Below are 72,089 nucleotides of genomic sequence, written 5' to 3' on the forward strand. Positions count from 1 at the left end.
TTTTGCTTTCACGTGTTAGTATCGGCAGTGTGTGATGGTTATACGCCTCCCCTTTAAAAAAATCTGGATAAAAAATTCTAGATCAAGTTCGCTAAAACTCGTTTATTTGATAACTAGTTTCAGTTCACTGACGATCTTCAGATCAACAAAAATTTTATTACTTGATCCCGTCTATACCAGCCATCAGGCATTACACATCGTCATAATCTGTTCAGCTGATTCACTTTTACTGTCATGTAAAAATTTAATCAAATATGCCGAGTCAGACCAAGGGAGAGTGTACATGACAAAAATTGCGATTCAGCTGAACAGATTATGACGATGTGTAATACCTGGAGGGTGTTATAAAAAGAATCAAGTAATAAAATTTTTATTTATCTGAAGACGGCTCGTCAATGAGCTGAAAACAACCAACGAACCAACCAACCAACGAAACTAGTTATCAAACAAAGAAGTTTTAGCGATTTGATCTAGGATTTCTTTCTCCATATTATTAACGTAACTGATCGCGTATCTTCCGGTTTGGCAGTGTTAATGAATCTATTTGCGAATACTTCACTTTCCCAGATGACCTCAAAGTCATCTTTATGCGCTGTTTAGTTCTTCAAACGTCCATCCACTTGTTGTTTTCAGTTATCCTTGTGTTTGAACTTAACTGTTTCTATAACTTCATAATAAATCTTTACTATTTTCTTATTTTGATCTTACTGTAATAAATCTTCAGGATAATTATCGCACTTGCTCTGTCTAGTTCGTACATACTTTGATGACGTAGTTACAGATTCGCAACAAACAGAACACTATCATCTCCAAATCGAAGGTGATTCGGGTGAGACGCATTTGCATGTATTCCTTTTTATGTCAAATCGACGACGTGAAGGACATTTTTAGGACTACAGAACGTAATTTTCGTGAAGTGGAGTCACCTTCCCGCACCTTTTGAACATTCTGAACCTTTTACTCTGTCTTTGCAATCAAATGAAAGCTATAGTTTTTTTGCGTGTATTCTTCAACAGAATGATGTACATACTTCCTATTACTTGTTTCTCCAGTTCTGTCAGCAAGGAATTTTTTCTGACTAACAAAATCTGTTTCGTATTTACACTGCAAAAATTACCTGAATAGCAGAAGGCAACACTGATGAAAACACGTGCTGCTTTAATTGTAACGTGTGACAGACATCCATCTTTATTGGAATCATCATTGCAGAGGATAGGGTTCCGAGTTCGGTCAGTGTGCACAGATGTTTGCGACGTCTCTAGCACAAAAAGTGGTTCACAATGCTGTAACTAAAATTTTTGATCAATTGCCGTGTGATATAAAAAGTTGAGAGACAGCAAATTTAAAAACAGACTGAAGAAGTTTGTCCCTGACAAGTCATTCTATTCGGTAGAAATATTTGTATTAGTGTGATGTGTAAGTGCATGTATTATTAAATTGTAACTGTATATTTAAAAGAAAGAATTTGACAATATTTACACATGAATTTGTTGTTTGAGTGTAAAATGAGCCGTTCCACATCATTACAATTTGTTAAGCAAATGTTTTATGGAACATGGAACCTTATAACTAACAGGTCATCATAGTCCATACAATGATTAACAGAGATGTCGAGTTAAGCTCAAATGCGGATCTTCCAAAGCATGTTTAGTTTATTGTTGTAGAGACACCCTTACTTCGGAGATACGGAGGATCGGTAGTCGTGAAAGACAAAGCAAAAATTAAAATTTTCCACTATGTATTGTAACAAGTCCAATTTATGTATCCCGCTCGATTGGGATCTGATAGCAGCCCAAATAAATATTAAAAAATGTGACCGTGTACCTAATGGGGCTGGCAATCGGATTTGACTGCTACGGAGTTGGTACATTCCATTTTGTCCTTCTCAAATGCTGTAATAATGAAATGTCCGGTGACAAGGAGAACGCCAACACAGCTTCATTAATCAAGAACCTATATTCCTCTCTAAAACACAAGAAAAAGGAGACAGCCACTGCCTTCGTCATACATATTTAATTACGGCTAATCTCAGCACAGGCTTCCTCGCTATTCATTATTGTCACACGCAAATTCAATCACTGCAATCCAAATGATGCCGGCACAGTAGACGCGGAACCAAAAATATCGGCACAGAAATATCACTGATCACTATCATAATTATACTTCTTCACTTTCCCGTATTATTCTAACACAAAGGGGTTAAACCGCGGCGGTGGCCACTCCCTTTGTCGGTAACCCTTGAATTACATCAACAGGCCTCCACACGGCTCGGCCCGCAACCTGGGAACTGAATTCAACTCTACAATCGCTCTCGTAACACGAAACTATCGATTGTTTGCCCTATCGACCTGTGCCGAGTGCAAACTTGTAGTAAGGGCCTATGGACCCCTTACATCCCTCCCTCAAAAACTTCTTTGGAGCCTCTGGCATAAAAGAATCGGCAAGGGAATTAGACATTACTACAGCTGAACAAAACACATAGTGTAAATGATTAATGAAATTACAGTTCACCAAATAATCCCTCGACTCCCGTAGTGGGCTGCCCCCACAATAATATTCTACAAAAGGTTATTACATTTCACAAACATGGCATTGTCCAAATTACAATTTTTTATCAAGCAGCAATAGTCCTCTATAGTCCAATATTGAATGTAACACACAACATACAATCAAAAATTATTACTTGAACACATGACATATGAATTATTACATTACAAATTAGTTGCTACAGGTTTTTATAGCCATTCTCAGGTAATCGTCGATATGAAATATGAAGTTCTAGTTATAATACGTCAGAAAATAAAATGCAAATATACATTCCCCTTTTTCAAATGTCCGTTCAACAACTAAATGTCCTAAATATATCTTAGTAGGTTTATTCGGGTCCTTGTAGCTCTCACTCTTGACCGGACCTCACCTGGAGTGTCATTCAGTTTTCCGGTCCCTCCACCTCTTCCTCTATAATCAGACGAATGATTAAAATGATTCCTTGGGTCATTACTTCCCTCTCGGTTTTGATCATTAGCTTGATTGTGTTCCCGTGATCGAACAGATTCCAACTGTTCCAGTATCTCCATCAAGGCCTCCCTATCTTTAATTAGACTCCCAGATACAGTTTCTTGCATTCTCTGATTCAATCTTCTTTGTATCGCAGATATCATTACGTCATCACTCAGGGGTTGTTCCAAGGTCTCGTTCCATTCCCACAAATGTTCGGCAAACTCTCCCAACATTCCTCTCCATGTATTAAGTGACTTGCAGTGTAGTATGTCCTCAAGTGCTGCACATTGATGACTTTTGGACCAGTATTTCTTCAAGAATTCTCCTTCAAACTGATCATAACTAGTAGTCCCTTCCTTCTTCTTGACTCCCCAAGTGAAGGCCTCACCTTCCATTGCAACCCTCTGGTTTCCTCTCCTCGTTGCACGGCTATAGCATTTTCCACGATCGCAATTTGTTTCCACTTCGGCTTTAGTTTCTTCAACATCGTCTTCTACCTATTTTGTTAACTTTCCTTCCATCTTCTCCACGTCTCCCTGGACTTGGTCTCCACTCTTCTGTAGTTTCCTCTCTCCCTCGGCGATGTTCATCTTCAGTCGTTCTGGTAACTCCTGCATTTCCTTCTTCAGAATACATTCCATCTTCATTTGTGATGTTTTAATCTCTTGTGCTATAGTTTCTTGTAAATTTTCCTTTAATGATTTGTAGAATATTTCTTCCCTTTCTCTAGCTTCTTGTAAACCTTTCTCTAATGATGCGTTATTTTCTTGTAAACCCTTCAGTGATTCTCTTGTTTCTTGTAAACCCTTCTCTAATGATTCTCGTAAATCTTCCTTTAGTGATTTTCGGAGTATTTCTCCCCTTTCTCTAGTTTCTTTTAGCAAGGCTGCCGACATCGACCCCATATCTGCATCCTCTGAAACTGACTTATCTCTCGTCGTTTGTCCCGGTGTCTCGGGATAACTAGTTGAATGTGCTACTGGGCTATCTAATGACAATCCACAACCACTGATTCCTAAATCATCTCTGTCTTCCTGTCCTATCCCTTTCCTTTCAACTACTGCCTCACAAACCTGCTTATCTTCGGTAGATATGTTTGGTTTATTTTTAATACACAGGCAAGTAATATAAAATAACCTCTAGTAACCCAGAACACTCCTAATTATCATGAAACTAATCAAACAGTAACTGCAGTATCTTCAATTTATCCCAAATTGATACAATATTCATGAATACTGAACATAACGACCCTCAAAACCTAATAATTTCAAATATCAATTTTCACATACACAGCTTGTGTAAAATGTTCTAAATAAGATAAATCACACCACTCATAAAATCTATAAATGTAAAATCACCAAAAACAATGAGCATATCTGTATAATTACCATTTAGGCAATGCAGTATGCATAAATAAGTATGCTATATTTCAGAGTATGTTTCGCAAACTTTTCGGAAATTCCTGTAATTGGGCACTTTTCCTAACGCGAAACTCAGTTTACAAATGTTTATATACCGCGAAGACTGCACACTACAATTTAATGTTATGTCAACCATTCGTCTTCACTCATCAACTGACATTACCACGAGTCGCGATGTTTTGACATTTGAAGTGGGCGTGGCGCTGTACTGCCGCTGGAGTCACGTGAAGTCGCGCTGAAGATCTGTGGCGAGTCGTCGTAGTTCGCCGTCGGCTGCTCCGTGGCGCTGCAGGCGGGCGTAGTTTGTAGTTCGGCTGCTAGATGCCCTGTCAGCGCTCGGTGTCTCGAAGTCGCGCTGAAGACCGTCGGTGTGGTGCGTCTGTGCTTGAACTACTTCTTGCACAGGTAGTTGGGATGACGTGTGAAAGCACCTCGCAGATCGAAGCTCTTTGGCGCAGCTGCTACACTGGTCTGCGTGACGTCACTCAACAATTGCGTCGCCACAATAAATTGTCGCCTGCATAACAGTTTATGGGTCCACATGAAGTTGTCCGATTTTCACTATTCAAAAAGCAATTTCAGTCAAAATACTACCACTAAACACTTCTTTAAAACTTTCGTGACGAATTCTTAGTTCGTTTTACTATAGTAATGTTCACACGTGTCTTTCTTTAGTGTTCACTTTTCACAGTTTTTCGTGCGGATTTACGCATTTGCACATTATAACAGTTTATTGACACTATTATTCTTATCTAATATGGCAAGAAAAAAACAGTTTAGTCACAATCGTAAGATGCTATTACTTCGTATTGTTCAAAATGCACTGTTTCTTGTCGCGATTTCAAAGTTTATACTCTGTCTCGATCCAAAATTGCAAAAAATATTTTCTTGCGTTAAGCAAGGTAAAATTACCTATTGTTCTTTACTATTCGTCCGAAAATTGCACTTGTCCTTTCACGGTAAGCCAAGGGTGTAACAAGTCCGATTTATGTTTCCCGCTCGATCGGGATCTGATAGCAGCCCAAATAAATATTAATTAATGTGACCGTGTACCTAATGGGGCTGGCAATCGGATTTGACTGCTACGGAGTTGGTACATTCCATTTTGTCCTTCTCAAATGCTGTAATAATGAAATGTCTGGTGACAATAAGAACGCCGAAACAGCTTCATTAATCAAGAACCCATATTCCTCTCTAAAACACAAGAAAAAAAGAGACAGCCACTGCCTTCGTCATACATATGTAATTACGACTAATCTCAGCACAGGCTTCCTCGCTATTCATTATTGTCACACGCAAATTCAATCACTGCAATCCAACACTGCAATCCAAATGATGCCATCGCGGTAGATGCAGAACCAAAAATATCGGCACAGAAATATCACTGATCACTATCGTAATTATACTTCTTCACTTTCCCGTATTATTCCAACACAAAGGGGTTAAACCGCGGCGATGGCCACTCCCTTTGTCAGTAACCCCTGAATTACATCAACAGGCCTCCACATGGCTCGGCCCGCAACCTGGGAACTGAATTCAACTCCACACTCGCTCTCGCAACACGACACTATCGATTGTTTGCCCTATCGACCTGTGCCGAGTGCAAACTTATAGTAAGGGCCTACGGACCCCTTACAGTATCTGGCACAGGGAATATGGGAATACGATTAGAGAGATATTTTCGTAAATCTTGTATTGAACTGAATTTATAATCAGGAAGTTTTACAAATGTTTGTAGGTCGTGTACTGAAGGACAATTCTTTTTACGTCGCTCTACATGTGGATGAATGGGACAGAGCAGTTATTGTTACGAAGCACCTTCTTCCATTCACTACAAAGTGTGCAGCAGAATGTTCACTGCAGCCAATAGAGACCACTCTGAAAGCGATTCGTTTGTGTCTTCTATTTTCTTTACTTTGTGATACCATTTTCCGAACACTTTAGACGTGTCTTATGTGACAGAAATAAGGGACCGTAATATTTTTTTACTTAAAAATGCAGTCCTGAGCACGAGACAAATGGCTGGCGTAGACCGTCAGGCCACTAAACCTCCCCAGCAAGTACCAAAGGGAAGTCGGGACAGGGACGCGAGCTTTGATGAAAAGAGCTCTCTGGTGAACGTCCAACGTGCACGCCGTTTCGGCGAGAGACGGAGTGGCCATCATCAGGCGGCCTGATGAAATGTCGTCCTCTGGGGCCGCCCATCCCTTTCATCCCGGCCGTTCTCCTCCGCTGCCCTCTTCTCCGCAGAAGTCTCGACTCTGCTGGACGAAACAAATGCGGCGGCGGCGGCATAAAACGGCACAGCGCTACCTGAGTAGCACAGTTCCCCAGAGCAGGTGATGAAGTCAACCGGGCCTGTTTTGCAAAATTTTGTGCTTGTTCGCCACGATGGCGAGACCATTTTCATAATACTGTACGCTGGGAAAACTTGAAGACTTGCGGGTAAATGAATGAGATTTATTTCATGGATATCGCTTCTTTCTGTTGTGTTGGTCATCTACATAATTACTCTGCTGTTCACAATTAAAAGCCCGGTAGGAGATTATCGAACCACATTCAAACCATTTCTCTACCGTTCCGCTCTCGAACTGCAGGCAGGAAAAACAAACAAGTAGATCCTTTCGTGAGAGCTCTGATTTCCCTTTTTTGTTATGATGATCATTTCTCCCTGTATTGGTGGGAGCCAATGAAATATTTTCCCGTTTGAAGGAGAAATTCGTCATTGAGATTTTTCTGAAAGATCCTGCCGCAACGAAATGCTCCTTTGTTTTAAAGATTTCCACCCCAATTTACATATCATATCCCTTATAACATAAAACGGGCTGCCTTTCTTTGAGATTTTTGATGTCCTCCTTCATTCATATCTGATGCGGAACTCACTTCATACAGCAGTACTCCAGAAGAAGGCGGAAAGAGTAGTGTAAGCAATTTCTTTAGTAGGTCTGTCGCTTTTTGTAAATGTCCTGCCGATAGATGGCAGTCTTTGATTTTCTTTGCTCGCAACGTTATCAATGTGATCATTCCAATTTAAGTTATTCGTAACAATAATATCTAAGTATTTAGATACATTCAAAGTCATTAGATTTGTGCGATTTATCGCGTAACCGAAATTTAGCGGATTCATTCATTACGCACGTGGATGACTTCACACTTTTAAGTATTTAGAGTCGACTTGCACTTTTCGCACCATGTAGATATCTTTTCTAAATTATTTTTCAATTGTTTCTGATTACCTGAGGACTGTACAAGACGGTAAATACCAGCATCATGTGCAGACAGTCTAAGAGGGCCTCACAAGTTGTCTCCCAAAAGTAAACAAAATTTGGAAGTTTACTGTAAGTTCCTATTGGACCAAGGTGCTGAGGTCGTCGGCCACTAGGCTTACACGCTACTTAACGTAACTGAAGGTAACTTACGCAAAGGACAGCACACACATACACACACCCATGCCCGATGGAGGACTCGAACCTCAGTAGGGGGCAGCCGCGCGAACCGTGGCAAGGCATCAGAGACCACGCGGCTAGCCTCGCGGCTCCTAAAAGCAGATCAGGAAGAGCAGAGGGTGTATAACGCTTCCTTATGGAACGTCAGATATCACTTGAGTTTTAGTTGATAACATTCCTCGAATTACTATTAACTGTGTTCTTTCTGACATGAAACTACGTATTCAGTCGAGGAACTGAGACGATGTTACACATATATGCAATTTGAATAGAAGTCGCTTGTGAGGAACAGTGTTGAAAGCCTTCTGGAAATCTAGAAAAAATCGAACCAATTTGACATAACGTGTCTGTAGCTCTCATTACTTCAACAGAATTAAGAGCTAGTTATTTTCATTTCCTGAATCCGTGTTGGCTGTTTGTCAATAAATCGTTTTCTTAGCGGTAATCCTTAACGTTCGAACATAGTATATGTTCCAAAATCCTAACGCAAATCGTCGTTAGTGATACGAGTCTGTAATTAAGCGGATTGCTCCTGTTACCGTTCCTGGGTATTGGTGTGATCTGCGTAATTTTCCAGTCTTTATGTACGGATCTTTCGACGGAGAGGCTATATGACTGCTAACAGCGGGATCGTACATATTTGCCCTCACCGATTTGATTCGTGTTGACAAGGTGAGTTGAGAATGGCTAGGACTTGAATCTATGTAAAGAGGAAAGAGCAACTCTCAACCGTTTTCGAGAAAACCGAGTTTGAATGTTTCAGGCATGTGTACGTATACCGTTGTGACGTCACTAACAGGAAAAGAGCTCATAACCAAGTGACTGTGTGCTTATTTACATACACTTAAGGCCTCTGGATCGAATATCACTGCTGGGGCTTTGTTTTGAATTGCCACGTAATTCTAAAAAGAGATTTATTATGACTGTCCAAATTATCAGCATTTAATGATTCATTTATTGTTAGCGTAATATTTATCCCGAAAAATTGGAAAACTAAATTTTTTGCAACGACGTTGGAAATAAAAAAATGACACACGACCATCATGTGGATAAGATAGCCAACCAGATACAATAAATGGAGGTTTTCAATTAACCTTAACAGTGGTTTCAACGGATGTAAATCCGTCTTTTTCAGAAGGACAAGAAACCCGAATACAACGCGATAAAGTAAATTACAGGCAAAACGTCACTGACCAATATTACATGTCACACAAAAATGACTACCTACGACATGTACGGAAAGTGATAATGCCAGAGCAAAAACACGCTATTAGACATAATCACTGAAAACAGAAAAAATTCTTAGGTCCCGTATAATGACAGACGTAATCAGAGTGGGTAGCATCAATATCGTAGTACAACATGAAGTGACAAACGAAACTGTATGCACAAAAATTCTATAATAAAATTCTGAGGAAGTGAACCAGCTGCAAAGGCCACAGGCAGTGGTATGAAAATTTCTTTTGCGAACGGTATGGGTCAGAAACCATCGAAAAATTGTTTAGAGGCGAGCTGCAGCTGAGCGGTTAGTAAATTCCCATCTTTGCGCTCTTAATTTTATATATCTCTAATTCTTCCAGAAGGTCCATCCTACACCCTGTGATTTCTCCGTGAAGAATAAATATATATATATATATATATATATATATATATATATATATATATATATATATAGTTAAGGCTCACCGGCCATTTGACCATCTTCTTCTGTGCTGGTGCACAAACGGTGCCCGATATCTTATGGGAATCGGCAGAAAGACGCGTGTAATGAGTATAATGGGCAGGGGCACTATGAATATAGTGTGGGACAATAAGTCCCTGCAGCCACACTATCCTCTGTGTCCGCGGTGGCTCAGATGCCGGCACGGTAGCTCAGCATGTTTGGTCAGAGAGATGGTTGGCCTCTGTAATAAAAATCTGAGTGGAAGGATCAACAAACGAACTTTAACGGATGGCATGTGACGTCCGCAACGACCAAACAAAACGATCAACGGCGAAGAAAAAAAAAAATGGATAGAGCGTTTGCCATGTAAGCAGGCGATCCCGGGTTCGAGTCCCGGTCGGGGCACACATTTACAACTGTCCCCATTGACTTGTATCAGCGCCTGTATGCAACTAGGGGTATTCATTTCACTGTAAAGAATAACTGTGTCTTTCAAACCTTTCGGGGTGTTTTTAGCAATAAGTAGATGCCCACACAGTTCTATACTCGTTGATTCGCATGGTGCGTTTCTGTAATTCTGTTAGTAAATTCAATGTGGTTACGCTTGTTGGCTGTTTATGTCTCCAAGTGTGCGTGTTTATCGACGAATGTGTCTCAGGATTTGTTTCCCTTGTATCCTTCTTCTGCACTCTCCCTCAGTCGGCGTGTAGCTCTTAACATGGTCTGGCATTTTATGCGACTGATTTTACTGATGTGACAAGGCCTTGATTTTAGCGTCCTTAACTATTACGAATGGATACACAGATCATTCCCGACACAGTCAAGTGGGGAAATTAGATCGCTTTACTAACTGACTGTTTGGTAATGTGAAGTTTTTAAGTGTGTGTGTGTGAAATCTAATGGGACTTAACTGCTAAGGTCATCAGTCCCTAAGTTTACACACTACTTAACCTAAATTACCCTAAGGACAAACACACACACCCATGCCCGAGGGAGGACTCGAGCCTCCGCCGGGACCAGCCAACGTTTTTAAGTACTACTCGTCCTATGTTGGTATATACCGTGTTGTTGTGACATGCCTATACTTGTAGTAGGAAGTAGTTTCTGTATGACAAGTACTATTAGTTCATGACGTTTTGTTTGTAATTTAAGCTATCTCACTGTAGGCAGGTTTCTTGTCCTTCTGAAAAAGACGTATTGATATCCGTTGGAACCACTGTTACGATTAATTGAAAACCACCATTTATTGCAACTGGTTGGCTGTCTTATCCACCTGCTATTCTATAACCGTTGCCGAAGTGCAGCCATGTTCAAAATATTGATACACGAACAATTTGAATCAAATCAGTATAGTCTTTTTATTGACATTATTGTACTCATATTTGTGAAACGTAAGGGGCACTGCACGCACCAGAATGATATTTATCATAAAAACACGTGAAAGAATAATTATTGTGGCTTACAGAACACAGAATGAACGCCAAGTTTTTGCATGAGCATGGTTTCTTCAATTTCTGTACTGCAAAACAAATTTGCATGAAGTTCATAAGCGGTTGTCAGTCATCACACAGTTTCGCGGCGCACTTGACCAGCTCGCCGAATATTGATGCAGACATCTGATGGTGTACGACTGATTGCATTTTTATTCAACCTTCTCTTGACGCTATCTTTCTATTGTGCAATTTTGTAGTCGCTCTATAAGGCTTTTGACTTGCCTCAAAAAATAACTGGTAATACATCTTGATGCTAACTTAGCATCTGGAATCTGAAAACAAGTTATTAAAATAGCAGAAATTCTTGTCGTCAAACTACAGTATTTATTGAGCTGAAGATTATTTCTGTGTAAGGAATTTGTGCAAAGCCTTTTGGTTATCACTGCAACCAGTTAGGTCTTTTAAATTAAAGTACAGAACGTAGGTACATTTGAACATTTTATTTCGGTTGTTACAGTGTGATACATGTAACTTTGTGAACTTATCATTTCTAAGAACGCGTGCTGTTACAGCGTGATTACCTGTAAATACCACATTAATGCAATAAGTGCTCAAAATGATGTCCGTCAACCTAATTCCTCTCAACAGAAAGTAGTTCGCCTTCCGTAATGTTCGCACATGCATTGACAATGCGCTGACGCATGTTGTTAGGCGTTGTCAGTGGATCACGACAGCAAATATCCTTCAGCTTTCCCCACAGAAAGAATTCCGGGGACGTCAGATCCGGTGAACGTGCGGGCCATGGTATGGGGCTTCGACGACCAATCCACCTGTCATAAAATATGCTATTCAATGCCGGCCGAAGTGGCCAGGAGCGCCGTGGTCTCGTGGTAACGTGAGCAGCTGCGGAACGAAAGGTCCTTGGTTCAAATCTTCTATCGAGTGAAAAGTTTATCAGCCGGCACGGTAGCTCAGCGTGTTCGGTCAGAGGGTTAGCTGTCCTCTGTAATAAAAAAACTGAGTTAATCGATCAACAATGAACTTAAACGGATGTCTTACGACGTCCGCCCCGAGCAGACACAACGAACAAAAGCGAACAAAATGAGATTTAAAAAAAAAAAAAAGTGGCCGTGCGGTTAAAGGCGCTGCAGTCTGGAACCGCAAGACCGCTACGGTCGCAGGTTCGAATCCTGCCTCGGGCATGGATGTTTGTGATGTCCTTAGGTTAGTTAGGTTTAACTAGTTCTAAGTTCTAGGGGACAAATGACCTCAGCAGTTGAGTCCCATAGTGCTCAGAGCCATTTGAACCATTTTGCTATTCAATACCGCTTCAACCGCACTCGAGCTATGTGCCGGACATCCATTATGTTTGGTTGTACATCGCCATTCTGTCATGCAGTGAGACATCTTGTAGTAACATCGGTAGAACATTACGTAGGAAATCAGCATACATTGTACCATTTAGATTGCCATCGATAAAATGGGGGCCAATTATCCTTCCTCCCATAATGCCGCACCATACATTAACCCGCCAAGTTCGCTGATGTTCCACTTGTCGCAGCCATCGTGGATTTTCCGTTGCCCAGTAGTGCATATTATGCCGGTTTACGTTACCGCTGTTGGTGAATGACGCTTCGTCGCTAAATAGAACGCGTGAAAATAATCTGTCATCGTCCCGTAATTTCTCTTGTCCCCAGTGGCAGAACTGTACACGACGTTCAGAGTCGTCCCCATGCAATTCCTGGTGGATAGAAATATGGTACGGGTGCAATCGATGTTGATGTAGCATTCTCAACTCCGACGTTTTTGAGATTCCCGATTCTCGCGCAGTTTGTCTGCTACTGATGTGCGGATTAGCCGCGACAGCAGCTAAAACACCTACTTGGGCATCATCATTTGTTGCAGGTCGTGGCTGACGTTTCACATGTGGGTGAACACTTTCTGTTTCCTTAAATAACGTAACTATCGGGAGAACGGTCCGGAAAGTTGGATGATGTCGTCCAGGATACCGAGCAGCATACATAGCACACGCCCGTTTGGTATTTTGATCACAATAGACATACATCAACAGAATATCGACCTTTTCCGCAATTGGTAAACGGTCCATTTTAACACTGGTAATGTATCACGAAGCAAATACCGTCCGCACTGGCGGAATGTTACATGATATCACGTACTTATACGTTTGTGACGATTACAGTGCCATCTATCACAAAGCGAAAATGTTTTCCAACTAAAACGCTCATATTTCTTTACGTACTACACGAATATGTAATAAAAATGCGAGTTCCTATTTAAAAAAAAAAACGCAGTTGATATCCGCTTGACCTATGGCAACGCCACCTAGCGGGCCAATCGTAGCGCTATCTGGTTTCCCCCCTCAAGCTAGACGAGTTTCGTTCTTTGTAATTTCTTCGTTTGATGATTACTTCGTGAGATATTTGGCCCGATCACTATCAATGGACCTTCCTGAATACTCGGAAGATAGCAGATAGTAATTGAAATACCATGACCAGCTGGTTTACTGGTGTTGGGGTTCGCTTTCGTTTCTCATACAAACTTAAAATCTATCTCTCAAGTGTAACCTTTGGGCGGACTGCTGTAAATGACGCGCGGGAATAACAATGTTTTGAGAAAGATTGAAACAATTATTTCAGTGTTACAACCAACGTATGGACAAGCACACAAATGGACGATAAATTAGTTTCACCCATAGTAAAAGTTACAAAAATTACAAGTCATCACAACGCTAAATCGCCGCGCGGGATTAGCTGAGCGGTCTGGGGCGCTGCAGTCATGGACTGTGCGGCTGGTCCCGGGGGACGTTCGAGTCCTCCTTCAGTCATGTGTGTGTGTGTTTGACCTAAGGATAATATAGGTTAAGTAGTGTGCAAGCTTAGGGACTTATGACCTTAGCAGTTAAGTTCCATTAGATTTCACACACACACACACACACACACAAAACGCTAAATCCATCACACATGTAATTAACATTTATAAAATGTTTTCTTCTTTAATTTCTCAATGCCATGCTAAGTTTTGATTGATTCTTGTGTAGGTATATGTTGGTACAAGTCCAGTGGGATTAGCTTGTTAAGTTTTTATTGGTAGCTTGACCTTCCCCTCCACCACCCGACCCACTTGTAGATAGAAATCTGAAGCTGCCATGTCATTTGTGTGCGGTTTGCGGATATGGCCAATCTTGGCAAAACATTGAATAATGGTGTTACAACACCCTTAATTTATTTTTTTATTCATTACTGTAGAAAAAATTGTAGATTAAATCCGAAGAAACTGCAAGAAGGTGGGAATTTAAGGAGATGGGACCTGGATAAACTGAAAGAACCGGAAGTTGTACAGAGTTTCAGGGAGAGCATAAGGGAACAATTGACAGGAATGGGTGAAAGAAATACCGTAGAAGAAGAATGGGAAACTTTGCGGAATGAAACAGTGAAGGCAGCAGAGGATCAAATAGGTAAAAAGACGAGGGCTAGTAGAAAACCTTGGGTAACAGAAGAGATACTGAATTTAATTGATGAAAGGAGAAAACATAAATATGCAGTAAGTGAAGCAGGCAAAAAGGAATACAAAAGTCTCAAAAATGAGATCGACAGGAAGTGCAAAATGGCTAAGCAGAGATGGCTAGAGGAAAAATGTAAGGATGTAGAGGCTTATCTGACGAGGGGTAAGATAGATACTACCAACAGGAAAATTAAAGAGACCTTTGGAGAAAAGAGAACCACTCGCATGAACATCAAGAGCTCAGATGGAAACCCAGTTCTAAGCAAAGAACGGAAAGCAGAAAGGTGGAAGGAGCATATAGAGGGTCTATACAGAGGCGATGTTCTTGAAGACTATATCATGGAAATGAAAGAGGATGTTGATGAAGATGAAATCGGACATATGATCCTGCGTGAAGAGTTTGACAGAGCACTGAAAGACCTGAGTCGAAACAAGGCCCCGGGAGTAGACAACATTCCATTAGAACTACTGACAGCCTTGGGAGAGCCAGTCCTGACAAAACTCTACCATTTGGTGAGCTAGATGTATGAGACAGGCGAAATTCCCTCATACATCAAGAAGAATATAATAATTCCAATCCCAAAGAAAGCAGACGTTGACAGATGTGAAAATTACCGAACTATCAGTTTAATAAGTCACAGCTGCAAAATACTAACGCGAATTCTTTACAGACGAATGGAAAAACTGGTAGAAGCCAACCTCGGGGAAGATTAGTTTGGATTCCGTAGAAATTTTGGAACACATGAGGCAATACTGACCCTACGACTTATCTTAGAAGAAAGATGAAGGAAAGGCAAACCTACGTTTCTAGCATTTGTAGACTTAGAGAAAGCTTTTGACAATGTTGACTGGAATACTTTTTCTTTCAAATTCTGAAGGTGGCAGGGGTAAAATACAGGGAGCGAAAGGTTTTTTTCAATTTGTACAGAAACCAGATGGCAGTTATAAAAGTCGAGGGACATGAAAGGGAAGCAGTGGTTGGGAAGGGAGTGAGACAGGGTTGTAGCCTCTCCCCGATGCTATTCAATCTGCATATTGAGCAAGCAGTAAAGGAAACAAAAGAAAAGTTCGGAGTGGGTATTAAAATCCGTGGAGAAGAAACAAAAACTTTGAGGTTCGCCGATGACATTTTAATTCTGTCAGAGACAGCGAAGGACTTGGGAGAGCAGTGAATGGAATGGACAGTGTCTTGAAAGGAGGATATAAGACGAACATCAACAAAAGCAAAACAAGGATAATGGAATGTAGTCGAATTAAGTCGGGTGATGCTGAAGGAATTAGATTAGGAAATGAGACATTTAAAGTAGTAAAGGAGTTTTGCTATTTGGGGAGCAAAATAACTGATGATGGTGGAAGTAGAGATGATGTAAAATGTAGACTGGTAATGGCAAGGAAAGCGTTTCTGAAGAAGAGAAATTTGTTAACATCGAGTATTGATTTAAGTGTTAGGGTGTCGTTTCTGAAAGTATTTGTATGGAGTGTAGCCATGTATGGAATTGAAACGTGGACGATAACTAGTTGAGACAAGAAGAGAATAGAAGCTTTCGAAATGTGGTGCTACAGAAGTATGCTGTAGATTAGATGGGTAGATCACATAACTAATGAGGAGGTATTGAATAGAATTGGTGAGAAGAGGGTTTTGTGGCACAACTTGACTAGAAGAAGGGATCGGTTGGTAGGACATGTTCTGAGGCATCAAATGGCTCTGAGCACTATGGGACTCAACTGCTGAGGTCATTAGTCCCCTAGAACTTAGAACTAGTTAAACCTAACTAACCTAAGGACATCACAAACATCCATGCCCAAGGCAGGATTCGAACCTGCGACCGTAGCGGTCTTGCGGTTCCAGACTGCAGCGCCTTTAACCGCACGGCCACTTCGGCCGGCTCTGAGGCATCAAGGGATCACGAATTTAGTACTGGAGGGTAGCATGGAGGGTAAAAATCGTAGAGTGAGACCAAGAGATGAGTACACTAAGCAGATTCAGAAGGATGTAGGCTGCAGTAAGTACTGGGAGATGAAGCAGCTTGCATAGGATAGAGTAGCATGGAGAGCTGCATCAAACCAGTCTCAGGAATGAAGGCCACAACAACAATAATTCATTACTAAAAGTAAAGCTGGTCCCGGCGGAGGTTAGAGTCCTCCGTCGGGCATGGGTGTTTGTGTTGATCCTTAGGATAATATAGGGTACGTAGTGTGTAAGCTTAGGGACTGATGACCTTCGCAGTTAAGTCCCATAAAATTAAAAAAAAAATACTAAAAGTAAACAAGACATTTAAACTCAGATGACGCTATAATGTGCTTTCTCAAAAAATTGTTGCTTCCATGCGTCATTTATAACAGACCGCACAGTTTACACTTGAGCGATGCATTTCAAGTCTGTACGATAACAGACTAAGTGAGAAACGAAAGCGAACCCCAACACCGTCTGAACCAAAATTAATGCAGCATTGCAAAATCGGATGGTCGTGGAATTAATGGGTTTTGGTGCGCGATTTGTACGGAAGTGCTTCACATTGTGTTAGCGAACCGGAAAAGAATTACATATTCTGTTGCATAAAATGGAGTCAACATAAATGCATACTTTTTGCCAAAAAGGCTATTCATATCAAGCTGTAAATAGAGGCCATATTAATCAAGAAAACTCTCAGCTGTTTTGTACTGCAGGCTGTTGACCGCAACCACAGTGAAGCTGACGTAAACGGTATTTATCAGCATCTGTCAAGTGCAAATTCTGAGGTGCCCGGGTATATTACAGGAAGACGTTGGTATGACGAGTGAAGGTGACAGTGGTGCTCTCTCTCTCCACGCCTTTCCTCAGCATTCATAAAACTATTTTGCTCTTTATATCGCTCCTTGCGCTTCCTTCGACGAAACTCCCAAGAAAACTTCTACAAGCTACACACTTAATGTCTACTGCATTAGGGATCACTAGTGCAGCCGACCTCAGTGATGTAGCAGCTGTTGCACTACAGCAGAGTGATGGCCCTATTGTTTTGTACTGAGTGTCAGCTCAACTGAGGAAAAAAAAATTATGAGCGATGAAGCCACACCTTGTCTCTTCAATGCGCTTTCACTAAACCTTGTTATTCCCGTGTGCAGTTCATACCCTTTCTGCTGCACTTCATGAGCACACATGCACACTTAAGGTAGCAGCATTGTATGGCAGACCAATAAACATTTCCCCTCTCGCATACCTATTCCTCGTGGTGACATTTCTTTTTCCTCCTCTTCCTGCTTTTCCTGTGTTTCTAAGACGGTGAAGCTCAACTTCGCACAACAAGTTATATATTAGCACGAGTTCTGATAACAAGTCACAGGAAAAAAGAAATTTTTAATGATGTTCTGCAAAATTTCGGACGTATTGCCAGTTGATCTTAACATTCCTTTTTTTTTTAAGGTCATCACTCAAATATTATTGGGTTGTAATATTCCTGTTAAGGCAACAGTAGTGATTACATCCAACACTGCAGTTATGAAAAAGAAATGCCGAAGTCTTAAAGATTCGACACTCACCCTGTTTTGCCCGCTTTGCATCAACAGCACAAGACTGTTTCAAAGTGGAATCATTTTCCAAAATTTTATTGAAAACAAAGGCTATTGTGAATTTCTTTCACAACTCTACACTAGCCAGTGAGAAACTGCGCAGTGCTCAAAAAAGAGCAAACAACAAAGAACTGAAACTGATACAAGAGGTGCCGACTCATGGACAGTTCTAAAGAATTTTGGGAAATACGAAGTGAACAATGAAAGTTCAAAAGCACCGCCTTACCTAACAAGAGAAATTTATTTAGCTATACAAGGGGTAATAGGTGATCATGAACCTTCTGAAGCAGCAAGGAGAGTCATACGTCACTTCTTACTCAATCATACCTCATATACGATGTATTTCTACAATGTTGTCAGACTTGGAAAGCACCTTAACAACTAATGAAACAAGAAGAGTTCTGGATTCCGTTATTAAATCAGTCAAGGGGAGGCTTCAAACCATTTGATACATGTACTGTTAATCTGCTTGCGACATTATTATATCCCACACTTAAAAAATTGGTTTCAGGATGTAGTGGTTCTTTATTTACGTGACCATTACGGCACTCCAACCCCAGTTCTCGATACCAGTAATATCTAAATACTTTTCTCCGAAGTATCAGACGTATTCTTGTGATAATATTCACATTTGATTTTATTAATGTATAGTTACTCCGATGTATCGACATATTACAGTGATATGGTTGTTGCGTGTATTCATTTCTGTGAGACTGTCATAATCTTTGACTTACTTGTAACCGTTTTGGCGTGAATGCGCACAGAGCAGTCTTTGTTTCACTTCGCAGAAGTTATGTTGTTATTTAGCTTTGTAAAAGAACAGTCAAGTCTTGTGTTTGGTTAAGGTGGAAATTAAATATGTGAAGATTGATACAAAACTGTTGATGCTGTGACAATTAAGAAGAAGTATATGTGAATTTACAAGAAGTTTATTAAAAATGTGGATCGTGAACACCAAGTCAAAAATTATTTCTACCATGCCATTGTTCTGATCTGGGATTGTTTGATCATTAAGAATTTCCTGAAAATCGCACTTGTTAGGTCTTCAAATATTCCAGAATGAGATTTCCACTCTGCAGCGGAGTGTGCGCTGATATGAAACTTCCTGGCAGATTAAAACTGTGTGCCCGACCGAGACTCGAACTCGGGACCTTTGCCTTTCGCGGGCAAGTGCTCTACCAGGAAGTTTCATATCAGCGCACACTCCGCTGCAGAGTGAAAATCTCATTCTGGAAACATCCCCCAGGCTATGGCTAAGCCATGTCTCCGCAGTATCCTTTCTTTCAGGAGTGCTAGTTCTACATGGTTTGCAGGAGAGCTTCTGTAAAGTTTGGCAGGTAGGAGACGAGATACTGGCAGAAGTAAAGCTGTGAGACCGGGCGTGAGTCGTGCTTCGGTAGCTCAGTTGGTAGAGCACTTGCCCGCGAAAGGCAAAGGTCCCGAGTTCGAGTCTCGGTCGGGCACATAGTTTTGATCTGCCAAAATGTTGCTAAAACACAGATCCGGACCTTCTAGCAACCAAAGTGGAATCACCCTAGAATCAACAAGATGACCCATAACGACTTCGACGAAATCTACGTGGGAATCCATTCAAGATAAGTGCCAAATTAATGACTTTTTAACTGTTACCTCATTATTTCTATTTTGACGATACCATTCACAGTCAATAGTTGTTGCCCGATAAAGCGAACATGTACTGCGTGAGCAACATTAATTATCTGATTTCTAATCTACTTTGCAGGTGGTGGTATTGTTAGAAGGATATTTCAAGAAGGAGACAACGCTGTTCAATTACTTCGGAAAGAGTATGCTACTGTTATCGCATCAACACCAAGAATAGTACCTGAAACAGAAGCATATCTGAGCAGTGCTAATACATCTACTGATACTTGTACCAGTTTCAAATCGGACGATATACTTTCGTTCCTCAATCAGCAACAACGTACTGTCAACGTCGCTACATCAGTCACTAATCCATAACTGACCTACCTCAATATTCTGAGAAAAACCCTAACGGACAAGCACGCTTGTGTATTACAATATCGGAAAAATCTAACAGCATGTTGCGTGTCATGGCCACTACATGTTTGTGCTGTCCATATACTTCAATTCCTGCAGAGAGGGGTTTCTCCAAGGCAAGAGAAATAATTAATGAATAAAGCAACACACTAAAAGGAAAACATGTTTACTTTTTATAATATAAGTTTTGCATATCTTGTAATGTTATATTTTAAACAATAAAAAATCTTAGAAATTTTTTTTTCATTTGAAACGCATACCCAAATCATTCGATAGTTAATCGATGTATCGTTAATTTTAAATAGGAGTACCGACAATATCGATGTTTAAGTAACACAATACCACTGGTTTAGCTGAGTTCAGCATTTCGGAGTAATTGTTGCCCCAGGACAATGAGTTGTGAGGTAGTGATTGTTGTTACTTGGTGTGGCAGTCTGCCAATTGAGTTCAGTACGATGTGTGTATGTGTGTGTGTGTGTGTGTGTGTGTGTGTATGCTGGCGTTGGACCGCCGTCTGCTTTAGCCGGTTCTCGGGGCAATTTCACGCGCCACGTTATGAGGTCGTAACGTTTCAGTGTGAAACGGTTAATGGCATGCGGGAAGTTGCTAGAGCTGAATGCGTTTAAAAGTATTTGAAATGAGTAATGATTTTGCTAATAAACTTTACAGTCTGTGATTCGCTAATAACTGTACTCTATAGCACCCGTCGTCATACGCTTCCGAAAAAGTACCAGTAAAAAAAGATCATTAGCACCTTTGAGTAGAGAAAGGCAGCAGCGGCATTTAATACACCTCACGAGCAGGTCCAGTTATGTGTGTCAGTACTGGATGTAGCAAAGTCATAAAATGTAAAAGCCTATATTGAGTAAAAAAAAAGAAAAGAGAAAAAGTTGGATATTGCCACTACTTTGTAGAAGATAATTGTATAGTTTCCATCACGATCTAGGCTAAAAAAAGAGAATATTTGCAATAACATACGTAATAGCTGTAGAAGTATTCCATTCCTTTACCATCTTCTTCTTTGATCGAGCCAATCAAATCACTAGCTGATACGACGTCAGATGTAAACACATGTGTCCACCATCTTTTCCTTAGCGCAGTTCATGTTCAGCACATCTTCTCAAGTGTATAAAGTAAACCCATTTCTCAGCTGAGAAAAATGTAAATTCCTTGTATATGACGCAAAAGCTTTTGTAAATAAGAAAAGTATGGGTATTCTGTTAATTATGGGAGAAAAACGTGCAATTTGTACGTGAAATTCCCACTGCTGTCTGACGCTGGGCGTGGGGCGGAAACTAGCTACCGCGAAATATACATTCCACTCCAAAAATGTGGCTGATTGCAGATTTTTTTTCAGCGATGGTTTCAAATTTTGCCGCAGTAATATGATACCTTTCCTTCCTCTCCTAAATGCATGGTGAACCAAATGATCCACAGTGCCGCATAAAATGGAGAACATACGAGAAAAAATGTAACTCTCGCACTTGTAAAACGTGTCTGCTGAAAGATTCAAAGATGGCAGTTGAAAATGCTGGTAAGTACGCTTTTTCTATCATTGTATGCTCAGATCACGTAGTTTACGTTCTGCAAATTACAGTACGCATTTAACATATGGAAGAAAAAAAATTAACCACGGAAACACTGGTTTTTACAACATATACGTACAGGAGGGGAAAGTAGGCAAGTACAGCGCCCATTGGGGAGAAAGCACATTGCACAACCTAAATGTCGCATTGAATCACACTAATAGTGGAAATGTGTTCCATCTGAGTTGACGAAAATACCACTCAGTTAAATAGGCACATATTTTACTCGACTCTTCTGTGTGAGACGTTATCAAGTTCACTTTAAACTATTATCAAATTGCATGACTACCTATGCGCATATCTCAATAGTATAAAATATATGAATGATAAGAATAATAAGCAGAAAAAGGTATGCATGCAAGGCTTAAGAACCGACATTGCTATTTAATTGTGCGCTTCAGAATTTGTATATTTTTAAGATTCCAGCCAATACCTCGAGTATGTACGAATACTTAAAGTATTCTGCTCCTCCAAAGCAAAAGGCTACAGTTCTTCGCTCCAATGATTAATATTTTTTCTCCTATAGGAGAGCTATACAAGGGTAATTACTTCCGAATATTAGTTAACATTAAACAATTTATAATAATAAAGAAAAATTCGGAGTTGGTATTAAAATCCATGGAGAAGAAATATAAATTTTCAGGTTCGCCGATGACATCGTAATTCTGTCAGAGACAGCAAAGGACTTAGAAGAGCAGTTAAACGGAATGGACAGTGTCTTGAACGGAGGATATAAGGTGAACATCAACAAAAGCAAAACGAGGGTAGTGGGATGTAGTCGAATTAAGTCGGGTGATGCTGAGGGAATTAGATTAGGAAATGAGACAAAGTAGTAAAGGAGTTTTGCTTTTTGGGGAACAAAGTAACTGATGATGGTCGACGTAGAGAGGATATAAAGTGTAGACTGGCAATGGCAAGGAAAGCACTTCTGAAGAAGAGAAATTTGTTAACATCGAGTATAGATTTAAGTGTCAGGAAGTCGTTTCTGAAAGTATTTGTATGGAGTGTAGCCACGTATGGAAGTGAAACATGGACAATAAGTAGTTTGGACAAGAAGAGAATAGAAGCTTTCGAAATGTGGTGCTACAGAAGAATGCTAAAGATTAGATGGGTAGATCACGTAATTACTGAGGAGGTATTCAATAGAATTGGGGAGAAGAGAAATTTGTGGCACAACTTGACTAGAAGAAGGGATCGGTTGGTAGGACATGTTATGAGGCATCATGGAGAGCTGCATCAAACCAGTCTCAGGACTGAAGGCCAAAACAACAACAACAACAACAAATAACAAAGAAATTGAATTGTGTTAGATTTTCGTAAAAGTTTAAATTTTCAGAATAACTAAACATGCTTTTACTAACATAATTTTCTCTTGCATCATCTGCCTGTGAGTAGGTTCATGTTGCACGTTTCCATTGCGCTTTTGGTTCAATATAAATGACAGCTAAAAGGTGTAGAGTTACTCCCACACGTAAACATTAATTAAAAATAAAGACTTCCAACGAAGAATTCTGATGTTTCAAATAATGCGTTTAATGTTCTTAAACATGTTCCACTGTGATATTTGTTCTTATGAGCTAACCCCCTTTTCCGTTTTGTTCTTCAGTTGCATATACAGTATTGTAATCTCTGTTTTTGCTATGTACTTGATGAAAGGTTACTACTATACCTGTCGCCTTCATATTGGTATTTACGTACAAATTTCACCAATTTTATACAGGATATCGCCGAATCGCAAAAAATCGATCCTTCGTTTCAGCTATAAACGAGAAAAATTGTAACAGTCGGTTCCATTTTCCTGAATGCATAGTATAATAGGCTTCACCTGACTCTACTTATCAAGTGTCTTTGACGTTAATTTCACAGCTTGGTGTAGCAGAGAGAGCGACACGTGCAGTCTGTATGTATCTAAGGTCTAAAGTCATGCCAATAACACACGGTAGCCATAAAACAATGTCCCAGTTTCGATAGCATATTATCATAATTACTTTTATGTTATTTTCAGCAAATCATACACCAAACTGAAGATAATAGTTATATGGCACACATCCAACCTAAAATCGAATTCTTCCCAAACTTTGGTTGACAAGTCAGGAGTAATGGAAGCAATAGCCTTTTCATTTCTGTGTTTCAACTCTGGCAAATCATTAAGTAGTGGCGCAACGTAGTCACAACCTTTTGTTACAAAATACAGAGTTTACTTATGTTTGTTATTTTACCGTACACCATTCGTCTTAAGATGTATCTTTGATAACTTCGCTTTTGCCAACAGAGTAATTAAGAACGTCTCGCGAAGAACGGGACGATCTGGGTGTAGTGGGCTTCGTGCTGGGGGGTTGCGCTGGTGCGTGCTGAATTGAACGATAAATTTATTGAACATGAAATCACATGGCATTAGGTCAGGTGAATGAGGAAGCCAGCGGGAAAAGTGCTTATTGACCATTACGACCAATCCAACAGTATTTGGATTTCGACGTCCAAACACTCCCGTACAAAGAGATGCCAATGGGTACGGTCATGACCTTGTTGACAAATAAAGTTTTCAGGTTCACCTAGGGAAAAGAGCCGTTCTTGCAACATATCATGATAAGCCACCCCTTTTACGGTAGCTTCAATGAAGAAACGGGTCTCTACACATGACGTTGGAACACAGCGCAGAAAACATTTCATTTTCGGAAACCTCTTTGGTATTTTACAATTTCAGCGACTGTTTTAATCCCCAGGTACGAGATTATGGGCATTTACCTTCCACCTAGATCAAGAATTGCTTCATTACTGAACACCACACTCTCAAAAATGTCATCTTCCCGCTAAACCACTTCACATGCAAAGTAATAATGGGTACCATAGTCATCTGGCGTTGAAGCATATCCCATCTGCAGCCGATATGGAAAAGTAATGGTTCTCTTCTTTTTGTCTGTATCAGTTACAATACTCTTGGTTTTGTTGCTGCTGATTCTCATCCCACCCTCTTGACATTCTTCACTCATATTTTCTACCATTTTACACATTGTCAGCTGAAAGGTACATATGGCATAAGTTGTAAGTTACAAATCTGTCATTTTAGTTGTTGGCTGTTTTCTATTCAATAATTGATGTAAACAATAATAAACACAGTATAACACGAATAGCCTGCAATCCTTATACTTGTATCTGCCTATATCAAACCATTATGTGAGATTATGTGAAACTTTCGTATCTGGATTTCCAATGTGTATAGTTGTGTACGCTTTATGCAATTCCTGTGATGCCTACGAATCTAACTTCTAGATATGATTTTTGTATATATTTTATATGTAATCTTCATATTTGAACTGCTAACACAGAGCATTTATATAGACTTTTAATTGAACAAACTCGCTTTGCATGTTAAACAACCCAATGGTTACATACGCAGCTATGCAAGATTTTTTCATAATGACTGAACTAATGACTAAATATAATGTGTTCTTAGGCAGTGCTGTGAATATATAATAACACAATTCTGAATACGATAGTACGTTTGACCTAACAACTGTAGTTGACAGATATGCAGGACAAATATACACTGTAACTGAAGGTGTCCTACCTTACGTAAAACGAATGAACACTCACTGTTTCCTTATTGCAGTAGACAGTGTCCGGACCCGGATCTAAAATGGTATGGCTTATCTTAACGGAAACGCGGCTCTACTCTGCAGTGCCTTCCTGAGCTGGAAGAAATCACGCCCATTTTGATATTGCATGAATAAAGGTGACTAAGCGCGAAGCGAGTAACCCAAGCGCCATGAAAGCTTTAAATAATAATAAACTCTTCAAGAAACCTGCAAAGCGTGTCCAGATAATCGTACTTAAAAACATTTTAATAGGCAAATGAGGTGTGAAGAACGAGGAGCAACTAGAAAATATTGTGATTTAGTTATTAAACATGAACCAATAACATGGACAGAATTAGAAAATTTGAACTTGTCTATGTCGATGACCATTATTATTAACGATTACTGTAATTTGGGTGTGAAAAAGAGAGCTCACAAAGTGGACATTTTCAACACAACTTCCTATTACAATCAGTACTTAAAAAGATAGGGGTAAAGAGATCATGCATATTATGAAGTGTTTTAACCGACAATAATGTAATAGTCAAACCTAGGTCACACTACTGAAAAAGATTAAACTGGTAACAGTCCCTAAGTACGACATCAAGTTTCCTACAATAGTAGTGTTAAAAAAGAAAACTGCCAACTCTCATACTACAAAGATCGTACAAGTTGTCTGATGATGAACCAGTCGGTTAGAAATCGGTAACGAGACTGTTTCTGTCAATAATCAATACTGTTAGCAGCAGTTGGCTCCTATTTTCTTCTTTCCAGTTATCAGCTTGCTTTTGTACATAACTACTATCTGTAATATGTCTTTCTTTGACAAAAGACAATGAAGAAAGGTTTTGTTCCAAGGGGCCATTACGGGTCGTTCTCGTCAGTCAGCCTATAATAAAAGCGGTATTTACGATTCTCTTTTGGAAGAACTAATGCAGTAATCAACGTAAACCTCTTTTTCACATTACTTACTGATTCTTGGAAAACATTTTCTGATTTTTTAAAATAAACTGGTTGATCATTAAGCCACCATCCGCGCAGCTACAGTTGCTCTGTCTAGACTGAGTGTCCTGTAGTCTACAATCTTTGTATGAAATGAAAAATAAATCTTTTATCTATAAGATATTATGCACAGAGTAACAGCACAGTGTTTTGAAATTTGATAAAATAATAAAATGGCAGAGGTTTGAAACAAGATGCAGTTTTGTCAAGTGTTTTTGGTCATATTTTTTGCAATAACTAATTATAAACTAAACTAAAAATAGCCTATTGCTCATTACTCAAATACCCGAGGAATAATTCAGCCTAATTTTAAAATGACATCTTTATTAGTGTGACCACAACCCATTCTGTCAGCTTGAGACCATAAATACTGAAGCACAGGTAGATCACATAACTAATGAGGAGGTATTGAATAGAATTGGGGAGAAGAGGAGCTTGTGGCACAACTTGACTAGAAGAAGGGATCGGTTGGTAGGACATGTTCTGAGACATCGAGGGATCAATTTAGTATTGGAGGGCAGCGTGGAGGGTAAAAATCGTAGAGGGAGACCAAGAGAAGAATACACTAAGCTGATTCAGAAGGATGTAGGCTGCAGTAGGTACTGGGAGATGAAGAAGCTTGCACAGGATAGAGTAGCATGGAGAGCTGCATCAAACCAGTCTCAGGACTGAAGACCACAACAACAACAACAAGTTTTATCAAAACAAGTATAGAAATACAGCATTAGGTTTTTAACTAGCATAACTGTAGTCAACAAAATTACTACTTCTCATAACTTTTAATTTTGTGACTTCAGAGGGGATCCATCATCGAAACAAAGCTCATGCACCATCTAGTAATTCATGTTTAAAACACTTTTCTCGTGGTTTGGTAACTAGATTAAGCCTATGGCAATGGCAGATACAGAAAAACCTCAAGAGGGGGGCGCAAAAGATATCTTGAGCTACCTTTACTTTTACCATAATAAAAAATAATCAGGTCACATTCAAAGTTTAGGAAAGTTTCATTTAAACCTATCTTCCTTAAATGATGAATTTTATGCGCCTATTCTTCTGGAAAATTGGTTAATTACATCGTCAATAGGACAATCAATGTCAGGGTGGGTGTTCAACAGAGGTAAGCCATTAAGTCGATCCTCCTTCATTGTCGACCTCAGCCATGTCTTTGTACGCCGCAATTACTTTCTACTGTAGCAACAGATGCACGTAGCCAAGCAAATATTTTGTAGGAAAGTACAACTACTCGATAACTCGATTCAATCGAGCCGACTGACGAAAGAAACGACGGAACAGCGTGCGGGCTGACTGGCCGGGGGCGGCGCGGGTGGCAATGCGGACGGCCCAGCAAGGGTGGGGGAGGTGCAGCGCGCGCCCCCATATGTATCCGCCACTTGCCTAGGGAAACGCAAAAACGTGTCGAGAACACAAAAGAACAGAAAACACATTCTTTGAAAAAAGGCACTTAGAATGTTTCCCATTTACACTTTTCAACTCATCTTCATACAAAAGTACCATCTCTTCATCGAATTTTGTATATTATACCCGTTGCCCTCCGGCAGCTGTATCCTTATTTCTTTCAAAATACACTCCTGGAAATGGAAAAAAGAACACATTGACACCGGTGTGTCAGACCGACCATACTTGCTCCGGACACTGCGAGAGGGCTGTACAAGCAATGATCACACGCACGGCACAGCGGACACACCAGGAACCGCGGTGTTGGCCGTGGAATGGCGCTAGCTGCGCAGCATTTGTGCACCGCCGCCGTCAGTGTCAGCCAGTTTGCCGTGGCATACGGAGCTCCATCGCAGTCTTTAACACTGGTAACATGCCGCGACAGCGTGGACGTGAACCGTATGTGCAGTTGACGGACTTTGAGCGAGGGCGTATAGTGGGCATGCGGGAGGCCGGGTGGACGTACAGCCGAATTGCTCAACACGTGGGGCGTGAGGTCTCCACAGTACATCGATGTTGTCGCCAGTGGTCGGCGGAAGGTGCACGTGCCCGTCGACCTGGGTCCGGACCGCAGCGACGCACGGACGCACGCCAAGACCGTAGGATCCTACGCGGTGCCGTAGGGGACCCCACCGCCACTTCCCAGCAAATTAGGGACACTGTTGCTCCTGGGGTATCGGCGGGGACCATTCGAAACCGTCTCCATGAAGCTGGGCTACGGTCCCGCACACCGTTAGGCCGTCTTCCGCTCACGCCCCAACATCGTCCAGCCCGCCTCCAGTGGTGTCGCTATAGGCGTGAATGGAGGGACGAATGGAGACGTGTCGTCTTCAGCGATGAGAGTCGCTTCTGCCTTGGTGCCAATGATGGTCGTATGTGTGTTTGGCGCCGTGCAGGTGAGCGCCACAATCAGGACTGCATACGACCGAGGCACACAGGGCCAACACCCGGCATCATGGTGTGGGGAGCGATCTCCTACACTGGCCGTACACCACTGGTGATCGTCGAGGGGACACTGAATAGTGCACGGTACATCCAAACCGTCATCGAACCCATCGTTCTACCATTCCTAGACCGGCAAGGGAACTTGCTGTTCCAACAGGACAATGCACGGCCGCATGTATCCCGTGCCACCCAACGTGCTCTAGAAGATGTAAGTCAACTACCCTGGCCAGCAAGATCTCCGCATCTGTCCCCCATTGAGCATGTTTGGGACTGGATGAAGCGTCGTCTCACGCGGTCTGCACGTCCAGCACGGACGCTGGTCCAACTGAGGCGCCAGGTGGAAATGGCATTTCAAGCCGTTCCACAGGACTACATCCAGCATCTCTACGATCGTCTCCATGGGAGAATAGCAGCCTGCATTGCTGCGAAAGGTGGATATACACTGTACTAGTGCCGACATTGTGCATGCTCTGTTGCCTGTGTCTATGTGCCTGTGGTTCTGTCAGTGTGATCATGTGATGTATCTGACCCCAGGAATGTGTCAATAAAGTTTCCCCTTCCTGGGACAATGAATTCACGGTGTTCTTATTTCAGTTTCCAGGAGTGTATTTCATTACAACCTCCTCAAAATATACAGTAGACTCTCGATAGTTCCAGGTGAACTGGACTGGACAACCTCGAACTACTGAACTACTGTGAACTTGTTCCGTCGAAATGTATGAATGAAAAAAAAAATTAAAGAAAAAACGTTGAAAAGAAACAGTTTTTAAGGCATAAACTTTATTAAAACGAAGTGTTAACATAGGCAATTTATACTGGCAAAATAAAAGTTTTAACTACGCTTGGTAACAATTTGCTTCGCAAAATAATGGCGAAGTGTGTCTTTTCTTTGGTGAAGTTGCAACGTTTCCGCGCGACGATGTCACCCCACCGCCTACTGTTCAGTGCTTCTAACAGAACGTTCAAAGGAACAGATTTCCTTGTCTTTGTAGTAGCACTTATTTTTAGAAGGCGTAAGGACAGAAATAGTGAACAAAGGAAGCGAAACACAACACTGAACTGTACCGACAAACCTGCTAGTCATTTGTTTGTTGTTTTTTCTCCAACCTTTCCAACCTATACCTTGGCTTTCACCTCCATGTTTATGTTCTTAATTAACCTCCTTTCTATCCAGTACATTCCCACTCCTGTTAACAGCTCTATGGAGCACCGCTTATTGCTCCACGGAGAGGATTCTGCAATGTGTGGTGCTTGTGTGCAAATCCCAGTGCGCCGCGATTTAAATGGCGCAAATGGCTCTGAGCACTATGGGACTTAACTACTGAGGTCATCAGTCCCCTAGAACATAGAACTACTTAAACCTAACTAACCTAAGGACATCACACACATCCATGCCCGAGGCAGGATTCGAACCTGCGACCATAGCGGTCACGCGGTTCCAGACTGTAGCGCCTAGAACCGCTCGGCCACACCGGCCGGCGCCACGACTTAATTGACTTGGTTTTACAGTCGTACAAGAAGGCAGCGGATAGCTGAGCTGTCCTGTAATTTAACTGACAATGATACGAATACGGCATGTCATTTGAAGTTTCTGTGAAATGTCCGATTCGCTCCCTTAAAAGTTAGGAAGACGTGTTTAATATGATTGTTGGCTGGGCGGTTCATGTATCTATTCAGTAAGAGGTAGGACTGCCACATACCTCTGTGGCGTTCTGTTATCCTTCTCCTGCTATTACCCGTGATCTAACAGAAATTCTAGAACGTTTTACTAATACAGTATCTGTGTAATAGTTTCACTGAGTGGGTGAGCTTGAGTGAGAGTGGGATGTGATTGGAAGTGTGAAAATCTAGGATGGCGTGGGAAAATGTAGGGTGGGACAACGTCAATATTATGAAAAATAGAGATTGCTAATCACTATAAAGAGCAGTGATTCTGAACATGGGGTATTGGGTCTGTGGGCAGGGGGAGGGAGCGGGTGTAACGATATATTCTGAGGGGTAAAGACAAAACTGTTCAACTGTGTTTAGGTCACGAAGTTAAATTATTTTTGGAAGATCACTGTATAATTAGACTGTAATACCAATTATATACATTTCCAATAATTATATTTTTAATTTCAAATACTAGCATTAACGAGTGAGACAATATGGTGAAGGTTCAAGTATTTTAAAACACATGTATGAACATGTCCCACACATAGTCCACCAACTACATACATACTTTGTATTTGTACCGTTTACCTAGAACAGAAAAACTGAGGCACATGTATCACAGATGCTGAAATATCACATGTGCTTCAGTATATCAGAGTTATAAGTAGTACCCACAACAGACCACGAACTGCTACATTATTGATTTTGCAGCTATAAACCAACTAACCGCCAGCACAACACAACAGCGGCTATATAACGACTGATAAACTGCCTGTTGGCTTCTGTCTCGGGTTCTTTGGCCGATGTTCATTAGATGAACGTCGTCCGAAGAACCCGAGACAGAAGACAATAGACAGTTTGTCAACGAGTGGCCACGAAAACCTTAACAATTTTGTATATAACGACTACTACAATGCGGTTGTGCCTACACATTATTATTATTATTATTATTATTATTATTATTGTTATTAGTGGCAATGGTAACACACAAGACACTGGCAGCATGAGGTCTTCCAATCTCTACCATTTCAGGAGTAAGGAGATCAGCAACTCATTAATTTTTTAGTTTGTGGTTTAATACGAGGGGCGTTCAGAAAGTAAGCTCCGATCGGTCGCGAAATGGAAACGACTATGAAAATCCGATAAAGCTTTGCACAGATGTGTTGGGTAGTGTCTCTAGTATAACCCCAGTTAGCATCACGTCGCTCTTCTCATTTCTGAGCTCGCAGTGAGTGCGTAAAGATGTCTAGAAAATAGTGTCTGCCGCCAAGTACGAGGGCCTGGTGCGAAATTTCGCCTGAAGCTATGCAGCTAACATTACATAACTGTCGTGCTGTTTCGTCTTCACGACAATTCTCAGCCGCATTCTGCAGGGGCAATGAAGATGCCCCTGCATCGTTTTCAAATGGAAATGTTAGATTACCCACAATACAGTCCGCAATTGTCTCCCCTTGAGTTTCATCTCTGGTCACATGAACCGCTGTCTTTGAAGACAACATTTTGACACAGACAACGAGGTGTAGGCCAGCGTGGAGAATTGGCGGAAAGCACTGGCGGCTGCCTTCTATGATGAGGCTATTGAAAAGTTGGTACAACGCTATGACAAAAGTCTAAGTCAGAACGGCCACTACGTAGAGAAGTAGCTGAAAGGTGTAGCTAATTGTTACAAGTAAAACATTTCTGATGTTCACTGTGGTTTCAATTTGGCAATCAATCGGAGCTTACTTTCTGAACAGGCCTCGTAAATCACCTACAGAAACTAAATATGAATTATGTTTCATTGTTTTAAATATAAAGTGTTCAAAGAAAATTCTTTTTGATTCCAAGTTTAATTAACCGCTAATGTTTATAATGGCGAAAAGAAAGGGGTGAAGGGAGGGTATTCACTGATTTCACAAGGCTGGGAACCACTCGTACTGAGGACATGGTGAGATGTACACCTTCACAAAACTCACGTACGTATGACCGTAGTCTCTGGCTGCAGAGGACACAGACTGTGGTCTTTTGTGTATGAGGAGTGTTTATAAGAAGGCCTTTTGGTCGAAAGTCCTTTTGTTGGACCTGTCTAAGACTCACTGTGTCGTCAAGGTAAGGAGCAAACTATCATTTTCATAATATTGTCGTTATTCCAGCATATATTTTCCTTTGTTTGATTACATCTAGTTTTAATATTTTAGGCATATTTACCACACTGGTTTTTACAGTATAGGACGGTGAGTGGGGTGTTGTTTGTAAAAGACAATGGAAGTTCATAAATTCCAAGAAAATATCTTCGTTTATTGCAGTTAAGTTTGTAGGTTGCTTTAGGACTCTCCCCGAAGGATGTATTTGCACCATTACAGTCTCATAGACAACAGGGGTGGCTGGCCAAAAATTAAGATATTAGAAAGAATGAGTATTAGTTCAGGGTTTACAGTCGAGTCGTAGAGAGAGAGTGATAGAGGGAGGGAGAGAGAGAGAGAGAGAGAGAGAGAGAGAGAGAGAGAGAGAGGCAGACGCAAGCATAAGCCATCTTCCCTGGAGTACAGCTTAAACATAAGACGGCCAGGGGCAAGAGCAATGCACAAGAGAGAGATTCATGTGTGCCTCTCTGCAGGAGGAAGCGAGAGGCAGTCGCATGGCTCCTCTCCCACGGTTCCTGATTGGTTTACTGAATGAATGTTGGGCAATTCTGCGTCTTAGTATAGCCTGTGTACGAAACTACGTCTTCGTCTTCGGCCCATCATCCAAGAAGCCATTTAGTGCCACGTGTAGCTGCCTAGAACAACTTGGCTCTGAACATAAGCTCTTAAGGTAAAACGAAAAAGTCTTCTTCTTTTTCTACACATCATGTCCGTTCTTCACAAACTACATGTCGGTTTAAAAGCAAAGGTTCGTTTGAAAGTCGTTTACTGTTCATTCTTTGTACGAGTCGCAACAGGTGCTTCGGTATTTGGTTATTCTGCCATCAGCTCTACTTTTAGTTCTTGCCGACGCCTTTCGTTTTTATTGTGTTGTCCATTCTTAAGAAACCTTTTGTTCTTCTTTGATATTTCATTTCTACACTTTGTATTTTACTCAGTCTTCTTTCCGTACACAGCATTCGCTGTAATGTAGAAGTGCTGGAAGAACCATAGTTTTATAAAATTTTGCTCTGGTTTCCTGTTTAGTCTTTTTTTAAACGCTTTATGAATGTTCCCACCTACATTTCCAAACCTAACCACTTTTGTGTGTAGAGCATTACTGCTGTCCAGGCCATTTTTACATCCCAAATAAATGAAGGCCAACACTCATTCTAAAATCACATTATGCACAATCATTTTGGAGCAGATGGCATCTTTCCCCCAGAAAGCCATCACTTTAGCCTTGGCTTTGCGAATCTCAATACCATACTGGTTACAAAGATAGCTCAGGTGATTCATTCTATGCGGTAATCCGCCTTCTTTTTCTTGCGTTTCTAAAATGTCATGTGCATAAAGCAAAATATTTGATAGCTGTCTTTCCATATTTCAATAACTTTTTTACGTGTTGTCTCCAATTTTGGAAACTGCCACCAATATAGATATTAAAAAGAGTAGGTGACATTGGGCGCCCTTACTGTACTCATTTGCTTATTAAAATTTCTTCTGTTCTTGCTGCACCTATATTGTCTATATTTTTTTATTCTTTGCATGGGCTTCTTATGCCCTTTGCTAATTTACTGGGGCATCGATTATTTTGCATTACAATTACTAATTTCTCTTTCTTCGTAGTGTCAAATATTTTAACTAAATCCATAACGTGCATTCAAAAAGACACCAGCCGGAGACTGTAAAAAGAAAATCTCTCAATGTATCGTAATACCATTGCTTACGGAAGATAGTGTGGTACCTATAAGAGCGTTGAGGCCTCAAACTCTCTGCTAAGAGGGACATGGGCTCACACACCTACGTGACGACAGAGGGAGCTCGTGCTGGCGTCGACCGTCCAATGCACTGACCCATGCTGAAAACAGTGAAAGGGAGGCTTCTGGAGAAGAGCGAAGGGGCACAGTGCGTTTCCTGAGAAAGAGTATACGGGGAACGGAAGTTCATCGAAGAATGAGAGTAGGAAGAGCGCTGTAGAAAAGTAAAGGCGTGGCGCGAGCGACACAAAAGAAGGATGGATACCACTGGGCCTGCCGTTGTGGCCGAGAGGTTCTAGGCGCTTCAGTCCGGATACGCGCAACCGCTACGGTCTTAGATTCGAATGCTGCCTCGGGCATGGATGTGTGTGATGTCCTTAGGTTAGTAAGGTTTAAGTAGTTCTAAGTTCTAGGGGACTGATGACGTCAGATGTTAAGTTCCATAGCGCTCAGAGCCATTTGAACCATTTTTTGGTACCATTGGGCTGTGGCGCACGGTCTGGAACGCCTGACCGCTTTACCGATACATAGTCCAGCAGGTGGACGCTCTTATTATCGGAGGTGGCGAGTGTCAGTGGGGCAGTCAGTGTTCCAGAGGTCGAATTGAGCGCCGGAATTGCAACGGACACGCAGTGCTCTCCATAAACTTGTCCCACCCTTGCCTTTGGTCTTTCTCTGAAGACACTATTTCTACTTTTAAGCACTGTGGAATGCAGTGGTCCGTCGACTGGCGCACTTGCTCGCTCTGTCGTCACGAGGGTTGAGTTTGTGTCCCTCTAGCAGCAAGATTGGGTCCTCAACGCTCTTGAAGAAACCACGCCATCTTCCATAGACAATGGCATTACGATACGACACCTTCAGCGTTTTCCACAGTCTGCGGCTCGTTTGTTTCTCAATTGTTTATTTATTTTTAATGCGCCATATATAAACGCTCTGTGTGTATGCTTGTAGGTTATATTCTGGCCTTTCCTCTATCACCTGTCAGAGAGTGACTGAACTCCCTTTTCTAAATGCAGCCAGTAATTCACAAACTACATTTCTGTAAATTTTCAAGACTGCTATTCACTCTTGTGTAAAGTAGAAAAAGACAAAGCATTAAACGGAAAGATAGTAAAATATATTTCTTTGTGCTGTGACTGACAACTGACAAATAAGCTCGTCATCTGCGTGCTGCTTTACCACGCGACAACTAAGTCGCTGCAGTGCTTGGTACTTTGTGGACAATGACTTCTATCAGGATGAAGACACTAATCGCAGCGTATGAAGTGTCAATGTGTATAAAAACTTTTTGGCGGCGGATATACTGATCGTGACTTAATTGTTGTGCATACAAACAACACAAATATTCGATGATACTCTTGGGTGTATGTATCTGTACATGGTGTATCTGTTGGATACACTTTTGCGATATATCATGTGTTGGAGGATGTTGTAACGGCTCCATGTGAGCCGCTACATGGCTTGAAAAAATTGTTTTATACTCTGAACACACCTGGGTGCCCTTCCGACACTCAGCGAATAGCAATATAAGATTTATTATTCGAAATTATGTTAGATTATCACTCTGCAAGTGTGAATGCAGGTCGTCTGCTGACGTATGCGTGGGCTGTCTGCTGTGGCTTCTGCGAATGTGGAGATGCAGTTCAGCCAACCATTGTGTTAAGTAGAGCGCGACTGCACTGGAGCAGAGAGACATAAGTTCCTCGCTCGTTAGCAGGCCCCGTCAGGTTGGCAAACAGCCGCTGTGCAGACTTGCTGAGCGCTTCCGGCCACCGTGTGTGGACCCCGGACGATGGGAGACGGTTAGGCATTCCGTGCTGAGACTAGGGTGTAAAGACACTCTGCGTGATGGCTCCTGTAATCATCTTAGTTAAGAGAGATAACCAGGTTGGATAAAATTGCTGCTTCTATTTTTTATTACTGATGATGGGCCAGCATTCCACATAATCGTACTATTAAGTAAAGTGAGTGATCAAGTACTTTTCTTGATTTTTATTAAATAAATGTTCTTCTTATAAAAAATTCTTTACTTGGTTTCTCACTGCAACGCCATATTTCCATTACCATTCCAGTTAAGTTATTCAAACTTCCAACTTAAAGTTAACCAGTAAGCAGAAATGTTGTGTAGTGATATTTGCTCTTGCAAACGGTCGTACGCGTCTTTCATTAAATTTCCACAGGTGCCATTTTCAAATTGAGGATGCCTGCCAAGGCTTTGCGGAAAGCAGGTATCATGCAATGTCTGAGTGGATAATGTCCAAAAGCCACAAATAAATGACCCCGCCCCCCAGCAATTAAGCCACCCACACGCCCACCCACTCACCTACTTCCCCCACACCCACCCACCCACCCACCCACACACACACATCTTATCTGTTGCGTAGTGCCGGTAGCCTAATATATGGGACTCGTGTACACACGCAGGGCTATTCCGCGCGACGCCTCTGTTACGCTCGACCAGCTGTGCTGGTGGCGGGTAACGCGTGATCGATCGCATAGCTGCTGGTGTGGGGTGCAGGGAGTGGTGGAAGGGGGGGGGGGGTGGAGTAATGCAGATCCGCTCCCCGGGAGCGAGGGCCCGAGGCCAACCAGACGCTGGGGCGGTCGGACTGCAGCCCGTCGCGCCGGGGGCGAACACTGGCGCGCTTTGATGGGCGGCGGTGGTGGCTAACAGCCGAAAAGAGGCAGTATGGTCACCGGCTGGCCCAGGGCTGAGTGGGGGGAACATCAAGGGCGAGTTTCTTTTTAAATTACTCTCCTTTGTTAGTGTACCTATCGTTCGGTTGTAATTTAATACGGTATTGTATTGGAATATGGTGAAATTTTACCATTTTTTCCAATTTCGTTTTATCTGGACTTGTCTGTTTCATTGTCTATCGAATTCTAGTTTGTAAATGAGAAAATTACGACAGGATTTAAAGGCTATTTTATTACACCGTCTGACAAAAGGGGTGAAGCACCTAGAGGGGAAGGGAGAAACGGAAGAAACTTCACAGGTTGAGAGGGCATCTGATGTTATTTCCGGATTGCAAAATCGAATCACATTTAAAAAAATGTGATACTACTTCAGGATTACAAAATCGAGTCAAATTTACAAACAAATTGGCAAAAGAGGCCCGTTTTCCCGCATGAAACTGCACCCCTCCGGCTTGAATGGATGCGATGTTTCGGTTGGGAAGTGTGTCTTGAAGATGTTGTACCACCTCCTGAGACAAGGTGACCCAAATTTGTTGTAATTGGACTTTGATAATCTGTTACGAAGTGCCAGTAGCCTAATACAGTATATGTGGCTGGTGTACACACGCAGGGCTGTCCCGCGTCACTCCTGTATCACGCTCGACCAGCTGTGGAGGATAACGTGTGATCGATCTCATAGCTGCTGGTGTGGGATAGAGGGAATCCCACAATGACACTAGGATGGAATTGACGTCAGAGTCGATCCCTTCGGTCGGTGACATGTCTGGGGATCTTCCTGACAACGATTGTAGCTCAGTATCGCTCGAAGATTTCATAGAGACGCTTGCCATTTGTGGAGGAGTATTGTCTTGTTGAAAAATGACACTGTCCAGTCAGAGGTAACATATGAAGACATAGCATGTCCGTGATGTTCGTTGTACTGTCAGAGTTCCCTCAATTATTACCAAACGTGACCTGATGCCATACGCGATGGCTCTCCAGACCATGAGGGCAGCAGTAACAACACTGTGCCTCTCCAAAATATTGGAAGACTTGGACACATCTTGAGATTGTCGCAATACTCGTCCACAATGGCCTTCGGGAGTAGTGCAGAACCGCGATTCATCGCAGATCACAATGCGACTGCGTTCATTAGCAGTCCGCGCTTCGCGGTCGTGGCACCACACCAAACACAACCGTTTTGTTGTGGTGTTAAGAGCAACCTACACATAGGACGGTAATTCGCTAGTCCGCCTGTTGGTCACCGAGCAATAATAAATGCCGTGTGGCTAGGGCCTGCCGTCAGGTAGACCGTTCGCCTGATGCAAGTCTTTCGATTTGACGCCACTTCGGCAACTTGCGTGTCGATGGGGATAAAATGATGATGATGAGGACAACACCCAGTCCCTGAGCGGAGAAAATCTCCGACCCAACCTGGAATCGAGCCCGGGGAGTTAGGTATGACATTCCGTCGCTCTGATCACTCAGCTACTGGGGGCAGACACCGAGCAATTGTACGGGATGAACAAAATGTTGCAGGAAGTCCAGTATTCGTTTTCGCATATCAGGCGCAAATGTGAAGGGCTTACGCCGCGCTCGGTGCACAGTATGGCTATCCTCCCATTTAGGGGTTAGACGTGGTCCAACGGAATCTTGGCGATGAATATGCGTACACTGACTTTCCCATGCAGTCTAACATTGGGTCCCTGTAACATCCTATACAGACCTGTACATTCCACGATTAGATCAGTTGATCGAATGAAAACCCACAGAAAGGCCCCTTTCAGACTCTTTCAGATGCTTACAAGCCTGTTTCGCACGAGTAAGCTGCATCTCTGTGTCCTTCATCCCCATCAATCAACATATGACACTGTTCACGCATCTTATGTACCACACGGGGCCTTGTAAGAATATTAAACACCAACAACACTAATGCGCACAATGATATCAGAGCATGTCTTCTGGGTGCTTCACTTTTCTTCTCAGGTAGTGAATTTGTAAATAAGTTTCACAAACAAAAAATTATTTACCTCTAGCAGACATCAGGTTAATACCGTCTAACAGCGCCTCTGCACTTGATAACGGCCTCAGTTAGGCGAGGAAGAGAGTCCACAAACTTCTCTGTGCACGCCGTATCCAGCGGAGACCCGTTTTGGTGATTACATGTAGCAGAACTAACAAAATGCGGCGAGGTTGACTACTATGTTTCACGCGCAGTCCCAGACATTTTCTGTAGGATAAAGAGAATATGATGCATCGGATCAGTAGAAGTGCGATAGGCTGTCTGAGTGTTCGTAAACCCAGGACCGCATTACGGATGGGAGAAACCGACCAGTTAATGACGACACGACACCGGTATTTTATTTCCAAAACCCTTTATTTTCCGGTATTCATCTTGTCTTAGGTGCGCACAGGTTTTTAGTGATAATCTGGTAAAGAGAACGATGCATCGATATGCCATAGCAGCTGTGCTAAAATTTGTGCTTTTCAAATAAAACTTTTTCTATTAGTAAAATTTCCATTGTTTTGAAATACAGCGTTATTATAGTAAGGGAGAAGAGTGATGAGTGATATTTTAATAATAACATCGACAGGGAGAAACGACCAACAAACGAATAACATAAGAATGGGTACAACATAGCTGAAACACTAATGCGCCTGTTACCGCGCAGAGTGGTGCATTAGACGGTAACGTGTAGTTGCAGCGGGCAAGACTTGTACCCACGTTGTCTGAATGGTGATTTCACATTGTCGTCGCCGGACATTGGTTTGTAGTAATGGAATGGCGCCATGCCTAGTCTAGTAATATTTTACGAAGTGTGGAAGCAATGATGCATAATGCTCCATTTACTGTTCAAGATTAAAACCGGGGGGAAGCTATAACTAGCGGCATCATATAAGGACAAAACATCCAGAATGTTTCTTGGAAGGCCGGCCGATGTGGCCGAACGGTTCTAGGCGCTTCAGTCTGGAACCGCGCGACCGCTACGGTCGCAGGTTCGAATCCAGCCTCGGGCATGGATGTGTGTGCTGTCCTTTAGGTTTAAGTAGTTCTAAGTTGTAGGGGACTTAGACCTCAGATGTTAAGTCCCATAGTGCTCAGAGCCATTTGTTTCTTGGAAGAGAAGGTAAATTTGATTGATATACCTATAATTTTATCGACATACTGTAAACGTTGAATGATAACTGAACCCTTAAGTTTTTTCATTACTTCAGGATAAAAATTTATACCATCCAAAAGCGGCAATGCAGGAAACATATCAACATGTGAAATATCGCACTCGCCTTCACCTTTCGCGTTTTTACACGCAATCTTACTATTTGCCTCCATTTCTGCGAAAGAATGAAAATATAGGAAATTATGGCAACAGTAATAAATTAAAAACTTAAAAATTCATTTATAGTTAATAATAAAAATAGATAGTATCTGATCTGCTGCCTGTATCTACGTAATATGCGTTTATTGTAATCCTTGGAAATGGCTAAATACAGAAAAGAGATTATCCAATCTCAATTTTCACCCTTTAGCAGAGACTGTTCGTAACGTTAAAATAATTCTTGACTAGAGTTTCCCAAACTTAGAATCAGTAGGGGAATACTGGTGACTTTTTATAATATTCAACCGCTCATTGATTTCCGGTAAATCTATGAACAGTGGGCGGACTAGGTTTTCTTTTAGTTACCCACGAGTATTTTGTTTATTTTGTTTGATGTTTTGATTCGACGTATCTCGAAACATAAAATGGAAAACTCTGGGGGAATTTTTCAATCTTTGTCTACGTTTATTACTCCGAACAACAGGAATAAAAGTCCGAAAATCGGTTACTTCAGAAACGAGTTATTTTGAACGGTTTTAATACTCAGATTAAACTCACGGCGAAAAAATCCGGTATAACCAAAAACCAGCTAACAATAACCGACTTCGATAGATCGTATTAACACAGGACTGTGCACATGACTGTTGTAGTCTTGCGGAAGGGCAAGATTTGATCACCGACAGCATTCAAATAACAGTACTGGTAAATGTTCACAATGACCTGAATGGCAGGCTTCAAATTATGGTACGCAAAAATCTAAAAAAAAAAAAAATCACACAACTGCCTCCAACAACCTGAACTACACCCTCCACATACCACTCATTAAACGCGTCCTTGGGAAGCAAAAGCGTGACTCCTCGGAGCACGCTACACGTCTCTAGTCTTTTAATATCCAGATGAAACTGCATGGTTGCAGGTACGTCGTCAAGTCTCGAACATCTTTGATGTATATACACTCCTGGAAATTGAAATAAGAACACCGTGAATTCATTGTCCCAGGAAGGGGAAACTTTATTGACACATTCCTGGGGTCAGATACATCACATGATCACACTGACAGAACCACAGGCACATAGACACAGGCAACAGAGCATGCACAATGTCGGCACTAGTACAGTGTATATCCACCTTTCGCAGCAATGCAGGCTGCTATTCTCTCATGGAGACGATCGTAGAGATGCTGGATGTAGTCCTGTGGAACGGCTTGCCATGCCATTTCCACCTGGCGCCTCAGTTGGACCAGCGTTCGTGCTGGACGTGCAGACCGCGTGAGACGACGCTTCATCCAGTCCCAAACATGCTCAATGAGGGACAGATCCGGAGATCTTGCTGGCCAGGGTAGTTGACTTACACCTTCTAGAGCACGTTGGGTGGCACGGGATACATGCGGACGTGCATTGTCCTGTTGGAACAGCAAGTTCCCTTGCCGGTCTAGGAATGGTAGAACGATGGGTTCGATGACGGTTTGGATGTACCGTGCACTATTCAGTGTCCCCTCGACGATCACCAGTGGTGTACGGCCAGTGTAGGAGATCGCTCCCCACACCATGATGCCGGGTGTTGGCCCTGTGTGCCTCGGTCGTATGCAGTCCTGATTGTGGCGCTCACCTGCACGGCGCCAAACACGCATACGACCATCATTGGCACCAAGGCAGAAGCGACTCTCATCGCTGAAGACGACACGTCTCCATTCGTCCCTCCATTCACGCCTGTCGCGACACCACTGGAGGCGGGCTGCACGATGTTGGGGCGTGAGCGGAAGACGGCCTAACGGTGTGCGGGACCGTAGCCCAGCTTCATGGAGACGGTTGCGAATGGTCCTCGCCGATACCCCAGGAGCAGCAGTGTCCCTAATTTGCTGGGAAGTGGCGGTGCGGTCCCCTACGGCACTGCGTAGGATCCTACGGTCTTGGCGTGCATCCGTGCGTCGCTGCGGTCCGGTCCCAGGTCGACGGGCACGTGCACCTTCCGCCAACCACTGGCGACAACATCGATGTACTGTGGAGACCTCACGCCCCACGTGTTGAGCAATTCGGCGGTACGTCCACCCGGCCTCCCGCATGCCCACTATACGCCCTCGCTCAAAGTCTGTCAACTGCACATACGGTTCACGTCCACGCTGTCGCGGCATGCTACCAGTGTTAAAGACTGCGATGGAGCTCCGTATGCCACGGCAAACTGGCTGACACTGACGGCGGCGGTGCACAAATGCTGCGCAGCTAGCGCCATTCGACGGCCAACACCGCGGTTCCTGGTGTGTCCGCTGTGCCGTGCGTGTGATCATTGCTTGTACAGCCCTCTCGCAGTGTCCGGAGGAAGTATGGTGGGTCTGACACACCGGTGTCAATGTGTTCTTTTTTCCGTTTCCAGGAGTGTATTAAGACTGAAGTGACGAATGAAAATGGGGGAGTACCAAGACGGCTGAGGAGTGAATAGGAGTTTGGATTGAGCAGGGAGGCGTGGTACGGTAGTCAGTGCAGTGTTGCAAAGCAACTGTGCTAGGGTAGCGTAAAGACCTAGGTTCGAATCCAGCCCTTGGTACAAATTTTCATTCGTCTCCTCAGTCTGCATATACACATTTTAATACCCAGTTTCTGTTTTGTATATTGCACTGAAGATGTGCAGATTTACATTTGTATGTACCCTTAGCAATGGCATTGCATATAGTTCTATTTAGTTTGTTCATTGAATTCTACCATATATGCATTCACTGAAAGCAGCAAATTATGTCTTTTTGAAACCTACTGTCCCTGCCTAGTCGTAATAATCGCGTCAGGTCTCTGTCGGTTACGATTCATTCACGGCATCTGTTCTTAAGCTGTGTTAGTTGTCTGAAGGTAGTACATGAAACATTGTAGACATGCTGAACAGTCCGTGATGATACACCAACATTCACAGTTCTGCGATTGGCATGTCCAAACACTATACATCGTTTCTGCCATTCTGTCTTGTTACGGTATTGCCCCATGTTACTGTGCTGATTCCGTACAACCGACTGACCCGTATACGTGACTTCATGGCCTTGTCTCACGTCAGTAATGATGCGTCACTTGACACCCTGGTTCCAGCTGTACACCATTTGCAACGCTCTAAAGCCCGGACTATGGTGTTTTGTGGAATAACATTTCGTCCCGTGACCTTGTTATGTAGTGTGAAGAGGCATTCGGTAATAGGCATGAGGTGGACTGCGTGGACTCCCATACATTTAAATATACACTGATGGAAAAATAAATCGCAACATCAACAAGGAGTTGTGAGACAGAAATGAAAGTTGGCAGGCGTGTTTCTACATCTGAAAGACGGCGTGCATTCAGATTTCGTGCCACTCGCATAAGAGTGGCGTTAGCAGCGCCACTACGAGGATGCAAATTAAATCTGCTATAAATACGCGCTGTAACGGTCGTGGGCATTAGTTATCTTTGAGATTGGACGTAGTCAAGCATGTCTTCAAAGCTGCAAAGAAGACATTATCAGCACCTCACTGAGTTTGAACGAGGTCGTGTAATAGGGCTATGAGGAATTGAATGTCCCTTCTACAATACTGAAGAAAGACTCGGCAGAATTGTAGTCACTGTACATGACTGCAGGCGGCGGTGATCAAGAGAATGAACGGTCGCATGAAGACCGTCCTCTGGAAGGTCACGTGGTACTATCGACTGGAAATACCACCGTGTTCAGCGTATGGCTGTAGCACATCGTATTGCATCTGCGGCAGCAATCTGAGAGGCAGTTGGTAGCACCGTGACACAATGAACTGTTATAGATCGGTTACTCCAAGGACGGCTCCGAGCCAGACGGCCTGTAGTGAATGTTACATTGACCCCAAACCACCGCCATTTGCGACTTGAGTGTGTGAGGTAACGGGCGAGTTGTGGCGTACTGAAAATTTCTAACTTCGGAACTGGGGCCTCTTGGCGCACAATGGCCGGTCCAGCCGCGTGGCTGGGAATTCCAATGGTGACGCTGTGTTGATGGAGGAGGAGACTCGCCGGAAGTGACAAAGGTGGTGGACTTTGTGAAACCTTAATAGAAGACATTACACAGTTCGTACAGAAATTAACAGTAGCCAGATGAATCATGATACCTCAAAGAGAAAAATGTACACTACCATTATTTGCACGACGATTCTGATGGTGTAATCAGATTTTCAATATTTTTATTAGTCTAACGTTTAGTATCTAACAGTAAATTATACAAGTAACATCCAGCAACGAATTTCCAAAATTTAAACGCTTCATCCGATTTCGTCGATCGACATGTCTTTAGAAAGCTATTAGTGTAAACCTAAATTGGTATAAATTACAGGCATACAACTTGAATAGTACATGAGTTACTGGAGGTCAAAGTGGCCGATTACTACTGATTACGTCAGGCCATAAGTACACCACAGTTACAAGAAAAAACGGTAGCTGCATGCTTATATTTATTCATCTATGTCTTTCTTGATATCCGATATATACTATTCATGAAGAAATTGGTCAAATATTTACTGTGTTTTAGAAAGCACGGAGACATTAGGCTACTAGCATACCTTTTGTTCTATTCTTTGGATATATATTAATTTAATTTTTTATGTATCTAATAATGTGTGTTAGAGCGCGTTTATGGTCCAGCCATAGGAATATTTATTTAATTTAAAGTTATGTAAATCCGGTATTTTGAATCTGTTTCATTATGTTTGTGTGGGTGCGTTGGCTTGAAGACATGGCACGAGCGCTCTAGCCAACCACAGCGCTCGCGAATGGGGAGACTGGATGGAAGCGAGTTCGGGAGAGAGGACACGAGCCAGTATGGCTCAGGACACGGGAAGTGTTGGACGATGCGGCAGTCGGCGGAAAGACCTGGACAGTGGAGCAGTTTGCGAGTGGTCGGGGAGAATAGAAATATTTCGAAGTGCCGACCGGTGCTCTTGTGTGATTTCCGTGGTTTCTGCAGTGAAAGCGTAGTACGCGTTCGGATGTGAATATGTCACGAACTGTGTTGTTGTTCATAACTAATTACGTGAAGTATGAATGTATTGTTTCCCTATAATTCAACTGATATTTTATTTAATTGCTGGATCATTCACACCAATAAGCGTTTTGAAGAAATATACCGCATTCGAAAAAGTACTTCTACTATCGTACTCATCATTTAAAGTAGTTAAGATAGTACCTGCAGATTTTATTTATTTGCAATCTTTCATTTATAAATGTATATGTTACATTCATAACTCACAATTGCAGAGTGATAGAAATCTTCGACCATTCGATTCATGGGTATATTCTTATCGTATACTGTAGACTCATCAGTATTTCGCCTGTAATGCAGCATCTACGTATCCCAGTCCCTAGACAACGTAACCAGACAAAACTATAATATTGCTACTGTGAGACGGAGGGTAAGTAACTGCGAGCCACCACACCAACCTCTTTTCATTTCATTTATTATTTTGAAAGCCCGCAAGTGGTATCAACAGAGTGCTAATTGGGGATGGGAGGGTCGTGGGCAGGATGGAGGTTTGTTATGTTTCCTGATGAAAGCTGACTCCGCGTCAGCGCCAGTGACGGCCATGTGTTGAGAGCCTACAACCAACCTGTCTGCATGGTAGATGCACTGGATCTGCACCTGGAGTTATTTTGTATGACAGCAGGAGCACTCTCGCGGTTTTTCCCGAGCACCCTGACCTCAATTCAGTACGTCAATCCGATGACTCGACCTGTTATGCTGTCATTCATGAACAGCGTCCCAGGAAGTGTTTCTCAACCGGATAACGCTGGATTACATACCACTGTTGTAACCGAACATGCTGTACAGAGTGCCTTTGCGTGCTCGGTGACCGGATCAACCTCCAATCAAGCACTTATGAGACGTCAAGCGACGACTACTCCAGCGTTATCAAAAATCACCATTAGCCGTCCCTGTATTGTCCGACCAAGTGCAACAGGCATGGAACTCCAACGCATAAACTAACATCCGGCACCTGCACAACACAATGTATACACGTTGCATTCAACATTCTGGCGGTTACACCAGTTATTGATGTACCAGGATATCACATTTCAAATGGCGTAACTCGCTCTCCCGTTAACCTGTGATCTTGCAGCGTCAATCACTTAAATACGCTACTTAGGCAAATGTATTCCCAAAATTTCATTAATCTACATTAATTATTTTTAGTGCTGGGAATTTTTTCTGTTAGTTTTTATAAAAACTTACCACTGAAAGACCTGAGTCGAAACAAGGCCCCGGGAGTAGACAACATTCCATTAGAACTACTGACAGCCTTGGGAGAGCCAGTCCTGACAAAACTCTATCATCTGGTGAGCAACATGTATGAGACAGGCGAAATACCCTCAGACTTCAAGAAGAATATTATAATTCCAATCCCAAAAAAAACAGGTGTTGACAGATGTGAAAATTACCGAACTATCAGTTCACTGCTGCAAAATACTAACGCGAATTCTTTACAGACGAATGGAAACAATGGTAGAAGCCGACCTCGGCGAAGATCAGTTTGGATTCCGCAGAAATGTTGGAACACGTGAGGCAATACTGACCCTACGACATATCTTAGAAGAAAGATTAAGGAAAGGCAAACCTACATTTCTAGCATTTGTAGGCTTAAAGAAAGCTTTTGACAATGTTGTCTGGAATACTGTCTTTCAAATTCTAAAGGTGGCAGGGGCAAAATACAGGGAGTGAAAGGCTATTTACAATTTGTACAGAAACCAGATGGCAGTTCTAAGAGTCGATGGGCATGAAAGGGAAGCAGCGGTCGGGAAGGGAGTGGGACAGGGTTGTAACCTGTCCCCGATGTTATTCAATCTGTATATTGAGCAAGCAGTAAAGGAAACAAAAGAAAAATTCGGAGTAGGTATTAAAGTCCATGGAGAAGAAATAAAAACGTCGAGGTTGGCCGATGACATTGTAAAGGACTTGGAAGAGCTGTTGAACGGAATGTACAGTGTCTTGAAAGGAAGATATGAGATGAACATCAACAAAAGCAAAACGAGGATAATGGAATGCAGTCGAATTAAGTCGGAAGATGGTGAGGGAATTAGATTACGAAATGAGACACTCAAAGTAGTGAAGGAGTTTTGCTATTTGGGGAGCAAAATAACTAATGATGGTCGAAGTAGAGAGGATATAAAATGTAGACTGGCAATGGCAAGGAAAGCATTCCTGAAGAAGAGAAATTTGTTAACATCGAGTGTAGATTTAAGTGTAAGGAAGTCATTTCTGAAAGTATTTGTATAGAGTGTAGCCGTGTATGGAAGTGAAACAAGGACGATAAATAGTTTGGACAAGAAGAGAATAGAAGCTTTCGAAATGTGGTGCTACAGAAGAATGCTGATGATTAGATGGGTAGCTCGCATAACTAATGAGGGGGTATTGAATAGAATTGGGGAGAAGAGGAGTTTGTGGCACAACTTGACAAGAAGAAGGGACCGGTTGGTAGGACATGTTCTGAGGCATCAAGGGACCACAAATTTAGCGTTGGAGGGCAGCGTGGAGGGTAAAAATCGTAGAGGGAGACCAAGAGATGAATACACTAAGCAGATTCAGAAGCATGTAGGTTGCAGTAAGTACTGGGAGATGAACAAGCTTGTACAGGATAGAGTAGCATGGAGAGCTGCATCAAACCAGTCTCAGGACTGAAGACAACAACAACAACGACATATAAAAACTTGAATTTATATTGTGCAAGTCGCATTACCGCATGTGTTGTGGGGTACGTCTTGAGTCATTATTACGTCTTTTTCTGGTGGTCGCATAGTTATTGAACTACTATGATGTCTGAATTTAAATTACTTATCGATCGGAATGTATGGGATAATGTTGCATGTCCAGGATCGTTCGTGTAAATTACATATGCTCTACGCTTTTCCATGGCGCTCAGCAAATCTGTTGTAGTGTCTGGGAACGTAGTTGGACAGTACACTTTACTATGGACATATGCTAAGGCAGACGGTACTATAATGAGACGTGATGCGCATTATGGAATCTTTGCTATCCTCTACGAATATCGCAGAAGATGAACAAATACTGGTGCGAAATATCTAACAACAGTAATTTTAGTTCGTGTAAAATGTGATATAAAATATTGTACTGTAGATTTATTTCATTAAAAGGTCCAGTCATTCATCTGTGTTAGATGAGAGAGCAAATTAATCTGCTGTTGTGCATGAAATGTTAATAAATTAAATTACATCAAATTACCTTCCAGTAGGAGAGTGGAACTCGCTTCACTACTGTGACATACCTTTCAAAATGAAAATGAGCAGCAATCAGTCGTCGTTTCTGTTCTGGATTTACTATAGCAAATCGACATTTCGGCTAGTGACTAGCCATTATCAATGCTAATAATACAAGAACTACACAGTCAGAGCATATCGTACAAAAATTATAACTCATGACTTAGCTTATATCGCTTGTACAATTGTACATTAAATTACATACCAGTATTCCGGAGTTCTTACACATGCTCTAATACGTCTACATCTGTTGTTCTGGCTCTTGACACAGCTCATTAAGGAGTACTGTGTAATGAAGATAGGCTTTGCAGAGAAGTGTGTGGTGCCTTCTATATCAACTACGTAATACATAATCTTCATAATAAAGCAATTATGGTCTCTGATAAAATTTAAATGTTGCATAGGAATAAAATAAAATGGAAGTAAGATTATTAACATTGCTGTACTGCTGTATTGCCACATACAGCGCTTACCATTAGAAGATACAAAAATGCCAGATTCACTTCTAGCGAGCCAATTATTTCGTTAACCATACCAAAGGTAAAATCAAATACATAAAATTTACAAACAGCTACGGCGCACTTGATATATACTGCGACTTTTGGAATTGAATAGAATACTTTTTATTTTTTTATTTTAATCGTTGTGGCATGGTATGTGGCTTATATTACTTACTGAATATTTCACAGATGGCACCAAGTATCATCAAGATAGGTCGTTGTTGCGATTTGCCAGTCCGTGGAGGATGCAGATAGTACTGAACCATACGCCACTTCATACAGATTTTTAGGTATAAGCACATTAAAAATAAGACACTGAATTGATGTTATTAATAGTTTACATGTATCTAATTCAATATAACGTAAAGTAAGCTATGTAGGCGCAATGTTATAACCACAGTATTCGTACCGCAGTACATCAATGGCTGCTACATGTTGGCAAGAAGCCAGGACCGTATTCACTACTTCCAAACAAGCAGCTTTCAAGTAATTCCCTAAATCTGGTATTTTACATAATGAGATGATCATAAATCATGCTGCAGGTAACATTTCTGCGAGGACAAAAGATTTACAGCTCTTCTAGGAGGTCGTGGAACCTGTACTTCTGATCATCAAAGCAGACGTCAGAATCGGCAACCTACGTTTTGTTGTAAGTAAATGAGTAGCCCCACTCCATCTCTCCGTGGCATCCTTTCTTTCCAGCACTTTCTGTTCTCTAAACCTAATTTCCAGCCTTCTTCCCGTCTGGCCAACGTAAAAGGTCCCACAGTGTGGGCAATCCGTTTTATAAACTCCAGACGCATGCAATAAATTCTTTGTATCTACAGTACGTTGCAAAATACAAATTAGATTATTTAATAAAATAAAGCTAGATCGGAAACGGCTACTTATAGCTGCTCTTTGCCATTTTTCAATATTAAATTACTTCGTGGGAATAGGTTAAAGCGGTAGGCTACTCATAACAAAATGAATAACGATTACCGTTTGTATGCGTACACATGTTTTGGAGGTGTATGAATGGTTGCTGTGCATTACTGGATACATGCTCCTTCTGTTCCGCCGCCAAATATTCACATAAGTTACAGTTCCGAAATTTTGAGAAAACCTACTGGGATTAAGATGTATTTTTGTAATGGCCAATTATCTTTCAAGATGACCATTATTTATGACGCCTTCGTTTCCAGTGGCTTGCTTCTTATTTTAATCGAAACAAAATGTAACTTCACACGCGTATTAAAGAAAAAAAATCAATGCATGGCGCATTTGATAGACAATAGACTTCTTTCAGACATTACACCTAACCTGAATTTTATATTCAGCGAAGAAATTGTTTCAACACACTGCCAGGAATCCTTGGGAAGTTCTCTTTCTTCACTGGTGGCCAAAGTTTATGCAGAGGAATTTTTGAAAGATTCTTGTTTTAGAAGTCCTTACACAAACGGATTTTTGGCGATGTGTTGACAATAATATCATAGTGTGCCCCACGGAGAGGACGAATTAATGCACTTTTAGGACAAGCTCATTTTAATACATAGGAACATTTATATTACCACAGAAACAGAAGAATATGGTTGCCCGATGTTCCTAAATATGCTTAAGACCCTTGCAGTCAGGGCACATACAGTTTCAAATTCTGAGAGACTGTCTAAGGATCCAACCATCTGACAGCGATCTTCATGGAAAAAATACATACATTACTTTCGTAATCGTAATTGGAAATAGCAATGGTCTTCAAACAATATTCAATAAAAATTAAATGGTAGTCTCGATCAGACATACACATTTATTAAAAAATGGTGACCGGTTTCAATCTTGTTTAGATCATCGTCAGACCCTCCTCCGCGGTGGCAGACGGAGACACGGAACAGTTGACACGCGTCTCGCACATACGATCCCTGCTTCGTGCCATTGTCTCCACCTGCCACCCTGGAGTTCGGTCTGATGATGATACACTATGTGATCAAAAGCATCCGCACACCTGGCTGAAAATGACTTACAAGCTCGTCGTGCCCTCCATCAGGAATGCTGGAATTCAGTATGGTGTTGGCCAACCCTTAGCCTTGATGACAGCTTCCACTCTCGCAGGCATATGTTCAATCAGATGCTGGAAGGGTTCTTTGGCAATGGCAGCTCATTCTCCACCGAGTGCTGCACTGAGGAGAGATATCGATGTCGGTCGGTGAGGCCTGGCACGAAGCCGGCGTTCCAAAACGTCCCAGAAGTGTTCTATAGGATTCAGGTCAGGACTCCGTGCAGGCCAGTCCATTACAGTGATGTCATTGTTCTGTCGAAGGACATGAGAGGGAATCAGTGGTTGGGAAGGGAGTGAGACAGGGTTGTAGCCTATCCCCGATGTTATTCAATCTGTATATTGAGCAAGCAGTAAAGAAAACAAAAGAAAAATTCGGAGTAGGAATCAGAATCCATGGAGAAGAAATAAAAACTTAGAGGTTCGGCGATGACATTGTAATTCTGTCAGAGACAGCAAAGGACTTGGAAGAACAGTTGAACGGAATGGATAGTGTCTTGAAAGGAGGATATATGATGAACATCAACAAAAGCAAAACGAGGATAATGGAATGTAGAGGAATTAAATCGGGTGATGCTGAGGGAATTAGATTAGGAAATGAGACACTGAAAGTAGTAAAGGAGTTTTGCTATTTGGGGAGCAAAATAACTGATGATGGTCGAAGTAGGGAGGATATAAAATGTAGACTGGCAACGGCAAGGAAAGCGTTTCTGAAGAAGAGAAATTTGTTAACATCGAGTACAGATTTAAGTGACAGGAAGTCATTTCTGAAAGTATTTGTATGCAGTGTAGCCATGTATGGAAGTGAAACAAGGACGATAAATAATTTGGACAAGCTTTTGAAATGTGGTGCGACAGAAGAATGCTGAAGATTAGGTGGGTAGATCACATAACTAATGAGAAAGTATTGAATAGGATTGGGGAGAAGAGAAGTTTGTGGTACAACTTGACTAGAAGATGGGATCGGTTGGTAGGACATGTTCTGAGGCATCAAGGGATCACCAATTTAGTATTGGAGGGCAGCGTGGAGGGTAAAAATCGTAGAGGGAGACCAAGAGATGAATACACAAAAGGAGATTCAGAAGGATGTAGGTTGCGGTAGGTACTGGGAGATGAAGAAGCTTGCACAGGACAGAGTAGCATGGAGAGCTGCATCAAACCAGTCTCAGGACTGAAGACCACAACAACAACATTGCTCTGTAACCACTTCGCCACATGCCGTGCATTATGAACAGGTGCTCGATTGAGTTGAAAAATGTAATCGTCATCCCCAAATTGCTCTTCAACAGTGGGAAGCAAGAAAGTGCTTAAACATTAATGTAGGCCTGTGCTTTGATAGCGCCACGCAAAACAACAAGGGGTCCAAGCCCCCTTCATGAAAACACGACCATAGTATAACGACAACCGCCTCCGAATTTCACTGTTGACACTACACACACTGGCATATGAAGTTCACCGGACATTCACTATACCCACACAATGCCATCAGATCGCCACATTTTGTACTGTAATTCGCCACTCCACACAACATTTTTCCACTGCTCAATCGTCCAATGTTTACTATTCTTACACCAAGCAAGGTGCCGTTTCGAATTCCTGTATGATGGTCTGAATATATGTCTGCCTATTTCACATTACGACCCTCTTCAAGTGTCGGCGGTGTCTGTCAGTCAGCAGACGAGGTCAGCCTGTATGCTTTTGTGCTGTACGTGTCTCTTCACGTTTCCACTTCACTGTCACATCGGAAACAGTGGACCTAGAGATGTGTAGGAGTTTGGAAATCTCGCGTACATACGTATGACTCAAGTGGCAGCCAGTCACCTGACCACTTTCGAAGTCCGTGAGTTCCGCAGAGCACCCCATTCTGCAATCTCACGATATCTAATAACTACTGAGGTCGCTTATATGGAGTACCTGGCAGTAGGTGGCAGCACAATGCACCTAATACGAAAAACGAATGTTTTTGGGGTTGTCCGGATACTTTTGATCACACAATGTATAAAAAAGACTGAAACCGGTCACCAATTTTAAATAAATGTTGATTTGCGATCCAGGCTGTCATTTAATTTTTATTAAACTTTGGTATGAAAAACTAATACTCCGCGAGGCAGGTCAACAGCGACAAAACGAATAATCGCACACGTCGGCAAATCCATAGTTTATCTTCTGTTTTTTGGCAACTTCTCAGTCAAGCTGAGCAAGGTCCTCCGGAAATTTCATGTTAAAGTGGATTTTCGTGCCCACCCAAGGTCTTCCTGGTTCGGTGTAGGACGTTTTTTGTTGCATAAGGCTGGAGTACATAAAATATGTTTTCAAGAGTGTATGTAGATCAGACCGCAAACACGGAAGAAGGCTTCCAAGGGCATCAGTTTTGCAACCCGTGAAGACTGCAATTCCTGAGGCTTGTACGAGCGACATTCAATAATTAAAGAGACAAATAGATATACGAGTGTCGTTCAGAAACTAATGCGTCTTATCTTTTTGATGATGACTTTATGTCCGCGCCATATGTCGCTGGTATAGTGCTAATGCTTGAACCTTCCTCTTTCATTAGCAGGTGGTTACGTTGTTCTGCGGTAGTTGCGCCAGCAGGGGAGTGTTCCAGAGTGGAGTTTTATATGGACGCGCGTGTAAAACAGTGATGTGTGATTGAATTTCTCACTGCTGAAGAAACTGCGCCGATTTAAATTCATCGACACCTGCTAAAGGTGTATGGACACGAAAAAATAGGCGATGAGTGCGGCATTTTCAATGTGTGAAAAGAGTGTGCATGACAGGCCACGTCCCGGTCGATCCTGCACAGATGTCATCCCTCACAATGAAGAGCGTCTTGACCAACTCATCCGTGCTGATCGGCGGATAACGACCAGATAACTGTGTGCAGAGTTGAATGTCGGCTGTAATGTCATGGAAACAATGCTCGAATATCTTAATTATCGCAAAGTCTGCACGAGATGGGTTCCCCGGATGCTTCCAGAACAAAAAAGTCATCGAATGTAAATTTGTCGGGAATTGCTGGACCTATATGAAGCTGAAGGTGACAATTTTCTGAATACCATCGTCACCGGAGATGAGACGTGGTGTCACCGCTAGGAGCTGGTTTCCAAAATACAGTCCATGGAATAGCGACATGCGAATTCTCCGACAAAGCAAAAAATTCAAGACACAGTCGTCGGCAGGCAAAGTGACGTGCGCAGGCTTCTAGGATAACGAGGGTGTTGTTCTTTTGAATGTCCTGGAGCCTGGAGAGACTGTTAATTCAGCATGCTAAAAGACGTCACTGACTATGCCGAATGCCCGAATTTCCAGGGTAAAGCCAGAGAAGAAGAACAACTTCCAACCGCAACATGATAACTCAAGGTCCCACAACAGTTTGGCGACTACGCAACTCATGGAGAAATTCGGCAGGACAGTCTTACCACCGTACAGTCCCGATTTAGCGGTTTCTGACTTCCATCTCTTTGGGCCTCTGAGAGATAGACTGTGCCTCGAACATTTTCAAGACCCTGATGCTGCTGTCAAAACTGTAAGGAAAGTGGTTGGCCTCAGCTGGTTCCGCTATTTACAAGCGCGGCATGCAGGCTCTGGTTCTACGTTGGCAAAAGTGCATAACGAATGGTGGTGACTATGTGGAAAAATTACAGTTTTTATCTGAAATAGTGCTGTGTTTAGCTGTGCTCTTGTGATTTTTGTAACTCCTATAGTTTCCATGAATAAAATTACGAGACAGTCTCAGGGAGCCAAATTTGGACCCTAGGGATGACGATCTAGTATTTCCCAAACCATTTTTCCAATGGTTTCTTGAATCAGCTGGGCTGTGTGAGGACGAGCATTATCGTGTAGCAGTGACACGCCTGTTCCTTGAGATCAGTGACGTTCTTCTCTCATTGCTGGTTTTACTTCGTTCGTAAACATGTCCGAGTAGTAGGCGCTGTTTATTGTACGCTGATATTCTAAATAATCACAAAAGATTAAGTCTTGGGTTTCCTGAAAGACCCAAACTGACTTTTCCCGCTAATAGTTGCATTCTGAATTTCTTTCGGACAGGATGGATGATGTGCTTCTATTTCATGCTTTGTCTTTTGGACTGTGGTTCAAAATGGTGAGCCCAATTGTCACCACACGTTAACATCTTTTTTAGAAAATGCTCACCTCTCCTTTCATAGCGTCGTTAACTCTATCGGGATCTAATTTGCGCTTATTTTGCTGTACTTGAATTTGTTGTTGATAATATAATGACCTGTGTCGACACTTACTGCAACTATTTTTGCTGTAAGTACAACTGTAATACGTCGGTCTTCACGAATAATGTTGTGAATGCGGGATTTAAGCGAAGTGGTCGACACTTCATCTGGTAAGCCAGGACGTTGCCCATCAGTCATAGAGGTTCGACCGTTTTCAACTGTTCTACTCCCAAAAAAAAAAAAAAAAAAAAAAAAAAAATTAATTCGGTTAAATATTTTAGCCAGTTTTTCACCTTCAGAGAGAAAGAATAGGTTCACTGAACGTTGTTCAATCACTGTGGAAACTTCAAGTGCACACGCCGTAGTTACATGCAATATTTAGGTTGTAAACAAAAGTGTTTTTATCGGTCACCTGTTCTCCATTCACCCCAGGAACGGCAACCTAAATTCATGAAACAACAAAACCCTTCCTACAAACTGATTCATATCAATATGTGTCTTTAATTATTGAACGTCTCTCTTTCACTGAAGACCTAAAGAAATTCGTACACCTCCCTAATATCGTGTAGGGCCCCCGTGAGTACGCAGAAGTGCCGTAGCACGACGTGGCTTGGACTCAACTGATGTCACAAGTGAAGCTAGAGGGAATTGATACCATAAATCGTACGGGGCTGTCCATAAATCCGTAAGAATACGAGGGTGTGGAGATCTCTTCTGAACAACACGTTGCAAAGCATCCCAGATGTACTCAATAATGTTAATGTCTTAGGAGTTTGGTGGACAGCGGAAGTGTTTAAAGCTAGATGAGTACTGGAACTACTGTGTAGCAATTCCGGACATGAGGAGTGTCGCATTGTCCTGCTGGAATTGCCCAAGTCAGTAGGAATGCACAATGGACATGAATGGATCAGACACGATGTTTACGTCCGTGTCACCTGTCAGAACCGTATCTAGACTTATCAGGAGGCCCATATCACTCCAACTGCACACGTGTCACATCATTACAGAGCCTGTACCAGCTTGAACAGTCCCCTGCTGACATGTGGAGTCCAAGAATTCATGAGGAAAATGTCCATCCGCTCGATGCAATTTGGAACGAGGCTCGTCCGACCAGACAACAGGTTTCCAGCCATCACCAGTCCAATGTCGGTGTTGACGGGCACAGGCGAGGCGTAAAGTTTTGTGCCGTGCAGTCACCGAGGGTACACAAGTGGGTCTTTGGCTCCGAAAGCTTATATCGATGATGTTTCGTTGAATGGTTCACAAGCTGACTCTTGTTGATGGCCCAGCATTGAAATCTGCAGCACTTTGGGGAAGCGTTGCACTTCTGTCACATTGAACGGCTCTCTTCAGTCGTCGTTAGTCCCGTTCTTGGAAGATCTTTTTCCGGCCGCAGCGGTGTCAGAGAGCAGGCCAGGGTGGCCGAACGGTTCTAGGTGCTACAGTCTGGAACCGCACGACCGCTACTGTCGCGGGTTCGAATCCTGCCTTTGGCATGGATGTGTGTGATGTCCTTAGGTTAGTTAGGTTTAAGTAGTTCTAAGTTCTAGGGGACTGATGACCTCAGAAGTTAAGCCCCACAGTGCTCAGAACCATTTGAACCATTTTTGATGTCGTAGATTTGATGCTTTGCTGGATTCCTGATATTCACGGCACACTTGTGAAAAGGTCGTACGGGAAAATCCACATTTTATGGCTACCTCGACTATGCTGTCTCCCATCGCTCGTGCGCCGACTGCAAGACCACGTTCAAACTCACTTAAATTTTGATAACCTGTCATTGTTCCAGCGGCCGTCTAACAACTGCGCAAGACATTGTCGTACAGAGGCGTTGCTGACCGCATTGCCGTATTCTGCCTGTTTACATATCTCTGTATTTGAGTACGGATGCCTATACCAGTGGCGCTTCAGTGTATATCAACATGGCTTGTAGTAGAATATTTTAAAGCAATTTGCGGCTCTGCGGATCCTTTCTGGGAGTCCTTTATTAAAGGGTCCGTCGCAGTACACATGGGAGAAAGCACTATTAACCATCAGAGCGTCTGACAGTTGGATAACTCGTAGAATAGCAGTAATTTCACTATTTGCTCGCAGCGGAGACGACAGGGTGCGCTGAGAGCCTTACCGTGCGGCAACCCACAGGACAACTGAGTTGCGCGCGTTCGCTATCGAAGGCGCTGTCGTCTGGCTGGCGCTGTCTGTCGGGAGCATTACACGTGTGCGATACAAATCTTTCGCCTTAAGAAATTCTGCGACGCAGCTAGTAGATATCAGTCGGCTCACCTGAAGTTGCCTCGCATACTTTCTTTCCTTTTTTCCTTTTTTTTAATTTATTTTTGTAGCATGATTGCAGGAACCGTGGAGGTTACCAGTCGCCCATCGGCTTGGCTACTATGATCTGAACTTCCATATGACTCTTCCCGCACTTAATGCTTTCCATATCAAACAGCAACGAAGCCTATGCCTCAGTAGGTACTCTATATTACGACCATTTAGTAAAAGGGGGAAAACGGGGTGTTTGCAGTAGGAAGCAGAGCTCGGCGATGAAGTACGGAGCCAGAAGAGTGACCCTCGCTTGGCCGCTGTAGCTGGGACTGTAATGGCGGGGATTATGTTCGCCGCCTCCTGGTGTCGTTAGGACTGAATTCTGCGATAATACCTGGCCTCGCCCAGACCGGCCTGCCCTGGGCGGGATTAGGGGATTAGGCACGTGATCCTGCCGCAAATGGTCCATACATTCACAGGAACGCGCCGCGCGCGCAGCTGCCGACCGCAAACGAGAAGACGCATGCATTATTAATGAGTAATGAGGCGGCACTGCAATTGCTCTCCCAAGGAGGCCAACTGTTCTTACGGCTGCTATTATTTTCTCATTCAGGGAAGGATGTATTTTGCTGAGAGTAATTTGTAATACAGCTGTCCGCCTTTCCTGCACAGTTCGCCAACACTATCGCGACTGTAAAGTCACCACATCTGAGTACTGCAACGCATCATAAGTACCTGTTCTGATATGCGTATTTACTGAAGTAGATTCGCCTATGATGCTCCGGTACTCAGAGGAAAAAAACTAAACAAACGCTAAGAGTATTAAATCAAGAAGTAACGAAGTTAAAACTAGATTCCAATAAGAGAAAGGATCTGATATAAAACTCACATAAGAATACTCTATGAAATAGCCGAATTTCTCTTTCTCGGTGTTGTGTTGGCAGAAGATCCAACACCGTGTTACGAAGGGAGGTCGAAATGCACGCGATTTAGCTCACGCAGGCTGGCGTGACGAGGAAAGGACTATGCTGACGTGAGGTCTGGAACATGACATGGAATTATAATTCAGAAAGCGGACGTAATTAGTTTGATAGTTAACTTTAATCCATTTATGATGAACGTCGCTCTTGACGGTACATGATTCACAATATTATTTCTTCAGATTATAGTAACTGAATATGGCGCCTTGCTAGGTCGTAGCAAATGACGTAGCTGAAGGCTATGCTAAACTGTCGTCTCTGCAAATGAGAACGTATGTAGACAGTGAACCATCGCTAACAAAGTCGGCTCTACAACTGGGGCGAGTGCTAGGGACTCTCTCTAGACTAGACCTGCCGTATGGCGGCGCTCGGTCTGCAATCACTGATAGTGGCGACACGCGGGTCCGACGTATACTAACGGACTAAAGACTACCACCTAGCAAGTGTGGTGCCTGGCGGTGACACACACTCGGTAGCAATGTAAAGAAAGTAAAGAGTCCCAAGAAAATCAAGGGAAGAATATTTGAACAATCCTTTCAGTTTCCACACTAAGAAAATGTTGATGAAGACGTTTGTATGTAGTGTTATGACACGGATGTCAACCTTGGAAGTTACCATAGTAGAAGAAAGCTCACCCCCAATCTGCGGAAGAGTGATTTGGGGCAGACTTACATGAACTACCTAGACTGTCAGAAAAATGAATGAAATAGTTCTACAAGAAGTAGGAGAGAAGAAATAGCCACTGAAAGTTTAGAACAACGTAAATCAAATGTCACTGAACAGTTAATTAGGTACGATATTCGTTTACAAAACTTTTCAAAGGCTAGATCGGAGGAAAGCGAAAGAGGGATGATCGAGAACATTTCATTTAAATGTTATGACCAGGGAGATGGGTTAGCTCTCATACATGGAGAAAGAGATGGATGTAAAGACAAGGCTTATAATTTTGAAACAAGGAAAATAAGTACAGGGTGTTTGGAAGATAGGAGAAATTTATTGTTAAGGTCTGAAATTAACAGAATTTTGGGAGTGTGTCGATGGAATTAAGCAGAAGGCATATACAGGGTGTTCCACTAAATGTATTCGACTCTGTCAGTTTCGAAGTAATAGGCGACGGAAATATTTATTGCGGTAGGTCACTATAAGAAACGTTACACTGTCTGCGCTGATATGAACATAGTTTATTGTGTTATTATCCAAAGAGTTACATCAAAAAGACACAATTTCTTAAATGGAACAATAGTTGTTTCTATCATGCACCGGAATCAGTAACACCAGCTGTGTATACATCAATTCAAATTACATTCCCATCACTTTTAGTTTGGGAGCTACAGCCCTTCAAAGTTTCAGGGGCAGCTGCCATACGCTGTACATAATACATGGCTGTGTGGTGTGTGATGGATGTTCTGGCGGTGGGAAGTTGATTTAAATGAGATGTTAAAATGTGTGTCCAAGTTCCTGAATGCACAATGCAATGCTCCTTCTAAAGGATCTGCGGACGAGATGTAACATGAGTCCTCGATGCGCCATTTTAGTTAAACTGGGGATGTGGGGTCAGTGAGATAAACACGATCCTTTGGATAGCCTCACAAAAGGAAATCTAATGGTGTTAAATCGGACGACCATGCGGGCCATGAATGAGGACCATGGCGCCCCGACCACCTTCCTGCAAACCTGTTGTTTAGTTCTCCCACAACAGCACGCGCAGTTTGGGCTGGGTGAACATCGTCCTGCTTCCACATATGGACTCTCGTGGGTAGACACACATGTTCAAGGAGACCACCCAAACTGTTGACTATGAACGCGCGATATAACTCACCTGTCAGTGTATCTTGGAAGTAGTGTGGACCGATGATTTCATCCCCAGAGATTCCACTCCATACATTAATAGACCACTTACGTTGACGGTCGACGGGTCGTACTCTGCGAGGACTGTCTGCGACCCAGTAGTGCACGTTATGGCGATTCACTGCACCATAATTTGTGGACGTGGACTCATCAGAGTACATAACACCTTGTAAAGGCTCCAGCGCGATATTACGCGTGGCCCATTCACAGAATGTAACTCTCGCACGGAAATCGTTCCCATGCAGCTCCTGGGTCAGTGACAGGCGGTACGGATGAAACCTGTGGTCGTGTAATACGAGCCACACGGATGTAAGACTGACACCAGCGACTGCAGCAACGGCTCGTAAGCTGACATGAGGATCGTGGTGTACTGCAGCTAAAACAAACCCCTCCGTCTCCTCACTTCTTGCTGATCTTCGTCTGTTCCTGCAGCGCATTACCAAGCTGCCTGTTTCCCGAAGTCGTTGTTCGGCACGTAAGAACGTAATGGCTGCCGGAGTTCTACGCCTAGGATATCTCACGGCGTGCTCCATGGCTGCTTCAGTGGCATCGTGTCGGCACTCGCCGAGCATCAGCTACACGTCAACGTATTCGCTGTTCGCGTATGCGATCTTCAACCGATGTCAGTAACTAGAATGAGATTTTCACGATGCAGCGGAGTGTGCGCTGATATGAAACTTCCTGGCAGATGAAAACTGTGTGCCCGACCGAGACTCGAACTCGGGACCTTTGCCTTTTGCGGGCAAGTGCTCTACCATCTGAGCTACCGAAGCACGACTCACGCCCGGTCCCCACAGCTTTACTTCTGCCAGTATCCGTCTCCTACCTTCCAAACTTTACAGAAGCTCTCCTGCGAACCTTGCAGAACTAGCACTCCTCAAAGAAAGGATACTGCGGAGACATGGCTTAGCCAGAACGAGATTTCCACTCTGCAGCGGAGTGTGCGCTGATATGAAACTTCCTGGCAGATTAAAACTATGTGCCCGACCGAGACTCGAACTCGGGACCTTTGCCTTTCGCGGGCAAGTGCTCTACCATCTGAGCTACCGAAGCACGACTCACGCCCGGTCCCCACAGCTTTACTTCTGCCAGTATCCGTCTCCTACCTTCCAAACTTTACAGAAGCTCTCCTGCGAACCTTGCAGAACTAGCACTCCTCAAAGAAAGGATACTGCGGAGACATGGCTTAGCCAGAATGAGATTTTCACTCTGCAGCGGAGTGTGCGCTGATATGAAACTTCCTGGCAGATGAAAACTGTGTGCCTGAGCGAGACTCGAAATTGGGACCTTTGCCTTTCGCGGGCAAGTGCTCTACCATCTGAGCTACCGAAGCACGACTCACGACCGATACTCACAGCTTTACTTCTGCCAGTATCCGTCTCCTACCTTCCAAACTTTACAGAAGCTCTCCTGCGAACCTTGCAGAAGTTTGGAAGATAGGAGACGGATACTGGCAGAAGTAAAGCTGTGAGTACCGGTCGTGAGTCGTGCTTCGGTAGCTCAGATGGTAGAGTACTTGCCCGCGAAAGGCAAAGGTCCCGAGTTCGAGTCTCGGTCGGGCACACAGTTTTAATCTGCCAGGAAGTTTCGATGTCAGTAACTGTGTTATATTGAGCCCCGTTTGTTTGTGTGGCTCGAACTGTCGGGTATACGGCCGTGTGCGGCAACAGTCGGCAGTCTAACAGCTCATCGAGGAAGGTTCTCGCTCCGTGACACCGGCGACGTTACAACTCGGTCTTACCACATTTAGAAGGCGCACTGCTTTACGCGCAACGTGTGTGGTATCTACCCCTGAAAATTTGAAGGGTTGTAGTTCCCAAACTAAAAGTGATAGGAATGTAATTTAAATTGATGTATGCACAGCTGGTTTTGCTGATTCCAGTGCAAGATAGAAACAACTACTGTTCCATTCAAAAAATTGTATCTTTTTGTCGTAAGTCTTTGGATAATGACACAATAAGCTATGTTCATAGCTCCGCAGACGGTGTAACGTTTCTTATGGTGACCTACCGCAATAAATATTTCAGTCGCCTATTACTTCGTAAATTACAAAGGTAAACACATTTAGTGAAACACCCAGTATATATTTCGTTTTGAATTTCTAAAATCAATGTTTAAAGTTGCAACCAAACGAAAAGAAGCTGGTGTCTTGACTCTACGAGACTAGAGACATACATTAAGAGTTTCGGAAAGTATCATTCATACGATCACGAAGACATCAAATGGATGTAAGTATGAGAACTATCTCACAGTCAGTTAAGACATTTTTGACAAGAAAAGAGCATTTTATAATGTAAGCAATGTTAGGAAATGTTTATAGGATTCATCGACCTAGAAAACGCTTCCAACAATGCAGAATGGTTCAAGATGTTCGAAATTCTAAGGAAAATTGACCTATGCTTCAGGGAAAGATGGGTAAAATGCGGTATATACCAAGAACCAAGAGAGAAACGTAAGGATAGAAGACCAAGAACGGAGTGTTTGGATTAGAAAGGATATAAGACAGGGATGTAGGCTGTCGCCCCTACTGATCAATTTGTACATCACAGGACCAACGACGAAAGTAAGAGAAATGTTCAGGGATGGAATTGAAGTTTTGGGTGAAGTAACGTCGATGATAATATTCGCTGATGCAGGAAGATTTGCAGGACTCTAAATGGAATGAAGAACCTAATGAGCACACACTATAGATTGAGGGTACACTGAAGATAGACAAAAGTAAGGAGAGATAGCACAAACGAGATTCGCGGTGAATTCAACATCAAATTGGGGGACCATAGAGTAGAACTGGTGTTGGAGTAGAATTCCAACACCATCTACCTTGGAAGAAAACCAACAACGGGACGAAGCAAGGAGCACATTAAACGCACACCAGTACAGGCAAAGAGAGCATTATTGGCCACGAAATCTATTAATTTGAGGAAGAAATTTCTGAGAATGTGCGTTTGAAGCGCAGCAGTATATGGTAGTGAATTGTTGTTGTGCTCATCAGTCCGAAGACTGGTTTTATGCAGCTGTTCACGCTACTGTATCCTGTGTAAGCCCTACATTTCCGTGTAACTACTGAAACCTATATCCTTCTGAATCTACTTACTGTATACATATTTTGGTCTCCCTCTACGATTTTTACCCCACGCTCCCTCCAGTACCAAATTCGTGATGCCTAGATGTCTCTGAATGCGTTCTACCAACCGATCCTTCCTTCTAGTGAGGATGTGCCACCACTTTCTTTTCTCTCCAGTTCTACTCAGTACCTCCTCATTAGTTATGTGATCTACCACTCAAATCTTTAGCATTCTTCTGTAGCATGACATTTCAAAAGCGTCTGTTCTCGTTTAGTCTAAATTGTTTATCGTCCATGTTTCACTTTCATACATGGCTACATTCCATAAAAGTACTTTCAGAAAAGACTTCCTGACACTTAAATCTTTATTCGATACTAACAAATTCCCCTTCCCATTGCCAGTCGACATTTTTTATACTCTCTACTTCGCCCATTATCAGTTATTTTGCTGCCCAAATAGCAAAACTCATCTACTACTTTCAGTGTCTCACTTCCTAATCTAATTCCCTCACCGTCATCTGGTTTAATTTGACTACATTCCTTTATCCTCGTATAGCTTTCGTTGATGCTCATCTTATTTCCTCCTTTCAGGACACTGTCCATTTCGTTCAACTGCTCTTCTAAGTCCTTTGCTGTCTCTGATAGAATTACAATGTCATCGGCAAACCTGAAAGCTTCTATTTCTTCTCCCTGGACTTTATTTCCTACTCCATACTTTTCTTTTTTTCCTTTACTGTTTGCTCAATGTATAAATTGAATAACATCGGGGATAGGCTGAAACCCTGTCTCACTCCCTTATCAACCACAGCTTCCCTTTCATGCCCCTCGACTATTCATCTGGTTTCTGTAAAAGTTGTAAATAGCGTTTCGCTACCTGTATGTTACCCCTCTACCTTCAGAAGAGTATTCCAGTCAACATTGTCAAAAGCTTTCTCTAAGCCTATCAATGATATAGACATGTGCTGCATCCCCTTGACCTATCTTCTATGAGAAGTCGTAAGGTCCATATTGCCTCGCGTTTTTCTACATTTCTCCGACGTCCAAACTGATCTTCCCGAGGTCGGCTTCTACCACTTTCTCTATCCTTCTGTAAAGAATTCGAGTTCGTATTTTGCCGCAATGAATAGTTAACCGGTAGTTCGGTAATTTTCACACCTGTCAACACCTGCGTTCTTCAGAATTGCAATTATCATATTCTCCTCAAAGTCTGAGGGTATTTCGCCTGTCCCACACATCTTGTTCACCAGATGGAAGAGTTCTGTCATAGATGGTTCTCCCAAGGCTATCAGTAGGTGTAACAGAATGTTACTTATTTCCGGGGCCTTGTTTCGACTTAGGTCTTTCAGTGCCCTGTCACATTCTTGAGGTAGTATCCTATCTCCTATCTCATCTTCATCTACGTCCTCTTCCATTTTCATAATATTGCTCTCAAGTACATCTGCCTTGTACAGACACGATCTTATATATACTCCTTCCACCTTTCAGCTTTCCCTTCTTTGGTAGGACTGGTTTTTCATGTGAGCTCTTGATATTCATACAGCTGCTTATCTTTTCTCAAAATGCCTCTTTAAGTTTCCTGTAGGTGTTATTTATCTTTCCCCTAGTGAAATATGCTTATAAATCCTTACATTTGTCCTCTATCCATTCCTGCTTAACCATTTTATTCTTTCTGTTAATCTCAATTGTTAGACGTTTGTATTCCCTTGTAAATGTATTATGGACTGGAAAATACAGAACAGAATAGGATCGAGGGTTTTGGGATGTTGTGCTACAACCGTATATGACCGGGGGGGGAGGGGGGGGGGGAGCAACATGTGTAAGGCATTGACAAGAAGGGACAACATGAGAGGACATGTGTTGCAATATCAGGGGATAACCCTCCTGGTGTTGTAGGGAACTATAGAGGGTAAAAACTATAGTAGGGAAACGACCGTAAGATTACTATTAATACAGTTACGATATTATTGATTCCTTTTTACTCTTTGTGATGAAATGCTTACTTTGCTGTTTTTCAGACAGTTGTTAAATACTTCTCGTAAATAACTTCATTTTCCCGTGGACTCATTTGTGATTTCGGTTCCTCTTAACTCTGAGCTCACGGAACAATCGAACCTGCCGTCGACCTATAGAACTTTCCTAATGCCCTTCCAGTAAGATAAATAAAGATAATTATAATGTACAGCGTGAACCAAAACGCAGCGGACACTTACGTTCATTGTTGTATTCGGAGTTTTTTTTTTTTTTAAATAAGCGGCTTATGGCGTCTGGTGGCTCGTTGTACAGTGCTGCAAACTAATGTAATGCATAAGTAATATTTTGCATTTACAAAAATAACATATGTTCCTGCTTAAGAGGTTGAGCAGTCCTCACATCACCATGTGTGGTATTTGTGGCACACTATCCAGTCTTCCAACGGACGATGGGTCAAAATGCCACTACACCTAGCACACTTCACTTTGGAAGATTTTCTATCCCGCTTTAAACTTTTTAGATGCACGTTGTTCCTTATCAACTAATGTGTGTTTCATAATGATTTTTCCTTGGTCGGGTACAATAGTCATAATACAGTTTTTCAGCAAAATTATTCTTGTGATTTGGCTTTAACGTTTGATTATTCAACAATTCATTATCGCGTTTTCGGCTGTAAAAGCATTTTGCGGTGCAAAGATGAAAACTGAAACCAATTAAACGTACGGATAATGAAGCATAATGTGGTGTCATTAAATAAACACAATTTTAAGCTGCTTCACTTACAAAGTCAGTAAATATCCAAAGTGTCTGAACGACATGTCGTCGGGGCATTACTTTCTTTCTCTGTTGTTATTCCAGTTCCCCACTGAGAGACGAGCTGGCAGCGGATAAAACCGATCTTCTGATACAAGTTGCTCAATGTAAACTACAACTATGTGAGCTGCACAACCATTGTACGGGATCACGCTGTTTATTTCACCTGACGTTCGATATACTCTAATAAATTCATCATCATACCTGCATCTCACTGAAACTCAACCCATAAAAGGTGTCATTAATGTTTGAATATAACCGTCCTGAAATAAATAACTGTTCCGAAACAACATTCATACATTTGAGGATATAAAATATTAATCAGTTCCGCTCCGGTTAACATGAGTAAGGGAGAGGGGTGCATACATGTGGTAAAAACAACATAGACAGTGGTGCCACAATCATCTTCGCATGACATAAACGCTGACACCAGCACGCACCATGCATGCTCAAGTGCAGCCAATATGCAAACTATCAGGAACCAGCAAACATTACACAAAATTTTGCTATGTAACCATACAATTCCGTAGCGTTAAGATCTGAATACAATTACATAATAAATAAAAAGTGTTTCATACACAATGTTTAAAAAATGTCGAAACATATTAATTTATAGTATATAATTAATTGAGAGTGCTATACTACATGTACTAATAGTAGCGGGATGGGGGTTAATACGTACAAAACAGACAGAAATTGCGGTATCTCATGGAAATTTACAAAACCATGAAGATGTATAATGTTAGTGATAAGTCCATATAAATCACTTCATACATATACACTTAAGAGCCACAGGAACTGGTACACGTGCGTAACATCGTGTAGGGCCCCAGCGAGCACGCAGAAGTGCCGCAACAAAACATGGAATGGACTCGACTAATGTCTGAAGTAGTGCTGGAAGGAATTGACATCATGAATCCTGCAGGGCTGTCCATAAATTAGCAAGAGCATGACAGGGTAGAGATCTCTTCTGAACAGGCCGTTGCAAGGCATACCAGATTCGCTCAATAATGTTCATATCAGCAGAGTTTGGTGGCCAGCGGAAGTGTTTAAACTCAGAAGTGTGCTCCTGGAGGCACTCTGTAGCAATTCTGGACGTGTGGGGTGTCGCATTTTTCTGCTGGAATAGCCCAAGTCAGTCGGAACGCACAATGGACGTGAATCGATGCAGGTGGTCATGCAGGATGCTTAGGTATGTATCACTTGCCAGAGTTGTATCTAGACGTATGAGGGGCGGCATAACACTTCTACTTCACACACGGCTTTCCGGATTGGAAAGGAGTGCCTGGTCCCCAGCACGAATCCGCCCGGGGGACTTGTGTCGAGGTCCGGTGAGCCGGCCAGTCTGTGGATGGTTGTTAGGCGGTTTTCCATCTGCCTCGGAGAATGCGGGCTGGTTCCCCTTCTTCCGCCTCAGCTACAATACGTCGCCAACTGCTGCGCAAACAAATTCTCCACGTATGCGTACACCACCATTACTCTACGACGCAAACATAGGGGTTACACTCGTCTGGTGAGAGTCGTTCCCTGGGCGTCCACCAGGGGCCAGCACGGCCAACGGGGCGGGCTACTCGTTGGTTAATCAAAATTGGAAAAAGAATTGCAATCTAATATAGAACAACATTACGTTCTTGTTCCTTGGCTGTCAGGGAATAGAAGTAAGGTACGTGTAAGACGCTTTGATTAAAGAACTTAATTGTTTGAAATTCATAATACTTAGTCATTAATTCTCGTAGATCCTCTCATTAAAGGGTTATCACTCAGATAATAAATGTTGTATCAGAATTCTAAATGAGAAAGAAGATATAGGTTAATATTTATAATGTGTAGCAGATCCATGTCCCTACTTTGAGTGGCTGTTAATTGTGACCGCATATATTCTTACTTATTTTGGCGATAAATGGAGGCATCAATTTCAAGATCTTTCCAAAGAATACCTGACGTAATAAATTATTATGAAAACTATATAATTTTGCAAAGCCACCATATAGGACAAGCAGACATAATATCGTTTACGTCTTTAAAAATGCACGACACATTAGAATGTCCAATGAAAGATACTATTAAAGAGTCCTAGTGTATGGCTGAGCCGTCTTTGTGTTTTTATGGATGAGTACTGAATGAAATGAAGGCAAATGTTCAGCGCTGTGAAGGCTCATAGACAATTCTCACCGACGTAACTTCTAAACAACCGTTTAACGTGACAGCCCCATCCATCGAATGCGTTTGTAACAATATTGTCGATGCCATCACTCCAAGTGACATTTACTAAAGCATCGGAGTTGAACGCAAGACAGTGCAAAAGAAACTTTTGGTCTTTAATTTCTCGATAACTTCCATACATTTTTTGCAGAACAAGAACTGCTGACGAAGGTACCTCACACCAATCGGATTCGAATGAGTTACCCATAGGCTGAGCGACGGCTTCTCAAGGCCACTATAAACTCAAGAAAATCTCACGAAGAAAAATGAAGTTTATGTACATAAATACGTAAACCACCAAGCAGGTGTTTCTAAAGGCAGACATCAACAATTATTTCTCCCTAATGGATAAAGGGTCTATCGGACGAAACAGAATATGGAATTAAGTGCAGTGCCCTCAAACGTGTTATTTAACTGGAAGAATAGCACTAATTAATTATTCTGTGGACATTCGAAGTTATTGTCCTGGAGGTGATAAATATTCTTTGAAAAACGGTCTTGACGATACTCATCGTTCATTTGCCCCCTGTATTTTCCATTCATCGCCATTGAATCAGGAGCAAAATACTCTTCATTTATTCTTCAGTGCTTTCTCCTCTAAGCGCATTGGACTTCGCTAATGACCGTGCCTCCCACAGAAATTTTCCAGCTCTGAATTTGGGGGTAGACGCTAAGCCTGAGATTAAGACGGCCATTAGGAATGACGAGCTTTATTTATTGCCGACTAACACAAAGGAAATTGATGTCCCCTCATTCCCTCCGGCGGATTTTTTTTCCTGAGCCAGGAGAAAAAAGCTTTCTTCCGGTATTCGCTCGGACAATCCGGTGGGGATCCGTCAGGGAGGCATTTTAATTTGCATCTTACCATTTAAGCGGGATTTCAAATCACGCCAAAAATTTTCGCCTTGCTCAGCAGAATATTTTAGTCCGCATTTTTCAGACACTGCTTGTCGGCACTTTGTCCGTTGTATAACTGCATACTTATCGTTTTTCTATTGTTCCCAAAATAAATTATTCGCTTTTGTTAGGCTTATTGACAGTGAGAAGGGAGGGATTAATTGCTTGTAAAACTACGATGGTATCGTAGAGGAACGCTGCAAAAAATACTCATGGACCTTATGGAATGCAGTGATACTGAATCAGCAGTATACTTTGCTGAATAGAATATACTCATTGAGTTTTGAGCATCTTTAAGCGCTACCGTCTGGTTGTGTTGATGCTAACCGTACAGTCCACTCGCCATCACACACTGTTAACACCACAGCATTACGGAAACAGTGCGAGAAAACACTCAAACTTTCAGCAACAATAAAACAACGTCAGGGATGCGGCTGGCAGCTATGCACATGACGTGAAGATCTTGAAAACGTGAGGTGGCTGACAGCCAACCATATCAAGTGAAAAGAAAGAAACACAGAGCCTGTGAATTTGACATCTTGTCATTTAGATGAATGACAGAAAACTTACCTCAGAGTGACTCGAACGTGAATTAAAAGTCGTTACCCCGAATACGATACAAGACCCTAAACCAAGTGGACAGCATAGTTATATTTAGCCAGGTATTTCGATACTCAATCAATGGCTACCGATATACACTAATGGCCATTAAAATTGCTACACCACGAAGATGACGTGCTACTGACGAGAAATTGAACCGATAGGAAGAAGATGCTGTGATATACAAATGATTAGCTTTTTAGAGCATTCACAAAAGGTTGGCGTCGCTGGCGACACCTACAACGTGCTGACATGAGGAAAGTTTCCATCCGATTTCTCATACACAAATAGCAATTGACCGGCGTTACCTGGTGAAACGTTGTTGTAATGCCTCGTGAAAAGAGGAGAAATGCGTACCATCACGTTTCCGACTTTGATAATGGTCGGATTGTAACCTACCGCGATTGCGGTTTATCGTATCGCTACATTGCTGCTCGCATTGATCGAGATCCAATGACTGTTAGCATAAAATGGAATCGGTGGGTTCAGGAGGGTAATACGGAATGGCATGCTGGATTTCACGGCTTCGTGTCACTAGAAGTCGAGATGACTGGCATCTTATCCGCGAGGCTGTAACGGATCGTGCAGCCACGTCTCGATCACTGAGTCAACAGGTGGGGACGTTTGCAAGACAGCAACCATCTGCACGAACAGTTCGACGACGTTTGCAGCAGCATGGACTATCAGCTCGGAGACCATGGCTGCGGTTACCCTTGATGCTGGATGACAGACAGGAGCGCCTGCGATGGTGTACTCAACGACGAATCTGGGTGCACGAATGGCAAAACGTCACTTTTTCCGATGAATCCAGGTTCTGTTTACAGCATCATGATGGTCGCATCCGTATTTGGTGACATAGCGGTGGACGCACATTGGAAGCGTGTATTCGTCATCGCCATACTGGCGTATCAAAAATGTTCAAATGTGTGTGAAATCGTATGGGACTTAACTGCTAAGGTCATCAGTCCCTAAGCTTACACATTACTTAACCTAATTTATCCTAAGGACAAACACAGACACCCACGCCCGAGGGAGGACTCGAACCTCCGCCGGGATCAGCCTGAACAGTCCATGGCTGCAGCGACTGGCGTATCACTCGGCATGATGGTATGGGGTGCCATTGGTTACACGTCTCGGTCACCTCTTGTTCGCATTGACGGCACTTTGAACAGTGGACGTTACATTTCAGATGTGTTACGACCCGTGGCTTCAATCGATCCCTGCGAAACCCCACATTTCAGGAGGATAATGCACGACCGCAAGTTGCAGGTCCTGTACGGGGCTTTCTGGATACAGAAAATGTTCGACTGCTGCACTGGCCAGCACATTCTCCAGATCTCTCACCAATTGAAAACATCTGGTCAATGGCGGCCGAGCAACTGGCTCGTCACAATACGCCAGTCACTACTCTTGATGAACTGTGATATCGTGTTGAAGCTGCATGGCCTACCGTACCTGTACACACCATCCAATCCCTGTTTGACTAAATGCCTAGGCGTATCAAGGCCGTTATTACGGCCAGAGGTGGTTGCTCTGGGTACTGATATCTCAGAATCTATGCACCCAAACCGAGTGAAAATGTAATCACATGTCATTTCTAGTGTAATATATTCGTCCAATGAATACTCATTTACGATCTGCTCTTCTTCTTGGTGTAGCAATTTTAATGGCCTGTAGTGTGCATAATTCTGGTGCTCAAGACATACGACTGGCAACGAAGAACTTTAATGGACCGTAACTTCTACATCTACATTTATACTCGGCAAGCCGCATTCCGGTGTGCGGTGGAGGTTACTTTGTATGTCACTATTACTTTGTCTCCCCCCCCCCCCTGCCCCACTCCCCGTCCTCCCACTCTCCGCCTATCCTTTTTTAGACGACATTGATGATAGGGGAGGAAGACTCATGGTAAGCTTCAGAATTAATTCAGATTTCTCTACCTCCCAGAGGAGGCTGGGTAGACGTATAGTCTTCTGAGGATGTAACGCTATCGGAACGTTGACTGTGATGCACCTTGCCTCTTGTTGAGTGTACCACCAACGAGTCGCTTTCGCGCTTATTGCACGATACTGTAAGGTATTGTGCTGCCCTGCTTTGAATCTCCTCTAATTGATCAATTAATTCTGTCTGATAAGGATCCCAGTTCGAAGAGCAATGCTGAAGTAACGGTCGATCGATACTTTTCTAAGGTATATCACTCGTGGATGGAATACACTCCTCGAGGATTCTTCCAATGAATGAGTCTACCATCTTAAAGTGAATTTTAGGTTCTCTTATTACATTTAATCGTACTGTAAGCATACTCTCAGATATATAATGAACGTGACAGCTTTCAGAGATGGTTTGTGAATCACATAAACTTACAGTAACAGTCCGTC

The sequence above is a fragment of the Schistocerca americana genome, chromosome 8 (genome assembly GCF_021461395.2).
Source record: "Schistocerca americana isolate TAMUIC-IGC-003095 chromosome 8, iqSchAmer2.1, whole genome shotgun sequence".
Taxonomy (NCBI): Eukaryota; Metazoa; Arthropoda; class Insecta; order Orthoptera; family Acrididae; genus Schistocerca; species Schistocerca americana.